This window comes from Paroedura picta, chromosome 4 (genome assembly GCF_049243985.1).
Source record: "Paroedura picta isolate Pp20150507F chromosome 4, Ppicta_v3.0, whole genome shotgun sequence".
Lineage (NCBI taxonomy): Eukaryota > Metazoa > Chordata > Lepidosauria > Squamata > Gekkonidae > Paroedura > Paroedura picta.
In genome coordinates this window covers 49335161-49407249 of record NC_135372.1, presented here as the reverse complement: position 1 = coordinate 49407249, position 72089 = coordinate 49335161, and the positions used below count along the sequence as shown (strand labels likewise).

General features: G+C 42.9%; 1 protein-coding gene across 1 annotated transcript; it reads left to right on the top strand.

Moving 5' to 3' along the window:
- The first annotated feature begins 32262 nt into the window (after window positions 1–32262).
- On the top strand, window positions 32263–54045 carry ATP6V1G3 (ATPase H+ transporting V1 subunit G3). The gene is made up of 3 exons (XM_077332761.1): window positions 32263–32477; window positions 48176–48276; window positions 53728–54045. The coding sequence occupies exons 1-3, from the start codon at window positions 32396–32398 to the stop codon at window positions 53899–53901; spliced, it is 357 nt and encodes a 118-aa protein (XP_077188876.1). The 5' UTR covers window positions 32263–32395; the 3' UTR covers window positions 53902–54045.
- The last annotated feature ends 18044 nt before the right edge of the window (window positions 54046–72089 follow it).

Below are 72089 nucleotides of genomic sequence, written 5' to 3'. Positions count from 1 at the left end.
TGCATTCATGTACTAGGTTGAACCACCATGAACCATTTCTAAGTTTGTGGAAAGTTTTTGTGAGTTGAACTTTCACAAACTTCAGTTTGCATAAAACAAATTGCCAAATTCATCATGAACTTTAGTTCGTGAACAAGTTCATGCCTATTCCTGTTCATGACCATAAATGTATTCACAATTTACACTTTGGCCACATCCTTGCCAGGCAGTTTCTCTGCACCAAATTTTGGGATTTTAGTGCATATTACTAGGATTTTATAAGGAATAGAAATTCCAGGTATTGAAGACATGAATACACCTCATGCTACGTCAGATCTTGCAGTTTTGAAGTTTGTAGTTTGGAAACTATGCCTGACATTTTCCCCAAAAGCACTTTCCTGGGGGTATCTCAAACCCTGAAAATTCAATCCTCATCAAACTTGTAAGGCAGATCGAGAAGTTCCCCGTTAACATGCCAAGAGGGTTCTACCAAGTCACAAACCTCATGAACTAAATAAGCTTGTTTAGTCCCTAAAAGTTTGTGATGGTTGGTGGTTCATGAACTAGGCATGCCATTCATTAAATCACATTTTTCCAGTTCATGCCCATCCCTAGTTATGGACAACGCCCCATGATGGCAGTGCTGAATGAAATGGAGAATGAAGTGACAGAATAGCAACACAGCCAGTCATTTTGCAGAGAGTTAAGCAAGAGTATATATCAGAAAAGCATACTTGGACCAAAAAGTGGTTTTAGAAGGCTTTATTTTTAAGGGGAGGAGTCTGTTCATTGTTCCTGCAGTGTCACGGGAGATGATTGGCAAAGTTGTCACAAAATGACAAGAACTCCCTCAAAACATCTGAGAAGTATTTTATTATCCAAGCAAATCTGTTAGATACTCAAGAAAATAATTTTTGGTAGAATCTTTTGGAGGTAAAGTCAGCATTTCCTGTGGCATGAGGACACTCTTGTACCACAGCAACCCAGCGGAAAGAGCTAAAAAAAAATTAAGCCTTGTAATATTGTAGGAGAGTCTTCTGAAAGAAAGCCCTGATACCCCCACAAGGACATAAGTAACCTTTTTTGACCTTAAATTACAAATCTATGCTGTTTAGAATACAAGCAAATTTTGTAAATTGCTTCTTTTATAAAGAAAGCTTTCCTGATTGTAAAACACAGCATTCATGCTATGGAAGTTACCATTGCCTCCAGTATATAGATGCTGATGGAGTGGCCAATAGCCAGGAAAATAAGAGTCTATTTTAAAAGACTTCTAAGAAGGACAGCAGACCAGAGTTCGGGAAATGAAACACTTGGGAGGAAAACATAGAGTGCTTCTTAAATGTCTCAATTTTATGCCTTGATTCTGTTTCTTGGTTTTCTGTCTCTCTTTCTGGCAGCTAGTGTTCTGGTAGCTAGTGCTGAAAGGGCTGTGGCATAAATTAGTCCATCTAATTTTCACTGCCTGAGATCCATTCACAGCTAGGTATGCTTGAACACCCACAAATTCAGCTCATGTCCTGTTTGCTAGTTACCATTTGGCAAGTTGTTTAGATGCTCCTGAAGGGATCTGGACAAGTCCATCTGCATGATTACTGTGCGACTAGAAGGCTTCTTACTGCGACTTGTCTGCTGCCACTCTCTCAAATTTTAAAAGGCAATTTCTGTATCCTTTTAAATATATATTTGAGTTTATTGAGTTGAGCCTTTGCAGTCACTTTTCAAATAAATGGTGCTGCCTGCACATTGATACAAAGCACAGCATGCATTCTCTCAATATACATCATGTAAAGCAGGGGTAGTCAACCTGTGGTCCTCCAGATGTCTGTGGACTACAATTACCATGAGCCCCTGCCAGCAAATGCTGGCAGGAGCTCATGGGAATTGTAGTCCGTGGACATGTGGAGGACCACAGGTTGACTACCCCTGATGTAAAGAATGTATCTTATCTTCCAGGTGCAAAGAATGAATAAACTAAATGTGATTCCATGCTTTATAAATATCACTCACTAGAATGACCATGGCCCTGGGGGGATACCGACACACATCAAGCTGTTTTATATTGAATCAGATCCTTGGTCCAACAAAGTCAGTATTGTTTACTCAGACTTAGCAGTGGCTCTCCATGGTCTCAGGCAGTGGTCTTTCACATTACCTACCACCTACTGTAGTTCACCAGGGATAGATCCTGGGACCTTCTAAATGCCAAGCAGATACTCCACCACTAAGCCACTGCCCCTCCCCAATGCTGACTCTTCTATAATAAATTACATGATTTTGTTTCCATACTGTGCAAAAGCTGATCAGAGGTGCTACACATGCATTCCACACATGCATTCAGCAGTCAAGCTTAGCAGGTTCAGAAGTGTTGATCAAATGGGAGTCAATCACCAAATCTATTTGCTTTGTGCTGAGGAGCTCCAAATGCCCACTAAATTGCTTTGCATAGGGTCATCGCAAAACTGCACATGTGCAAAGGCACTGCCGACTCAAACTGATTAGTGTCACTAATTGAAAAATCAGGTCCCTCTTCACAACTGACGAGCAGGATGTGAGCCAAATGAGAGGGCATTCAAGCCTTTTCAAAGCAGATGAAACAGGCAATGACCAGGCACCTACTGGGCAGGCACAAAGCTGCTCAACATGATACTGTGCTTGCAACAAACTTCCCTAGAAAATATCAAGGCAAACTGAACATTGGCTAACCTTGAGGGTAGATCAATGGGGTTCAAACAATATATGTTCACATGGTGAGCGTGTCTGCCACCAAGTTCTCAGCATGCCTAGTCACAAAATGCTGTCATATACTAATCACACACAGTTACAGATCTTCAGAAGGCAGCCCTTACAAAAATTACTGTCAAGAGCCAGTATGGTTTAATGCAGGGGTGTCCAAACTGTGGCCCTCCAGATGTCTATGGACTACAATTCCTTGAGGGTAGGGGCTCATGGGGACTGTAGCCCTTGGGCATCTGGAGAGCCACAGTTTGGCAGGTGCTTCTGGGAATTGTAGTCCATGGACATCTGGAAAGCCAGTTTGGTTAGTGTGTTGGTTCAGTGTGTTGGACTAGATGCAGCAGTTCTCAACCTTTTCTTTGCTGCGAACCCAACTTTGGCAGCGGCTGGAGCGTGCATGTGGATGCCGCATGCATGCGTTTGTGCATGCCCACAACAACTGAGGCGGAGTGGAGGCAGCCATTACCATGGCTCTACCGCCTCTACCCACCTCTGCTTGCTAAAAAATTGATTATTTGAAGAACAAGATCTATCACAAAGCTTTTAGCCCCCCACCCCCACCCCAATACAATACCGCTTTCAGGGCAAGGAGAAACTGTAGTTGGCAGGGGCTGCATAACAAGCAACAATAGTGTAGGAAACATGCATTTCCTGTATACCCCAAGCCAAATCCCCATGAACGTTGTGATAGTAAACTGTACCTTGCAGATTCCTTTTTGTGCAGTAGGAGCATTTCTTCTAATTTATTACAGTCAAAGATCAGCAAAGATCAGTAAGTAATACATAAAAAGAAATATATACATACAGTAAAATCATAATCTCATTATCAATTAGATCCCATGTTACATAGATATAATCAATAAAGGGATTTAATCAGGTGCTTCCTTATTAAACAAGCAGGAGCACAAAATCTGGCCAAAATCTGGCTTCCGTAGAGTGATCCAAAAGGAGACAGAGCATATAAAATGTATCAGATCTACCTGGAGAGAATTGGAGAGACATATAAGGAATGAAAGTACTCATTAAATGAACATAGAACAGCACACATTTAGCCGTTTCAACCACATTCGGTTGGCAAGGCCAAACACAATGAGAAATGTTTCTCAGATTTTGGGCTAAGATCTAGTGAGTGTTTCACAGTACATCTGGAAACTGGATATACACTTCTGCATGATATGTGAAATACACTGTTGATATCTGTGGTTAAGGTCAGCTTGTTTTTGACTACAAGAATGTATTTGTCTTTGGCATGGTACATGTTCTGTAGTGAAAGCCAATGGTATGCAACAACCTACTGACAACTATAACACTTTTCTGCTGACCTGGGTCCACTTTCCTATGCAAAAACCCATGAGACATTTTTACCCCAATATGTTCCAAGCATTGGGGTGAAGAAGAAAAAAAAAATACTTCAATGGTAAAATGAAATCTGTGGTTGTTTTATGACTCAATGGTGTGTTTACAGAAAGAAAAGTGTGAGTGGTAAATAACTGTAGTACTTTGGAAAGGTTCTTTACCAACATGCAGGTGGCAAAGTCCTAAAAGCAGGGGTAGTCAACCTGTGGTCCTCCAGATGTTCATGGACTACAATTCCCATGAGCCCCTGCCAGCAAACGCATGGACATCTGGAGGACCACAGGTTGACTACCCCTGCTAAAAGGACAAAGTTACAGAGCTACTTCTGTTTTTATTCTGCCCTCTCCCTCCCCCAAACTGAAGTAGGATTTTTTCTTGATGACCAGCAAAGGACCAAACCCAGGTCAAATAATCTGTCACCTCAAGCAAGGTGAAATTTTTCACTGGCCAGTTTATTCCAGATAGGGGTGTGCACTGGACAAATGATCATTTCAGTTCTATATACTAATTTAAGAGAGGGAAAGTGTATTGGGTTTAAGAATTCTCAGAAATATTGTACTGTGAAGACTCGTAAGGTTCAGTTTCCGTTTGCATTAAGAAAGGATCTCTATTGCTTTCCATAGAAGATTTTCCCAAGCACAGACATGCCTAAATTTTGGACTGTTTCTAAAGCCTTTTTTTTTTGTCAAGGCCTTCTTTAGCTATTTTTTTCATGACATCTTTTTGAATATAAAGAAGATTGCTATCTGTTAATTAAGGGACAGTTGCTCTGCTCTGGGATGTTAATTCTAAGAACCTGGAGCACACCTTTCCTGCTAACATTTTGACCATACCTTTAAACTTAACAATTTAAAGGTAAACAACCTTCAATCATATTGCTCAAAAATGTAATGTTGGTTTAACAGATAGCACAGAGAACTCTGAGGTGCATTATATTTCCTATCATGCACTCCACCCAGCAAGATGCAAATTAAGTTTCCTGCTTTTGGTAGTAACTGAAAAAAAATCTCTACAAAGTTAAGTCCCATTGTATCTGAGAAAGTGTGTCAGTGATTCATTTGAAAGGATGTACAGCATACATTTTTGCTTCTATTACTTGTGGGACATGAATAGGATCTGTACCTTCAGAAAACTGAATATCTCCTTGTGACAGGGGGAAAAAACAGAAAAGGTGTTGTTTTTGCCTTACAGGCACCATGACAGGATCACAGTAAATAGAATAACTGAACTTTCAATTTCATTTATAATTTGGTAATTCTCTTTCATGTTCATTGTTGACCTCTGTGAGGAAACTGTATCTTTTGGCTGTTTTAAAAGATGGCTTTTATTTTGTACTAATTTCTGACATTTTGATTACAGCCAATGGCTGAGACACATAAAAGTTAACTCATACAGTAGCGTATACACGGAGAGTCTGTGCCTCTTGATATAAAAGGGTTCAGTATTATTACAACCTGTGAGATACTGGATTCAATCACAAACAAGCCATTAAAAGTTGGTCAAAAGGAACCAGGAAACCCGTCTGTTGAGCCTTAACAGTGCATAGAACCAGAGCTGCATCTTAACCAATTTATTAGGCCTATGAACTACCTATTATTACTCCCTCCCCCAATTACAGAAACAAAAGATATATTGAAGCTACAGAATTGATTCCAAGTTCAGTTCCCAGACATCATGGAGCCAAAGTTTCAAGGATGTTGAGATGCTGATTTTTTTTTTTATTGTAATGGTAAAAGTGTTCTTCCTGGGACAAAGTGAGCTGTTCTTACCAAGGGTGAATGAGGGTGAGCTATGCTATTGCTAAGGAAGAATAAGAAGCTGAAAAAAGAACCATGGCTTCTTGACACTCCAAAAGACCACATATATTTATATATAATATAATTTATATATAATTTTATATTATTATTATATTATAAATTTATCTTATCATCACATACATAGCACATTTCATTCAAAATGCTTTACACAAATGGAATGGCATACCTAGCCTATTGGGTGCCTAGGAGGATATATTTTCAACATTACCCTCCAATTTTTCTTTTCAAATCACAGCTGACTTATGGTGATCTCATAGCATTTTCAAGGCAAGAGACATTTGGGGTTGTTTTGCCATTGCTTGCATCCACAACAGCTCTGCTTAGCTTCTGAGATCAGAATCAGGGCCCCTCCATAACACAACAAAAATATTTTCAGTACTAATCATGAAATCAAGTGAATAATAACAGTGGCCAGAAAATAGATTCTGGTGGGGAGCCATGTTGGATTTAGATAGGAGAACAAAGGCCCATTCCGCACAAGAATCAATGTGGCCAATTGTTTATAATAAGCAATTCCGGAATTTAAAATAGTGGAATTCGGCGTTATGCATACCTGCCTTCGTAGTTGAATTCAGTAGTATTACAATCAATTCCCAAAGGTTTCCGGTCTCGCCAAAAATCACCAGCCAGGAAGCGATTTTTCCAGTGCTTTGTCCCGCCCCTGGCTGTCACTCAAACGAACAGCCAATGGGCGGCCATTATCATGCTCCCGAAAAGCCCCTTTCCCTTTAAGGCAGGTTTTTAAAAAAAAACAACCACGTTGCAACGAATCTGCGTTGATTCATTGCAACGGAGAGACCCATCTAGCTGGCAGGTGGTGTATGAGCTGGCGATTCATTGTTGCCACTCTCCCCCCAGTGAAACGCCCCCCCGTGCACGGGCGTGATTTTCGGCCGAAAATAAAGGGAACTTGCAAACGGGGCTGTGTTGTGCATGGGTGGGGGGTAGGAAAAGTAATAAACAGGCAAAGTCACCTACACCTCAAACAGAATGATGTAGGTCTACATTTCCTCCTAGAAGCAGAAAATATCCACTCCTAGATATGCCAGCAAATAATTAGGGTGACTCCAGAGTCACACTACAGCTGTGCAGATGGGAAGAAAAACCCAACCAGGAGCAGAGTGGAAATTGGAGTCAGGTGCAGATGGCTTTTAATTAACAGAGACCAACCAGCTTTAAAAGCGCAGTGCATATAAGCCCCTGGATAGCCCTAGACAGTTTGAGCTCATCAGATCTCAGAACCTAAGCAGGGCCAACATGGAGGAAGGCAATGGCAAATCCCAAAGTAAAATCTGGAAGGCTTAGCAGAATGGGAGAGGTGAGGAAATTACATTCCATGAGCTTCCTTCTGCTAGCAGATGTTGGAAATATACAAGTCATTCAGTTCAATGAAACAATGTGTAGAAAACTGAGCTTGTGGGAAGAATGGGATAAAGAGCAGAGAGACTCACTGTGCTTTAATATTAACAAGTTTAAAATAGTTGCTGCAAGTAATGGAATACAGAATCTTTGTTTCCCCCTCTTTCTCCAAGGAACTCACAAGTTTCTTGTGGGATGCCTTAGTCTAAGACAGTGGTCCCCAACCTGCGGTCTGTGGCCCGGTGCGGGGCCGTGAAGGCCAGGGCGCCGGGCCGCAGTTCCCTCTCCCCGCCCCCCCCCCCGGCAGTAAGAAGCTTCCCCGGGCTGCAAGCTTGCGGCCCGGGAAGCTTCTTACTGCGGGAGGGGGGGAGAGGGAATCAGGGCCGCGCCGCACATCATGCATGTGTGGCCCGGCCGCACATGTGCGACGCACGGCCGAAATCGCGCATGCGCTGCACTTTTGCGCATGTGCGCAAGTGCCGCGCATGTGCGATTTCGGCCGCGCATCTCGCATGTGCGCATGCGTGGCATGGCTGCGCATGCGCGCTGCGCGGGCGGGGCAGTTGCCCCGCCGGTCCCCAGACGGAAAAAGGCTGGGGACCACTGGTCTAAGAGATAGGATAAGGTGACCAGATTGTCCCACTTTTGGAGGGACATCTGGGGGCACCTGGCAAATTGTACTTATGTTGAAATTAAAAAATATATATTACAATACTATTTTTGCGTTCTATGCATTCTATGAAAAATTTTGTTACTCCATATAGACCAAATTTTTAATCAAGAACCCCCCCCCCCCCCGGGTCAATGGTGTCCTGCTTTACCAATGTTGAAATCTGGTTACCTTAAGATAGGAACTTGCCCAAGGTCACTGGGCCAAATATTAACAGGGATTTGAACTTGGATTTCCCAGTTTTTCTTTGGGTAGAATAGTAGCCAGGAGAGAGAACTAGTGAATATTAAGGGCCATTCCATACATTTAAGAACACAGCATTAAGCCAGCACAATTGCTTAATGCTATTAAAAATCACTATTGAGAAGGCCAGATCCTGAAGATGAAACTCAAATACTTTGGCCACCTCATGAGAAGGAAGGACTCCCTGGAGAAGAGCTTAATTCTGGGAGCGATTGAGGGCAAAAGAAGAAGGGGACGACAGAGAATGAGGTGGCTGGATGGAGTCACTGAAGCAGTAGGTGCAAACTTAAATGGACTCCGGGGAATGGTAGAGGACAGGAAGGCCTGGAGGATCATTGTTCATAGGGTCGCGATGGGTCAAACATGACTTTGCAACTAACAACAATTAAAAATTGCACCCCACCCCGCCATTTCTTACCTCCTCGCACTCACACTTTCACTTTCTTCTTCTGCTTTCTCATACTTCCTGGCACTCTGCATGGCCGATTAAATTGGTGGAGGAGAGGGACTCACTATACCCGCAAGTCTCCCCCACCTGTCAATCATGGCAGCCAGCCAATCACCTTTCTCCCAGTTTTAAAGAGAAAGTGATGCAAGCAATCTCTTTTTTTTAAAGTCAAAATTCTCTTTTACTATGCTTAGCATTTAATCATAGATGCATAGTGCATAGTTTAATGCCACCTCACTTTGGAATTCCGTTTTGGAATTCTGAGACTTTAAGATTAACAAAAGTAATTATTTACCCGATTTTGGGAGTGGGGTGTTGAGAGGCATGCTTTGTGTGTCAACTGGTCTTGCAAGTCCCTCCACCCACCCCAAATAATCTTTCTTGGGGCTAGAAAGGGTGCAAAAACTGAGAGAAACTGCTTGCACAGGAAGCTGGACAAAAGCCATTGTGCTTACCTGTGTGGATCAGGTAGGATTAGTGCTTTAAAAATGTTTCTGTTTTCCCCACTAGGCCAAACAATCACATCAATTTTAGTGACCAGTCATAAAACAGAGTAAAAATTAGTGGCACAAAACACAAATGACAATGCATTATCATTTGAGTCCTTTTGTTATGTGCTACCATCAGAGTGCCCTGTTGATCAGGGGCAAACGTTTTTCACAGCCCTGGGCTTAGATTGCACATGCATCTTCATGGGATGTTCCCCTGGGGAAAGGTTTGAAGGCACAAGATGCTTTGCTGTTGCGGAAGCTAAACAGGTTTGACTCCATAAGCTACATGGATTGGGGATTGTTAGGAACCATAGTCAAGATGCTCATTGCTTAGTGTAACAAATGAAAGGCAGCCCAGCTGTCATCATAATTGAAAGGAAGGATTGGGAATGAGACAGACCTGTGCTAACTTGAGACAACTGTCAATATCCATTCGGCTCGTTGCCTGATAATCAAAGATGAAGATGTGGAGGAGGGGGGAGAGATTACAAGTCAGAGAATTCAGACAAATAACAGTATTTTGATATTAATCGTAGTCATACTATATCCTTTGGCATGATCATTAGATGTCGGCTATCTGCTTAGCTCTTTGTGTTTCCCATCCATGGCATGTTTTTGTCCTCTCCTTTTAAAGACATTTAAAACAGTACTTCAGGAGGAACGAAGCAAAAAAGATATAAAAGAAGCTGATGAAGAGTTAGTGCCGATTGGGCAATTGACAAAGATCTCGGTATGGATGAAATTCTGCTCCTGTTGAAATCAATGCTTGTCTGGTTTCAATGGGGCCATGATTTTGCTTAGTATCTCTTTTTTAAAGTTTGTTTTTATGCTAAAGCAACGGAACCTTTGTTTATCCCACAATACTTGTGGACTACTGTGTTCACTATTTTATGATTCTCATTTTATGTGGGAATAGCCCAAGGACATGTTAGAAAAAGAATTGGGGGGAGGCAGAGCAGACACTTTGAAGTTATTGTTCCAGCACACAGCAGGGAGCCTAGAATACTATCAGCAACCCCAACAGTCAGCAACATGTGCTTGCAAACTGACGGTATAATGTACAAATATGCTTTCTGCTGAGGCCTCTCCCCTGATGTGTAACTGCCACTAAGGAATGAATAAAGAACACTTCACTGAAAAAATACAAGTCAGAACAAATGCTTCCAAGTTTCATATAATAGCCATGGCTTCTGAAAATTTCCTCCAGCAAGCAGTTTGCAACTGCCAAAAATGTAATCGCACAATTTATTAGAAGCCAGCAGACAAAGAAAAAGCTGGTCAGTTCTGTATGTGGATTTAATTAACCCATTCCACTGCCACTTTGCGTTCACTGCTCCTTCACAATTGCCAAGTAAGGAGGATGCCACAATGATGCCAGAAGCAATGAAAGGCAGAATCTTCCCTTTGACAGCAGTCCTAATGATAAAATGCTTGCCAGGTCCCTCCTGGCAGCCAACAGTGGGGGGGGGGGAACTTACCTGGTGAAGGAGAAAGGCCCAGACTTCATCGCACACAAAGTAACATCATTACGTCAGAGATGTCCAGGAGATGTTGTGGTATTTGGGCAAAAACTCTTAGGTAAAACTGGCTTCTACCATAGAGTTTTTGCCCAAATACCAGAGCACTACCATGGACATCACCAGTGTGATGATGTCACTCCTTTGAGATGCTGGCAATGAAACTTAAGGACTTTCTCCAGATAAGTCACCCTCCTGCTATCCAGGTAATCAGCGGATAGGGAGAAGGGCCTAGCAGCAGGGTACTTCCACTTCCACCATGGGGTGTCTGGCAACCCTATCATAATAGAGGCTATCTCATAATGTAGTACCCCAACATGGTGGTACCCATGGGGGCCATGGCACTCACCAGTGGGCTTCCTGGTGCTCATTTCCTTCTTCCTTCAAGCAAATAGCCTGTCCTGACTATTCCATCTCACAGATCATCAGGAGATACTGCACAAATATCCAGGAAGTGATACCTTTATGTTTGCAGAGACAACTAGTGCAGAAAAAGTTGCTTTCATTATGAGAGGATACTTGATTGGCTTGCAGACTCTCCAAATGTTGCAGTTGGGCCAAGCATTGCATTGCAACCATTACATAGTAGCACTCACAGACTCAACATGATTGGGAGATCCCGAGGCCTACACAGCACCACTCTGCTGGGTATAAATTGGGTAACCAGCTCTCCTGGGATCACGTCACAATTAAAGCTCATTCGTCTACTTAGCTAACTCTCCATTTCAGCCTTCTCATTTACAAGCTGTGCATTAACTTTACCCGCTAAACTTCCTTTAGTGGAGGCTTAACTATGTATCTAATAAGGCAACTGCTATAGCACAACTAAGAATCCCTTACTTGCAACACAATTACTTTATTAGGATGAAACCATTGTCATTCTATGCCTGTAATTTAGCTTGTAATTAAGGCCTGTGTAGCATTTAACTTCTTACACAAGGGACTGACTCACATCTAGAAGGGATGTGACTCCAAAATTCTGATAAGGTGTCTCAATAGCAATAGAACAGAAGGCTATTTAACTCTGGGTGCCACCTAAAGGGGTGGATATGAGTCCTAAAAATTTCATGTGGACATCATCACAACGGGGGCCATATCTGCTGGCAGGGGCTCATGGGAATTGTAGAACATTGACATCTGGAGGGCCACAGGTTGCCCACCCCTGTGCCAAGTGGTTCTAGTAACCAGGTGACTATCGTTAGGACGATTTTGCGACAATAGTTCGCACCTACCAACATGAGGACACAAATCCTTCTGCTTTATCAAAACTGAAGTGACTGTACATTGCTGGACTTATGTGGTATAAAAAAGGCAACGGCTCTTAAAATATAATGCATTTTTACAATTACATTTATTGAAAAGTGGGTCTTTATACCATGCTGAATTTCTTGCTCTTCCCGTCCTGAAATCTTTTCATTCTCTCTCTTCTCCCTCTGTTTAATGAAATCTAATATGGTGATGCCCGGAGAGGCACTAGGCCTTAAGCATGCCAGAAGTTATCTCTTTTGACCTGGATTCCTACCTCTGAAAGCAGATTATTATGATTATTTTAGTGATGCCTGGAGCAGGATCAGAAGCATTTTCAATTTTATTGCCACGACTCAGAGCTGGTGTTGCAAATAAATTCCAGGACTAAGACTTTGTGGGGATCAAATAAAGTCCTAGAGGAGATCCAGCTAACATTCCAAATTTTAGTTCAGAAATTTAATTTTTGAAAAGTTCATAATTCTTAGTGTTTCCATCCCAGTTCATAAAAAATAGAGCTTAGCATTAATATACAATTCTTTGAAAGCATTTCATATGCATTATCTCAATGACTTAAGGACCCCTTCCTGCCCACCCACTCACAATCTGCCTAAGTTCATAAAATCAACATTTCTGTCAAATGACTGTCTAGCCTGTCTGAAAACTTCCAAAGAAGGAAAAACCACCAACTGCTGAGGAACAGGCTTCCTCGGGAGGTAGTGGGTTCTCCTCCTTTGGAAGTTCTTAAGCAGAGTCTAGATAGTCATCTGACAGAAATGCTGAATTTATGAACTTAGGCAGATTGTGAGTGGGTGGGCAGGAAGGGAAGTGCCAGTGTTTGTCTCTTGTGGCCCTTCCTTGTACATCCAAGGAATTGCTGATTGTCACTGTGGGATGGTAGATGAATTCCCTCCAGCCAAGCTGAATTCTGGAGATTTTTGGAGGGGGAGATCACTTAGGCATGAAACTGAGGTCACTGTGGGTAAGTTGTGAGTTTCTGCACTGTGCAGGGAGTTATACTAGATGATCCTAGATGTATCTTTCAACTCTATGATTTTGTGGTTCTATGATTCTATATTTCTTCTATATGAACCATTCAGGTAATCTCCGGAGACCCTGCTTCTGGTTTCCCCACCATCTGAGGTTTGATGGGTGAAGGCCAAGAAAGGACTGCTTACTGGTGGCATTTAGACTTGTTTATACTCACAATATTCATTTGGCAGATTCAGATGCAGTCTCTTGATAAGTAGTCCTGAGAAGAACTATTTGACTGGTTGTTTCCCTGTGTGTAGTGTAGCAGGAGATCCTACTGCCAGAAGTTCTAGTTGTTTAGTGTTATCCAAGGTGAGCTAGAATTGTACCCCAAAAAGAATTTTCAGAAAGAATTTAACTCCAGTTTTCAGATAGTCTCCTATCTTTAATGGAAAAAGAACATGAGCCTCCAATGTCTGCAACAAAGAGTATCATTGTTCTATAGTGCTTCGAGTGTTGGACTCAGGTTCAAATCTTCACACTACCATAAAAGTTGTTAGGTGAACTTGGACCACACTATCTCCACCTAATTATCATACTTACAAGGATAAAATGGGGAAGGGCTAGTGATGCATCCTGCCATGAACATCTTGGAGGATAAAAATACATTAGGCAGCATTCAAATCAATTTGACGTGGTCTAATGGAAATAACTATTTTGGAGAGAACTGTCCACTTTCCTATAAAATGGGAAAAGGTGAAATCGCCTGTTGAAAAAGGCTTCTGTTCTTAAAATATTCCGAGTTCTTCAAGGCAATTTTGTAATCACTTCAAGGCAGTTTTGTAATCACTTAGTATTAGGTACTGAGTGAGAAGAGGGAGGAATAATTTCATCAAAGTTCAGGAATAAGGTTCCCTTCAGGGCAAATACACATAATTGAAAGGTGTTCCATTTGAAGCTCTGCCAGGGCGAAGCGTCAATGGGCTTAATTTAATTTTGCAAAGATTTCAAATACTAGTATTGTACAGACTTTTATCCAGGATTACTTTGTCATAAGGCACAAAGCTTCCTTTAAATATAGATACAATCTTTTGAGCTTTTCAAAGCAACCCATTTCCCTTTGTGAGCCTTCCATTATCACCTGTCATGCCCTATGAGATAGGGTTTAATCTCCACAGTTGCTGCTATCTTTTCACTGCTAGGGAAGAGCAATACAAATGCTAATGATATTTCAAAATCACCCTGCAGTACACAGACAAAAGGGTTCTCGGTTGAAGGGTTACCCTTGGAAAAATATTACTGTATGGTATACTAGATCTTGGTCATATAGCATACTGATCTTCCATTCCTTTGACTCGTTTGAACGGTTATGTAAGAGAGAAGAATGTTTTTCTTATTGTTACTGTTGTTATTAGACATTTATATGCCAATTTTCTACCCAGATATGGCCCATAAAGTGGCAAACATCAGAACTGCAACATTAAAATATTTAAGACATTAAAACAGTGCTTAAAATCGGTATATCTAAATTGTTTAAACAATTTGACAAATGTTTAAGCCCACAACACACATAACACAACCAGAGAGGTGGGGCAATAACAATTGAGATATGCCAAACAAAATAAAAAAACTATCCGTTGGTGGAATACAAGAATAGAGGCAGAAGACGAACCTCCGTGGAAGGGATCCCTCCCCCAAAGTGTTGGTACCACATCCAAAAAAATCCTTTCATGGGTTGCCACTCACTCAGCCTCAGCTAGTAGCGGTACCTAAAACAGCATCTCTGAAGATGATCTGAGTGGACAGAAGGGTTTATACGGAAGAAGGTTATCCTTAAGGCAACCCATCCAGGGCCTCTTATCCTGCCTGTGAGCAACTGGTCATTACCTTTATTGACAGATGACAGAGCTGTGCATTATGTCTCTGTAGTATCCCAGTGCTAATGAGTAATGGGTGCTGAAAGTGGAAGTGTAACAGTATTAGTGTATTTATCTATCTATCTATCTATCTATCTATCTATCTATCTATCTATCTATCTATCTATCTATCTATCTATCTATCTATCTATCTATCTAAGATTTCTTACCCACTGCTCCCAGCAAACTGGCTTGTGGCGGATTACAAGGAATGCAACCCCACAGTAAAACAGTAAAACATCCCCCCCAGCTAAAGAATCTTATGTTCCCCCCCCCAAACAGCATCTACCTCATCCCACTCAATAGCCTCCCACCAGGCATCCCAGGGGGGTGTTGATAGGGGAACAGCCTGCTTTCCTGGCTAAGCTGAGGAGGGGGGCCTTGATCTTAACTGCCTTGGCCTCAACCAAATGCCTGGTGGAAGAGTCCCATCTTGTAGGCCCTGTGGAACTGTGAACGTTCTTTCAGTACCCCCAGCTCTTTTGGGAGCTCATTTCACCAGGTCGGGGCCAGGACCAAAGAGGCCCTGTCCTGGTCAAGGTCTGGCATGTTTCTTGTTGGCCAGGGACCACCAACAGATTTAATAGATTTAAACCCACAGAGTTTAAAGTGTTGTGAGGGGCATAAGGCAATGGGTGGTCTCACCACAGCACTGATAGAGCTGTTCTGGTGGAGCAGTAACATCAGGGCTCTCTCAGCCTCACCTACGTCACAGGGTATCTGTTGTGGGCAGGGAAAAGAGAAGGCAAATGTAAGCTGCTTTGAGATTTCTTCGGGTAGAGAAAAGCAGCATATAAGAGCCAACTTTTCTTCTTCTATATAGGAAGATTAAGATGCTATTGGTTAAGAGATTTCAACAGGATTTGTTTATTATTTCACATTCTCTCAGTGACTTCAGACACACAGAGAACCCTTTATATAAAACCATGTTAATTTTCATAATTATAATCTTTATATTTTATAGGCTTTTAGAATGTTCAAAGTATTTCACATACATTTCCTCAGTAAATTTCACATTACCTCTGTAATGTGGACTAACATTGCCAACAAGTAGGGACCAGCAGTCTTCACAAGGTGGGGAAAATCCCATTGCTTTTGCCTCCCCATCCCTTTCTAGGCTGTCCACTCACCAGCCAATCCACTTCCCACCCTACCCATCTTCTGAGCCACTACCAACATTTGCCTGGCTCAAGAATTGTAAGGGAGGCAGGAAGTAGCTTCAGGTCCATGTCCTCCTCACTCACCTGCCCACAGTGTCTACACCTCCATAGACAAGTTCCTCACTTCCAAATCAATAAAAGTGAACTGTGAATCAGCTGTTTTATTCAGCTGGGAATTTCGGCCTTCCTGAGTTTGTAAATGAAAAAAGGTAAGGACTGTGTCTTCAACCAGTAATTGCAGTTCCAATCACTGCAATATTCTGAGGGCAATCTTAAGCAGGTCTACTCAGAATCCTACACAGCTTTATACAATAGAACGCACTGCAAGAAAGCACTCCTAGGACTGTACTGCTGAGGACTTACTATTACAATGGATGAATTGGGCCAGAACTGGCCCTTATAGAAAATCTCAGATTCGGGGACAGGATGAAAACAAAAATATATATTTCAAAAAACAGTTATTACCCATGAATCACTAAAAAAGGGGGGAGGGGGGAGGAAATAGGCATACAAGAACACAAAGTGGGTTCTGTTTAAAACCACAGAAGGTTATTGAAGGCAGGCCTTTGAAAAACCCTGGTATATATAAGAACGTTTAACATCTAGTTGACATGCAGACCTTCAATGGAATATAGATGTTGGTTTACCACCATGGTAATTGAAAAATGTTTTACAAATGGTATTTTGGGCTGTATCAAATGGAGTATCATGCCCATATCATGGGAAATGATGGTACCGCTTTACTCTGCTCCGGTTCAGCCTCACTTGGAGTACTGTGTTTAGTTTTGGGCATCCCAGTTGGAGATGTAGACAAACTGGAGCGTGTCCAGAGGAAAGTAACAAAGATGGTGAGGGGTTTGGAGACCAAGACGTATGAGGAAAGGTTGACAGAGAGCTTGGTCTGTTTAGCCTGGAGAGGAAACGACTGAGAAGGGGATACGATAACCATCTTCGAGTATTTAAAATGGCGCCATATAGAGGAGCAGAGTTGTTCTCTCTTGCCCCAGAGGGATGGACCAGAACCAATGGGATGAATTTAATTCAAAAGAAATTCCATCTAAACATCTGGAAGAAGTTCCTAACAGTTAGAGAGGTTTCTCAGTGGAACAGGCTTCCTCGGGTGATGGCAGATTCTCCATCTTTGGAAAATTTTAAACAGAGGCTAGATAGCCATGTGACGAAGATTCAAGGGGGTGGCAGGTTACAGTGGATGAGTGATAGGGTTGTGAGTGTCCCGCATATTGCAGGGGGTTGGACTAGATGACCCGGGAGATCTCTTCCAACTCTATGATTCTATGATTCTATGAAAACTATGAAAACAAAACACAGGGGAAATGTGCATCTGAAAAACACAAAGCTCTCATTGCACATCCAGTGGCAGCCTTGAGGACATTGTATTGTGTAAACTGGCTCTGGAAATGTAAAATGCAGCAGACAGCACGAAGAACAAAACAGCATGGCTGGATTCAGATGTACAAATGTAATGGCCTTTGGCACTGGCAGTCTGCAACTGGATCTCTTGGTGTCTAATTTAGCTGCAAATTCCAGTCATGGAGAGAGGGGGCTGGGTACAGGCCATAGCACTGGCAACAGTGGCTTTCTGTGGTTGACAGTGGCCCACCTGGGCCATTAGTAACAGTGCAATCCTAAGCATGTTGGATGAAAGGGAGGGTAGGAAGGCATAAGCCAGTGCTCAGCTCTTGTAGCCCTTTCTTGCATGCCCAGGGTTACATCAAGTGCCGCCCTGGGGTTAGGAAGGAATTTTCCTCCTTCAGGCCACACTGACCTAGGAATCCTGGAGGGTTTCTGCCTTTCTATGAGCACAGAGCAGGGCAGTTGTGGAGAAGGCAGCTCTGAACTTTCTGCATTGTGTAGAGCAGCTTTCTCAACTTTTTTACTCTTGAGAAACTCCTGAAATGTTATTCAGGCTTCAAGAAACTCCAGAAGTGGTGCAATTGTACAGAATATGGTTGGGAAGAATAGCTGTGTACATACCCACTCAGGGCCCCTTGTTTTCTCACCCCCTCAAGGCTGGACCATCACTGGCCATTGGGGGGGGGGGAGGAAGAGAACAGGTTGACATGATCATATATGTTTGTATCACCTGACAAATGTTTACCAAATTTTAAAAATATATATAAATTAATGCTCACTCATTCAGGAAACCATACCGGGGCTACCAAGAAACTCTACAGTTTCATGAAATCCTAGTTGAGAAATCCTGGTGTAGAGGGTTGGCCTAGATGATCATTCAGATGCCTTCCAGGTCTATATTTCTACGTATACTCAGCAGTAAATTCCACTGAGTTCAACAGGACTAATTTCCTACTAAAAGTGTTGAGGAATGCAACCTTAAATACAGGGTGGTACAAGGAAAAGCATGAAATTAGTAGTGGCCAATCTTTCCAGGCTTCAACTACTGTGCTATAAGTAGTTAGATTACTGGGTTAGATCCTGTTCCCACTATGCCATAAAGCTCTTTAGGTGACTTCAGCCAGACCTATCTCATAAAGCTGCTGTATGGATTAAACTAGGAGGGAAGAACCATGTGTGCCACTAAAGGTTCTGGTAATTACCTTCAAGGCCATACACGGTCAGGGCCCAGTGTACCTGAGGGACTGCCTCCCTGCCTATGCTCCCAAAAGAGGTCTGCGCTCCACCGCTACCTACCGGCTAATGGTCCCTGTCCCTAAAGAAGTCCTCCTGGCCTCGATCAGGGCCAGAGCATTCTCTGTTCTGGCCCCCACCTAGTGGAATGAGCTCCCACAGGAGATCAGGGCCCTGACAGAGCTTAAACAGTTCTGCAGGGCCTGCAAAAAGGAGCTCTTCTACCAGGCATTTGGTTGAGACCAGGCATAACCAACAGCGACTGAAAAGCCCCTGCTCCCCCCCTCCCAGAACTCCACCAGAGCGCTCTGGACCTGTTTGTACTGTTGCACTGTTGCATTGTTTATACTATTATACTGTTATATTGCTATACTGTTACAGCCATTAGTTATTAATATTATTGTATGGTTATTCATAGGTTATAGATTGTTTAATGAATTGTTCATATGTTCTATGTAAACGACCCTGAGCCTCCGGGGAGGGTGGTATATAAATATAATAAATAAATAAAATAAATAAAGGTTCTTGCAAAAAGGTTGGGGAAAAATCATGCAAAGACTGATAGCTCTTCCCACAGTAGTTCACAGTGACTCTGCAGAAGGGGTTCTCATCAACTGTGGTGGTACCAGTTCTGTGGGAAAGCCATTCTTTCATTGGCAGTCTCAGCACTCCTAGTACCAAAGAAGACAATCTCCTGCCTTAACATGTGTGGGCAGAGTCTGAACATGCAGAGAGAGCAAAGCACCAGACTATTTAAAGAATAAAATAGTTTTAATTTAGAAAACAAACAACTATGTTCTGAAACAGGAGAGACCTAACTATCTAACACAGGGATTCCCAATGGGGTGTCTGTGGACTCCCAGGGGTCTGCAGGAGCTCTAGAGGGGGCCCACAGCCTTTCCCCTCCTGCCTTAAAGGACTAGGTCACAAGCTAGAGAATTGGCCACTTCCATCCCTTCCCAAGCATGAGTGAGTTCTCTCATGGTTTCTGTGCCTGGGAGGGGGTGGAGTATGCATACCTACTCCCACCTTAAACTGCCTCCTTCTTCTCCCCCCTCAGTTCTCCTTGAGCCTGCCTGTTAATGCGGGTGGTGATGCAACTTATGGTGACACATCACTTCTGGAAGCGCAGCAGGGAGGCATGGCCAGCTGACAAAACTTCTGGGGTTCCTCAAAGCCTACAAAATTATTTCAGGGGTTCCTCCATGGTTGAAAGGTTGAAAAACTATCCAACTGTTGTCTGCAGCCCTTCTTCTGTCCAACAACAGTTCTGGAGACAAGCAAGTGGAAGTATACTTAAAAAGCAGGAAGTCTCCTGTTAAGCCAATCAGGATACTGGAGGAGATAATTTGAAAATCATCAGGAAGTTCCTATCCTATCTTACTAAATATACATCTCCTCTAGTGACCCCTGCATGGCACACTTTATATTCTATTCAATTATGCACAATGCAGATCTTACATATTCCAACAATAAATCCTGGTTACCACCAATAGGATCTTACTGGCGGGTGTACTCGTTCTTTGCCCTTCGTCCTTGCAGCTCTTTCCTGTCCATGAGAACTCCTGCTCCTTCATGCCCGGCATGAAAGAACTGTGAAGGCCTCATCAGAGTTCAGTAACACGCTAAGAAATACAAAATACTTTTGTTCCAAGAATCAAACAGGATGTGGTAGGAGTTAAAGCAAGAGAAGTGGCCGGAATCTGTGGAGAAAAAGCACACAGTAGGAGCCCCACACTGCAGAAAAGCCGCGTTAGTAGAAATGAAACTTCAAGACTTTTAAGTTTCTGAGGTTGTTTTTCCACATGTCATAAAACACTCCATTTGAAGGAGTTCTGAAAGTTAAAACAACAGAATTGGCAAGCTTGGTTTTGATATTGCAAAAGAAACCCCCACCCCCACCCCCACCCACATACATACAGGTGATGGCACAATCTCTCTTAGTTTTGGTAACTTTCTCTGTAAACAGAAGGAAAGCACTCCAGGTGTGCTCTTTGGCATCCTACCGGCTACCCTTTCATCACGGCATCTAGTATGAAGCTTTACATTTGACCTCAGAACAAAGCCTGTGAGTCATAAACCATGGGCGGTTTCTGAAGCTAAAGCCATGCACCTACTTCAGGCTAGGGCTGCTGGTGCAGTCATTTAAAGGTAGTGTGCTGATATCTGTGCTAATTGAAAGCCATAGATCTGAAGGGGAAATCCTTATCTTCACAAGGTAATATTTTAGATGGAGGGCAAGATTTGTGGATCATTCAATAGGATTTGGGACATTTTATTTATGAGCTTTCCTTTTTCCAGGTATCTGGGACTCAAGGTGGGCAATTATAGTAAAACCAGTAGAAAGATGTAATTCCAAAAACAATAGAGCTAAACCAGCCAGCAGAAGAAAAATTTAAATAAAAGTTCACTGGAGATCACTGTCTTTCCAGAGATCTGCAGTGCAATCATTTTGGGGAGCCTGTATACCTGCAAGGGCTGGATAGGATAGGATAGGATAGGATACTGGCAATTAGTCATAGGCAAGAATCATTGACCAATATGTCTGGAACAGACATTAAACAAACTTGGCCTCTCCCAGTTAATACTTTGTGAATCGAAGTGTATGAAATCCATACATATGAAGCCATTAGTGTCAAATGATGCTGGCTGTATTAGAAAGCCAAACCACTTGTAAAGGGAACTATATGGTTTCACCACTGCCATATTAGTGTCTGGAACAGCTGTCAAGAGTAAAAAGTTGGCCATCTCAAATCTGGAGGAATTCAGTATGTGGATCTGGACCAGGGCACTTGTCTCTGATCCGGAGAGCCGGGTTTGATTCCTCACTCTTCCACATGCAACCAGCTGGGTGACCTTGGTCTAGTGACAGTCGTGTTGGAGCTGTTTAAACAGAGCAATTCTCTTTGAGCTTTCTCAGCCACACCTACCTCACAGGACGTCTATTGTGAGGAGAGTTAATTAGATTCCAGAATTCATTCACATGACCATAAAACACTTGATGCCTTACACAGGTCTGCAGCATCACAGATTCTCATCACAGATGGACAATTCACTTGTTACATTTTACACAAATTGCCTCTGGCTTCCCTATTCCACTTTTTCAGTGAAGAATGGCTGGCAGGTTCCCTTCACTGACTAGCAAAACAGGGCTGAATTCTGACCCCAGTGCACAGGAGCCTCAGTGCCCCATCTTCCCCCCAGTTGTTCTCCTAACTTGAAACAGCCCCAAGGGTGCACTGATGGGTTCTTGGGGGATTCCTGATGGAGCAAATATCCCCACAGCTGTCTCAGGTCAGGAAAATACGTTTGCAGGGTAGGCTAATGCCACTTCTTCCCATGTGCTGCTGGTTCCAGTCTGAATTAGGCACTGGGTGGCCCCTGACTGAAAAAGTGGGGATCCCTGACAAAATCCATGTAAAATATTATGTTTTAATTGCTCTGATTCAATGTCCTGAGAATATGATTGTGCCTCCTTATGGAATGCTACCTCTGGCTCTGTGTCTCCTCCAATGTTCTATCTTCAAGAACCACTTGCTAAGAAATAATTACACACTACTGTGTATTCTGCCCCTAGTTTTGTTGTAGCTTGGCTGACTGGAATAAAATGGAACAATCCATTTTCATTGCCAACTATACCCATAGCTGCAGAAGGAGGAGGAGGAGGAATTGATTTTTATATACCGTTTTTCTCTACCCAAATGAGTCTCAAAGTGGCTTACAATCACCTTCCCTTTCCTCTCCCCATAACAGACACCCTGTGAGGTAGGTGAGGCTGAGAGAGCCCTGATATTCCTGCTCGGTCAGAACAGTTTTCTCAGTGCCGTGACGAGCCCAAGGTCACCCAGCTTGCTGCATGTGGGGGAGTGCAAAATCAAACCTGGCTCAAAGCTGTCGCTCTTAACTACTACAACCAAGCTGGGTTGTTATGCTCAGAAATGTATCTACAACCAGCATGTAAACACCGACAATTCCTCAGGTCTAAACAGAAAAGTTGGAGGTCCCCTCCACCAAAAGCAAAGGAGAGGGGGGAAAGTCAATGTTTTTACATAATGATTACACAATTCAAAATTCACACTGTGCTTCTTTGTGGCACATTATAGTTCTGCAATACTTTATTACCATATTTGCAACTCACAGCTCCAGAGTTTTGCAATCTGTTTGCAAATAACTGACAAATCTGAAAGAGGAGGGGAAGAATCCATTACATTGTCTACTGGGGACTTTCCAAGCTCCACATTTCCCCCCAAACTGCAGCACTGGGTTTTGATATGACAATATTGTACGAAATCACACCTTCCAGCTTTTCCCTGGTTCTACTCAACAATTTTCCAAACCTGCTCTGGTATGACCCTTCCGCAAACATAAGACTCAAAGCACATTTGGGGAAAGTGGGGATGGGACAGTGAAACACCCCTCCCTGCAATCCTGGCTGATTTTGCACTTCAGCAGGGCTTGGTGATGTGCGGTGGGTGGCCCAAACCCAAGAGAAACACCTGTCTGTGCCCCGTGGCTGCCCCACCGTCCTGCTATCTTCCCCATGGGCATTGGTGGAGGGACCAGCCATCTTGAGCTGCAAGTCCCCCTGTCAATCTAGAGGGATGTTGGCCTGGACAGATATTGGGCATCATACTATCACGGGGGAGTGCCGAACCCTGCCTCGGGACAGGGTATCTACATGGCCTGCATCCAAAAGGTTAAGTATTGAGGGCATAGTTTGGGGGTGCCCAGGATCACCAGCGGACCTCCTGTGTACACATCAGGCCCCCTCAGAAGCAGGTAAGGCACCCTCATGTGCCTCCAGATCAAGAGATGCTCAGATTGTGAGCCCTGGCTGCCACCCCTGCAATACGCCTCTGAGTGCCATTGCCTCTCTGCCATTTCTTCCCTAATTTTCCTCATGCTCGCCATTCCCCTCCCCGATCACCAGCAGGATTTTTGTCTTTAAAGAAACACTAAAATGATTTTGCCTAATACTATTTGTATTTGCAGTGGCAATGAGAACAACCCAGGGAATCAGTTACCTCATGTAATGTCTCTGCCGGCTCAAGAAACAGCGTCCAGATTGTCTTGTTGAACACAGGTATGTTTATTTGTAAGATAGTTAAAAGAAAGCAGGAGTGGCAACACACAAGAGGTGAGAGGAGAGGAAGAACAACCCACCAGAAAACAAGGTTGCGTAAATGCATCACAGGTGTGTAAAGACAGGGATCTTTTTGAAGAAACATACATCACAACCAACATTTACTAGGGTGAAGCTTGAAGTACTGAAGGCATCTCTATGCATTTCTTCATGTGCAGATGCATGGACCTATAATACAGAGGAAGAAGTCCATTTTCCAAAGCAATGGGAATTAACGTTTTCTCCTTCCCCTCTTTACCTTGCTGTGTCCTGTTGTTTGAAGCATTTTTCTTACAGTCCGGCTCTGATACTGGAAGTGAGCTAGTTAGAACAAAACTAAGGTGCACAGCAAGGTAATATAACAGGTAGGACCTTGCAAAGGTTTGTGGGAGGCACCTCACATCTCCCTCCCCCTCCCCCTCTATATCCTCTTTCCCTTCCCTGAAAGCCCTGTAGTTTCTTCCCTTTTCTTGCTTCCTTCTCTTTTAGGGATGCTAACCTGGAGCTCCCTTGGGATTACAACAGACTTCTCAACTTCAAAGATTTGTTCTTCTTATGGTTCAATGTAAAACCAAAAAGTGAAACCAAAACCCAAACTAACCAGAAAAGTTAGGAACTCAAAGGTTGAGCTGCATAAATAATTTTTAAAATTTTCAAATATTAATTACATAAAATGCACTAGTTCAACACATTAAAAACATAGTCATCATAATTTTAAAACATCACATTTTTATTTACACATGGAATAGACCAACACAGAATGGACCAAACACATTTTGACCCCAAGGGGTCTTCCTCAGTGGTCAAATTATTGTGAGGAATACACTCATGTATAAAATCTTTGCTGGGTGGCAAAGAAAACTTTGTTAGGAGCTGCTCCAACTAGTCTTTCTGTTGTAAAGGTATCTGATTTGCAACCCACCCTCTAATATATGTACTTCCAGAGGCCACCACTCTCTGCTTTTGCCCAGTTACCAATCTCTGAGTCTCCAGTGCATTCCCACGTGGGTCAAAAAAAGCTTTGTCATCTTACAGTTGCCAGCTCTAAGTTGGGAAATTTCTGAAAATTTGGAGGTGGAGCCACAAAATCTCCAGGGATTTCCCAAGTTGAAGCTGGCAACCCTAGTCAGGTCTGGCCCTGATCAATCCTCCCTCAAAAGCCAAACTAGTGTGTAGTCTGCACGGGGCATTTTACCACTGCCAGCTCAAATAAATCCCTGCTGTGTACACTGAATTTGATTTCCACTTTGATTTTGGGCGCTTTAAATTTCCCCTCTGCAACAAGCATTATTAATCTGGAGTAACCCTACCTTTCCCCCGCGATATCCAGAAGTGGATATAACCCTCGATATTTCAACAATCGGCATCAGTAAATGTGCAGCTCTCTGCTTTTTGCGAATTAACTTGTTGCCTCATGCCTCCGACGCTGTAGCAAAGCAGTCTTCCCTTATTGGCCAGGGCATCCATTCAAAGACTTCTTGGTTCCCAGTTGCAAGCCTTCCCTTAAAGTGACTGTGCTCCAGAAGCCCTAACTTCTCTTAGCAGAGATTTGCCTCTTGGTTTTATTCCCCCTCCTTTGCTGTCTCCAATCCTCCCCCCTCCTCCATTCAAGAAAAGAGACTTCTGCTGCCCACTCTGAGCTTTCCCAATCCAGTGCAGAACACTTTCTGTTTCAATTGGGGGGGGGAGGGAATAGAGGAAGACCCAAGTCCAAATTGATCTGAATTCAGCAGGACCCACAATGAAAAAAACAAAGTAAGTGCAGAGTCAGCTCAGGTCTGGAAAGTTGCTACTACTAAGAGTGCCTTGCTCTGGGAATTGACAGGCCATACCTCTGTATAGGATGACACTCAAAGCTACTTTACAGTTGAGACAGAAAGCCACTGAGGTCCAGACTGAGTTTTTGGGCTGCAATTTTCTCATTCATTACATTTTTAACCCTCGTTTTTACCAGGAGCTCAGGGTGGGATACATTTTATCCTAACAACAATCCTGTGAGGTGGTTAGACTAAGGGAGAGCACGTGGCTGAAGGTCATCAGGGCAGTTTCATAGCTGGGTGGAGATCTGAACTCCGATCAGTCTATTCTTCATAGTTTAATAACTACACCAATTTTTACATTAACAGGTCACCAGAAAGGTTTTTACTTTCGTTTTCTGCTTTGCATCTGTGCCTCCCAAAGAGTGGCTTTGAGCTTTAATGGGAGGCAGTCTGAATCACACTGCACATACCAGTCTCTCCAGCTGATTTGCACTTCCCCTTTTTCTACTCTAAAATGCAGTGTGTGTTTTTTTTAAACCTGTGCCAGTAAATTCTCTAAAAATAGAGTCTTCCTGTCTATTATTTCACACATCTGTACATGTCATAAGATCTGGGCAGCTGAAAGAGGCATTGACCTCACTTTGCAGCTGTTCTTGACTTTATGACGGGAAAGCTTTGCTGTGGAGCTACTATGAATACTGGGAGACACAGGTAAGGATTGAGGTCTTTGCGGGATGACTTATTATACTTAAATCAAAATGACTTTTTATGGTAGAGCCAAAATTTCCCCTCCAGTGTAGTGCAATGGTTAGAACAGGCTTCCTCAACCAGGGTTTCATGAAGGCCCTGGAAGGATTTCCTGAATGGGTGGGAGTTAATTAATTTTTAATATTTTTACTGTGTTAAACATGTATTGGGTGATAGAACCATATGATTGTTTTATCCCACCCATTCCTCCCCAGTTGGCCAATGATGGGCCAATGGAGGGGGTGGGAAGTGGAGGGTCCCTGGGTGGGCGTGTGCACAGCTATGCTTCTCAACCATATTCTGCACAATCACACCACCAGTTTGCATGCAGAATGTATAAATAAGAGTAAGGATGTCAGTTCTCAGGTGGGACCTGGGGGATCCTTTGGTCTTATAGCTTATCTCTGCACTAGAGATCAGTTCTCCTGGAGAAAATGGCTGCTTTGGAGGGTGGAGTCTATAACATTATACTCCACAGAGGTCCCTCCCCAACCCAAATTCCACCTAATCCTGGCTCTATCCCCAAAGTCTCCAGGTATTTTCCAACCCAGAGCTGGCAACCCTATATAAGAGAACCAGTATGATGTAATGGTAAGAGCGTTTGACTAAGATTTAGGAAACAGAAGTAAACCTGTACTGGGAAAAAATGGTTCTGTGTTGATTAATAGACCACAGTAGATTAGTTCTAGTTCTGATTAGTAGACCACAGATACTTACATAGACCTTAGGGCAGCCTGGACTAGCAGATAGCTGACGTGTACATAGGCTTGTGTTAACTTGCATGTCTAGCAAAGGCTCGTGGCACATACTTTTGAAAGAGCCAGTATGATAATGTGAAGTGGTATTAAGCAGGACTGGGCTGGCTGAAAAGATAAGAAGCGTAGATTGATTGAGAAGTGCTGTAGCACTCTCTTAAGGGCAAAGCTTTGGATCCAGAAAGGGCCAAGGAGACGGATCTGAAATTGCTACCTGAGAGCAGTTGAACAATCCTTTCTAGGACTGTTTATGCACTGCAGGTTTCGTGCCAGGCTGCAGCCTGGAGTTTTAGTCGTGGCAGGTTGCCCCACCTCTTCCTGTACCCACACGGGAGAGAATTTGATCCAGTGCACCTCATCTGCCCCCGATTTGTGCTCCTGCACAGGAGTTGGGGCAGTGAAGTCCCAGTGCGTAAACAGTCCAGGAGAGCTGCAGTAGCTGGGATGAGCAGAAGAGCAGGAATTGCTGACAGCAGAACTCTTGACTGATAGTATTGAAATCAGCACCCGGGCCGTAGTATAGAGTTGCCCCACTTTGTTTTTCCAGGAAGAAAGGAGAACTGCTCCTAGGGCAACAAACAAGCTTGAAGAGTCATCCAGCATCTTCACAGGAAGAAACCCTGCTGTTACAAGAAGTCCTTCTTGACATCTGGAACTCCTCTCCAGGCTTAGCCTTAGGAAGAACACATAGGGCTGCCTGTGCCTTCTTTAAAGGGGATTGTGAGTAGGACTTTGCTCAGAGACAAGGAGTAGCAAAATAGTATTGATATCTTTGGGAATGTTTCTCACAGCCCCTTTCTGTTGTATTGAAATACACTGGATTTACATTTTAAGTTTATGAACATTATCCTAGACTTTGAACCTGGCTCTTGGAACTCAAGGAGTTACACAGGTTTGACTCTCCCCTCTATATCACAGGGCTGCAATGAGGATAAAATGGAAGAGGGGATGATGTTGCAAGACTCTTTGGGTCCCCCTTGGGAAGAAAAGTTTGATATAAATATGTAAACTAACTAATTAACTAAAGATATGAGGGCCTTGTATCAACTGGCCATATTGTAGAGCTGCAAACTCCATCTTGGTAAATCTCTAAACATTTGGGGGATGGTGCCTACAGAGAGCAAAATTAGGGAGGAGAAACTCAGTTGATCCAAAGCTGCCATTTTATCCAGTGTCCAAAGCTGCCATTTTATCCAGGGAAACCAATTTCTGTAGCTGGGAGATCAGTTATAATTCTGAGAAAGCACCTTCAGGTTGGTAACTCCAACAGAATATCTTACAGATCCAAAAGAAAGACGGCTAGAAGAAATTTGGATCCAAATCCTGAGTGGAGCTAATGACAGCATTCCTTCCCACACACCTTCCGGAGGAATCATGCATCTTGCCCATGTGTCTTCTTTACTGAGTGACTGGAGTAGACCACAGGAAAGAAACTTTTAAGCCACTGTTCTCTAGTACGAGATGAGAAATGCATATAAAATCTGGTGGTCACAGCAATGGCATAATGGAAGGAGCATACATGAATAATGAGTTCCATAGAATAAGATTCCGCATGAACTGGTGCTAATAGCCGTGTCCAAGAAGAAACGGTTTCAGAACTTCATTTAATCCATTGTTTAAACTTGGCCAAATAAAGAAAATGGACACTTCTTTCCCCTCCTTTCTCAACACCGGAAATAGATCAGAGGCAAAATGCAACGTATAGCCAAGATTGTTTAGAAACACAGTGGGGTCATTAGACTTTTGTTGGAATATGCAATATCTGCAGTGAGCATAATTGAGCACAAAGAGTGTCCTGCAGGGGGTATGGGAAGAGATGTATATTTAGCATAGATAAGATAGGAACTTCCAGATGATTTTCAAATCCTCTTGGGCTCAACAGAAGACATCCTGCCTTTTGAGTATACTTGTACTTGCTTCACAACAGCTAACTAGACAACAGCTAACTAGATAGTTAGATCTCCTCTCTCCTATTTCTGTGCGTAGTTGTTTCTCTTCTGAATAAAAAATACATACTTTATTCTTTAAGCAGTCTGGTGCTTTGCACTCTCTGCCTATTCAAACTCTGCCAACAGAGTTCTGAGCATTCAGGCTATAAAATAAAGTAGATACTGGATGATGTGCAAAGAGAGCCAGAAACAAATAATGGCAGTTTCCCACAACACTCGGCATAACTACCTACTGGACAGGCTCACAGAAGGCAACCTCCTGATTTGGAGAAAGAAAATGAAGAGCCACTTGATACTTGATAGAGATGGGACCGTGGCACACTGTGTGGTCATTAGAGCTTATTGGTGCCCTCAGGTTGGGTTGGAAATGCCCTGCAGAATGTGTGCTGATAGTGGAAAGAGACAATTATTATTAAATGTTTGAATTTGGTCTTCAAGGGCTATTGGTCCCTGACCTTAGTAATGTTGTCAAGAGGCCATTATGTGATGATTCACTATTCTCTCTTTTCAAGACTCTTGATTCTTAAAAACTACAGAATATTTGCTGCGCTCCTTTGTTTGCCATTGAGCAGGCAGAATACTTATAGATATGTGAGTCTCATCCTGTTGTTAATTAATATGTCTTCTCATTATTACAAGTTTTAAAATGAAGGTCATACACAAGGGTAGGCGTGAAGGTTGTAAGTTCATCAAGGTTTCAGAATATGGCTCATGCTTGCTCCCACATGTTTGCAACCTCTCACGTGAGGCTGACCTGTAAATGACTACAGGAGTAGGCCCCTCTCTACTTCGTTCACTTTGAGAAAGGGGTGGGTGAATCTCAAGAGTAGGATGTGCTTCCACAGGTTAGCATTTACATTGAATAGCATGCATATCAAAGGGGCAGGGTGTGTAAGCCTGTGACCCATTTACATGTTCCACCACACATATTTCCTTCATAATGGGATCACATGAGAAGCAGCCCACCAAATGAAGGGTATGAGTCAATTGATATGTTCCTGTCATAAAATACAGGGTAATGCTTCTAAATGCCAAAATAAGCCACACATTACATTGTCAAGCAATCAACATACTCAGGAAGCTGGACTACAAAACAGGAACAGTCAGAATTGTGGCAGGTTGCTAGCCTACCCCCTACATGCATTCAACATAACTTGTGACTGCGTCTACACAACATACTGAAATGTCTGCATGACATAGGGGATATGCCCAGTTGCCTGTATAAAGCCTAGCCTAAAGGTAAAGGTGTCCTCTGTGCAAGTACTGAGTCATTACCTTGGGGTTCCCTCTAGCGTTTTCACAGCAGACTCAATACGGGTTGGTTTGCCAGTGCCTTCCCAGGTCATTACCGTTTACCTCCCAGCAAGCTGCGTACTCATTTTACCGACCCCGGAAGGATGGAAGGCTGAGTCAAACTTGAGCCGGCTGCTGGGATTGAACTCTCAGCCTCATGTGCAGAGGTTCAGACAGCATGTCTGCTGCTTTACCACTCTGTGCCACAAGAGGCTCTAAAGCCTAGCCTATATGCATACAATTTTCAGAAATTATGTGGAACTCACATAGTTCCAATGGTCAATGTCCATGATTCTGCTTTCCCCTCTCTTCATACTAACCTAATTTATTCATTAAAATATTCATATCTCACCTTTCCCTTCTGCCAAGCCTTTGGTTGAGGCTGGGACAACAAAAGATCTAGCCCCTTCTCTGAAGTTTCCCCAATAACACAGACCGAGGGACTTGGCAGATTGGAGGAAGGATGGGGAGGGAGGCTGGGGTAGGGGGGAGTAGATTAAAGCAGTGGTCCCCAACCCCCGGTCCGTGGACCGGTCCTGGTCCGTGGATCAGTTGGTACCGGGCCGCAGCTCCTCCTTGTCCTCCTCCCCGGCTGCTGCCTTGGGGGCTTCTCTGCCACTCTGCTGCCGGCTCACCTTTGGTGTTCTTCAGCGGCTGCCGTAGTTGGGCTCCCCCATAGCATGGCACTGCACAGCTGCTGCTGGCAGTGCCCCCCAGAGGGCGGCAGGAAGTCAGGGGCACCGGTGGGAAAGCAAGTGGAGCAGGGGCTCAAATGGCGGTGACATCCCTCGGCAAAAGACTACACCCCTCCCCCCGGGCCTCAGTAAAATTGTCAAGCGTTGACCGGTCCCCGGTGATAAAAAGGTTGGGGACTGCTAGATTAAAGGATCTCTTTTATTGCTTTATTTTGTGTTTTTACAGATAGTAGTCGCCGTGAGATGGCAGGTTCAAGAGCAGCAGCATATAAAAGTAATAATAAATAAATAAATACCGGGAAGCCCAAATTGGCTTATAACTAGCACGAACCTAAAACAGCTAAAGCACAAAAAATCCATAAGATAAAGAATAAAATAACAACCCAAGAGCTAATGTTTCACAGCCCCCAACAGAACATTCAGCCGCATCTGTCTATTTTAAAAGCTCTCCTGAACAATAAACAGCAAATTGCAGTCTCAAAGCAGTCAAAGTGGGCCCCCTTATAGTTTTCGCCAGAGCCTATTCTACAGAGAGAGCAGCAACAATGTGAAAACCTGTGAATAAGCAGAAACCAATTGAGCCATTTTTGGATTGGGGAGACTGAAGTTGGTACAGATTTACACCAGGAAAGGGGAACATTAACATATAAGTGCCCCAGTTAATGAAGGGCCTGACAGGTAAGAATCTGCACCTTGCATTTTAAAACCAGCTGAGCTGTTTTAACATAGGTATGACAGGAGCCTACTGATGACCCATTGTATTCTGGTAATTAATGTTGTTTCAAGGTTGCCTTCAAGAGCAGCCCCATGTAAAGAAGACTGCAGTAGTTTAGCCCCTGATACTTGGATCATCTGAGTACAAGTGGGGAGTGCACCAAATGCAATCAGGGAAAAAGTACTCTTTCCTACCTTAATAAGACCCCTGCACTACTAGTACAGTCCAAAAATGTACTTAGGAATCGCTCAAAACATATGAACAGCAATAAAAATCACCACAGGATAGCATTATGGTTACACTCACACATAACAAGGGGCAGTATTATGGATCTCAGCCTGCTCCACAGTCAAGTATACCTGTACTGAAATGAGTATTCATTAGTTAGGTGGTGTGTTCAGCACATTATATCCTATCTGTGGCTTGGCACAAGTAAAGGAATGCAAAGCAAGCCAGAAACATGAAATGACACAGACACTTTTTCAAAAGATGTTATCATTTAAAATTATGCTGGTGCCTTGACTATTGCTGCAAAAGAATGAAGTTCACATTTGCTATGGACAAACAAGACACAACCATGTTTTCAAAACACTGGAGTCATCTTGTACGAACCCGCTGGAAGGAAAGCGTCCTTCAAACCAGTCTGTGCACCTTCCTTAAATTCATGTTTTGCTGGTCTCCCAGATCATGAATCCAGCTTCAACAGGACTGGAAGAAGCCGACTGGATTCCTTTAGTGTTGACACAATAAGCCACATAAGGAAGAACCTTGGAGGCCACAGCATAAAGCCTTCTCTCTCATTCCCAAGTTCCACAAAGGACACGCTGAAATCAAGGGGACAGGATGACTAGCCAGTCTCAGGGAATCCAGCAACTTTTGCAGGCAGAGAAACGTGCCAAGGACAAACTCGAAGAAGCCAAAAAGAGTAAGTCACAGGCTTAGATATACCCCCCCTACTTTTTCCCCCTGAATACTCATTATTCCAAGGAAACCCTGCACTGTTTCATCTCCATACAAGCTCTCATCTCCTGCTGCTGCATCTTTCTTCTTCTCTTTCTGCTTGCTGTCTTGGGACCTGCTTGCAGCTGTGCATTTACCCACAATCGATTATTAAATGTCTTGCTTAGGAAATTGTCTCCCAATTACATGAAACAAGGTAGCGTTCCTCTTCTTTTATGCATCATGTCACTTTTTATCTGGTACAGCATCATAGGCATGGGATTCAGGGGCATGGGAGTAAGAGAATGAACCTAATCCACAGCTGTAGGAGTCTGTGGCACATCTGGACAGGTGCAAAAAGTCCCACAGCCCTTGCTTTTGCATACATCCTATTGGGTAGGACAAAATATTGATAAAGTACAGCACCATAGACATTCCCATACTTTTTATGCACATAATTCCCCCCCCCATAGAATGTACAGGCGAACATTGAAAGGCAGTGGGGGGCACAGTGGCAGAAAAGATTATTTGAAGGCAGAAGATCCCAGGTACAATCCCTGACATCGCCAGTTTAAAAAATCTCAGACGGAAAGTTAATTAGGGAAGTATTGTAGAACTACTTCCAATCTGAGTAGACAATATTGATGTTGATGGACCAATAGTCTAGTTCTATTTAATTGGTTTTACCATTTTGTTTGTAGATATGAACTCAATCTAGGAATTAGTTGATTGGAACAAACAGGTTTTTTGTTGGAGATGTTTAGCCATTGTTATTTAATTCACAGCTAACGGGATTTTAAAAATGTGTCAGATGTACTATGACACCCCTGTCCACTTCTCTCCTTCAGAGGCAAGATTGCCTCCTCTTTCTTTCCCTTTTTTGACTGAGCTACTCTAGTTATCCGTTTTCTTCTTTCCTGAATAAATCTGGCTGTCCCATCTGGTCACAATATAATGTTTTGGCTGTTTGCTCAGCTCAAGAACCTAAGGGAAGGAATGGGAACTCCCTTTAACTTATACAACTTAAATGGCACGAGAATTTTTTATATTCCAAATTAACAAAATATTTTATTTATTATAGAGGAGAAAGTTCAGGTGAAATCAGGGGTTGAAATTTTCTGAGCTAACGCAATATAAATCAGACTTTAGTTCTTATTTTTCAGACTAATGAGAGTTTTTAAGCTTTTCACAGTGACTTAAATTTTTATGTTGAGAGTCTTTTATTCCAAACACTTCAGTATACTTTGTTTGAGTAATCTCTAATTCTTTTGGTTTCCAGAAGGCTGGTCTACTCTCTCCAGTACCCAAACCCCTTCTCTTAAAGCACCACTACTCATCTTGAGTTTTTAACTCATTCCTAAGGTCTCTAAAAGTGGTTTCTCACCGCATCAGACCAGAGATCTCTGCACTCTTCAGAGCTTACTTCCTGTTTACCTGCAGGATAATGATTTTTCTTCCTTCTCTAGATTTATCCCCTTTCCTTGGCCTGAATAGAATTCCCCACTCATCCTTGCCAGCTTTCCTCAGTTTTCCTTTCTGTGTTAAACAGTTCTTAGTCAGGGATCAATTCCAAGATTCTGAAATCAGACTGAATTCTCCTCCTCAGAAATCTTTCTATGTTCAGCTGTTACTAACCTATCAGGTTCCTTGGAGCAGCCTATAACACCAGGCTCCGTGAAGACTTAACCCTTCACAGTCCTTTATCTATTATACTGCACTGCTAAGGTTTTAAAAGTGCAATCCGTCACATGTACATCTTGGGAATAAGTCGTTTGCATTAACAGAGAAAGCTGCTTTGGGGAATAAAATTCAAATAATATCAGCAAATCCAAAGCATGTATAAAAATGCCTGTACATGGAAAGCTGAAATGCTTTTGATTACTGCAGTAAGACTGCTATATGTTCAAAAATGGGAAAGTTTAATAGTATCCATGACTGAAGAATGATTGATAAAATGGTTGAATTGGCTTAAATGCTCAATTTAGCTAGGCAAAAGACAATTATGATATTTGTAGCTATCTGGAAACATCTTATAGACCAGTGGTCCCCAAGCTTTCTATCACCGGGGACCAGTCAACACTTGACAATTTTACTGAGGCCCTGGGGGGGGTAGTCTTTTGCCAAGGGATGTCACCACCGCCTGAGCCCCTGCTCCACTTGCCTTCCCGCCAGCGCCCCTGACTTCCCACCACCCACTGGGGGGCGCTGCCAGCAGCAGCTGTACAGTGTCATGCCGAGGGGGTGCCCCAGAAATGGTGGCCGCTGGAGAGCACCAAAGGTGAGCCGGTGGCAGAGTGGCAGGGCAGCCCCTCAGGCAGCAACCGGGGAGGAGGACAAGGAGGAGCCGAGGCCTGGTACCGACTGATTCATGGACTGGTACCGGTCCCCGGACCAGGGGTTGGGGACAGCTGTTATAGACGTTCTGTGTGATAGAATAAAAATGAAAAGATGGTTTGTGGCTTAAGGAGACAACATATGAGTCTATAGAACAGAGTGTGGCTTTAATTTCTTTTGCCCTTTCATAGTGTAACAGATAAATAATTTGATTTATGTTCACCACAGATCAAATCAAAAGCCTCTTCTTTTTTCTCAAATATTATATGCTGTCTTGTTCTTTGCTTCTATAGTAAATTTTAAAATCTTAATTAAATAATAAGGCTTAATAAAAAACATGGGAAATTTTTCATCTACTTTAGTACCTCCTTTTTCTAATATCAAATATTTATTCCACCCTTCCTCATGATAGCCAGGATGGTATAGTGGTTGGCATGTTGCACTAAGACCTGGGAGAACCAGGGTCAAATCTTGGGTTTGTCATGAAAGCTCACTGGGTGCCTTTGGGCCAGTTATTCTCTCTCTCTGCCTCATCTACCTCTCAGAGCTTTGTTGTGAGGATGTGGCAGAGGAGAATGATATGTTAAGCCACTTTGGTTCCCCCTTAGGGAGGAAAGCAAAATTTAAAAGAAAATAGACATGTGTGCCATGGTCCCAGTCTAAATAGAGCCCACACAGTAATAAGAACTGTGAACAGGAGAGCCAGTTTGGTATAGTGGTTAGGAGTGCAGACTTCTAATCTGGCATGCCAGGTTCGATTCTGCACTCTCCCACATGCAGCCAGCTGGGTGACCTTGGGCTCGCCACAGCACTGATAAAACTGTTCTGACCGAGCAGTGATATCAGCGCTCTCTCAGCCTCACCCACCCCACAGTGTGTCTGTTGTGGGGAGAGGAATGGGAAGGCGACTGTAAGCCACTTTGAGCCTCCTTCGGGTAGGAAAAAGCGGCATATAAGAACCAACTCTTCTTCTTCTTCCTAAGAGAGTTTGGTTGGCCTAGGGTCAACTAATAAGTTACGTGAGCAATGAAGGATTTGAACCCAGATCTCCCTGCTGCTAATCTGATACTCAGACCACTACAGTGTGCCAGATCTCTTCACGTAGCCATGTAGTTTGCATAGCTCATTCCCACAGTGATATTTCTCTGCACCCTTTCTTAGCAAAGCTATGGTTGATTACCCATCTGTACCTTCATGACACAAACTTAAACCTATGTGAGAAAGGCAGTCTGTACCAGTCAGCAGCTGCTTGGTCTGCTCTGTGTTCAGCCATCAGCAGGATTCAGTTATAAAGTAAAACAATGAGCCAGACCTTTCCGTACCAAAGCAGTCCTTGCACGTCCTACTGAAAACAGGACCTGTGTTGTGGCCGAGGAAAGTTTGTTGTATAATGCCAACTCTCATCAGTGCGTTTGTGTGTGGGGTGGGGTGGGAGGTTGTTTCTTGCATGTTTCTCCAGTTGTTGCTCATTTGTTCCAAAGGTAAGAAGGAAACAGGATTTTCTCCAATAGGCTTCATCAACAATGAAGCCTTTTCAGCTTTTGGACTTGTCAATAAAGACTGCCATGAGTATGAATTGCTTAAAGCATTGGACTTCTAATGGCAAATTGGGCGGATGCACAAGTGGGAACAGGCATCCTGACTAGGGTTGCTATTTTTTCTACAGCTACTCAGTTTCTCAAGGGTGGGGGCTTGGGGGCAAAGGTGGGGGGTCAACCAACCACAGGTGGGCAAATGACAAGCCTAACCCTGTCCTAAGCAGAAGCATACCAGTGGCAGCACTTCCATTTTCGTTAGCAGGCTAGAATTTTAATCTTTTTAAGAGGTAGCAAGTAAGAAAGAGAAAAACAGAAAGATATGAGATAGCCAACAGCAACTGAACCTCTTCTGTGGACAGGGTCAACTACTGGGCCCTTTCTGCCTGGTCATTGCACAGCCAGAAAGAAAGCAATGACTGGCTAGGAAGGACCCAGAGAATCCCTGGCAGATAAAGAGGCCCTTGGACAGGGCCAATTGCATTAGAGCCCCACCTAATCAGCATCCTATCAGGAGAGAGGCCAATCACTAGGTTCCAGAAACATGTAATTAGTCCTACATAGGTGGATGCTGCATTTCCATATTCCCTAGTACAGGGGTCCCCAACCTTTTGGCACATGGGGGCTACATTAGCATGCATAGTGCCTAAAGAGGGCCACATCTTAAACCAAAATGTAACAAAATTATTAACCTACTTATTTAGATCAAAAGTAAACATTCAAAGGTAAATGAAGAAATGTTAACTTTAATGCAATCCATTTTGGAAAAAATATTTTAAAGTGGAATCCTAAGTGTGATTTTTGTGGCTATTTTCTGTTAACCGAGGCATTGATGTCCAAGTCAAGGTTTGTGACAGACACTCTTAAAATGTCATGTAAATGTTCATCTGTAAGCCTTGACTTATACTTCGATTTCACAGTTTTCATCTTGGAAAAGGTTTGTTTACAGATATATGTTGTGCTAAAGTCTGTGAACATTAAAAAAAATAGAGACTGTCAAATCCAGAGAAAATAGAAAAGATTGACATGTGGCCTCCAAAATGTGTTTTTATATATGTGTTAATATAATTATTATTATTATTATTATTATTTCGATTTATTTCCCGCCACTCCCAAATGGCTCGCGGCGGGTTACAATGTCTTAAAAAACCCATTAAAACTCCCATTAAAAGACTTTAAAATGTCACAACATGGCAGCACAATAATAAGATCCCCTTCCTACCCCCATTCCTAAAAAAGGGGAGGGTGGAGGAGAAGGAGGTCAACGATGTTCAAGAAGCCCGGGGGAGAGCAGTCGATGTACCCCGGCAGCCCCAGCCTCAACCATAGACCTGGCGGAAGAGCTCCGTCTTGCAGGCCCTGCGGAATGTTAAAGGGTCCAGCAGGGCCCGCAGCTCACCCGGGAGCTCATTCCACCAGGTGGGGGCCAGGACCGAAAAGGCCCTGGCCCTGGTCGAGGCTAGGCGTGCTTCCCTAGGGCCGGGAATAAAACAAAGATGATCCCAAAAATGCAACTTTTAAATCCTAATGTTGATGTGTCCAATAATTTTATTTTTCCAAACTCAAATTATACGTAAAACGGGGTCCGGATACTTATTGCCCATTTTCAAAATGGCTCTTTCATCAGTGACAATATACCTTCATTCAAAATAATCCCTTTCCATTCTACACTTGAGTTAAGTCTCATAAATTAGTGAAAACACTCATAATTATAGGAAGAGCCTTAGTATAACTCCTAGATACCGTATATATACATAGCTTCAACATGGTAATTCATGGAGAGGAGGAGTTAAAAAGCTGAGTAGTATGGGTGCCTGAGCTTTGCTGGCTAGCAGAGCACCTAGAATGGCCAAAATGCTTTTATGGAGAATATAAGAACAAGAGGGGGCTGACAGAAGGAACCATGGAGACCAAAACAATGTTGCTATTGTCTCTTTTGCAAGAAAGGGACAGGATGAACAGCAGTAGATGGTGCCTCTTGAGGCAGGAAGAACAGTATGAGTCTGAGGGAAAATGCCCTAAGGATGATAGCAACAGACAAGCAGGTTGGAGGGCCACACAGAAAGAGGTTGGAGGTCGCATGCAGCCCATGGGCCTCAGGTTGGAACCCCGGCCCTAGCAGGTAAAAAACCACATTACAGAAAAGCACTGGAAGGAGGATTTAACTTACCCCTGGCTGGCTCTAAATCATGATAATAATGGGTGAAAAAAGGAAGTAAGGGAAGAGGTTTCTGGGCTACTCACAAGAATTCCCCTTCCCTATAAGGAAAAACATTTCTTCTAGTGCATCTACAGGGAAAGAAACTGGAAGGAAACTTTGTGATTACTAAGTAGGTATTAATAAAGAACAAGTATCATCTGGTCTTTGGCCTACTCACCTTCCACTACTGCCAAATTCTGACTACAAGGCACTGAACCTAAATCCATCTCCCTGCCACCACCTCTGATATGATGAGATCCACACATCTGGCATGAATTAGGTTTTCTGTATCCCATACCTTAATATCAGCTGTGTCCTTGAATGACCAAACAACCAGCCCTTGTCTGTGCCGCCTAGTCCGTAAAGACAAGAGGTTAATGTTATCCAAGCCAATTCATTAATTTTGATTTGAATAAAACAGCAGGTTTCCATCTAGATTGTGTTGTGGGATGCAATCAGGTGGAACGTAGGTGAAGTCATATAGAGAGAGATATATTGACAGTGGCTGAATCCATCCACAGCACTGCAATACCGGTGCCAATTTAGTCACAGGGTTCAAATTCAATGAAATGAAAAACAGCAGATTCCTGGTGTGAGTAGTCCAGTGACACTGTGGGAAACAAGAGGCTGCCACATTGCAATGACATCCAGAACTTGGTAATGTGTATTGTGCATCAAGCACACCTCGCTTGATGCTGGTCGGCTGAAACGGAAGTAATTTCAAAAGACTGGGATGGCAGCGATTATGCATTGATTTAGTTGTTAAAATAAATAAAAAGCAGAATTTCTTATATATCAATATTTTGAGGCCCTAACTAATCAACAGAGGCTAAGACCTGAACTAGAAGCGATGCTACTACACACAAATCACTCTCCTCTGCAAATGTTCCAAACAGGCAAGCTGGGAGTTATAGATTGCTGGCATTCTAATCCTGCACAAATCAGAAGTGCCTCTTAAACATGATGACAGTTGGGTGGACCACCACGATAAGTAAGGGCTTTCCATGCACACTACATCTAAATAATCTCCCACCACCCAGAAAAAAAGGCCTAAGCAATGCTGTGCAAGCCTTCCCTCTAGGGATCACCAGCCATATCAAAACTGCTTTTGGTTTCCACTGAAATTCCTCAGAGATTTTGCTTCTGAAAGAATCTCTGACTTTGTTTTGAATTTTACTGTAAACCAAATCAGATAGTTTAGTAATCTGCCAACCTTCCTGGAGAATTTCTGCTAGCTTTTTAAAGTGTTCTTTTTAATTTCTTTTAAAACTGCTCTGATATTTTCCCTGAAAAGAGACCCTCAAATGTGCTCCACAGAATAAATTTCATTTAACCAAGTTGGTGTCAATATTAGGTCTAAATCAGGTTCTTAGCCTGACATGTGCTGAAGGCCTTGTTCTTGACTTGGACAGGTGAATAATAACACAGGTAATGCTTATACTGCAGTCATATGCAGACTGTTTAATTCCATTCCAGGGAGTAGACATTATTCAATGGTAGTATACCTGCCTGGCAGAGAGTTCCAAGTTCAATGTTTGGCATCTCCATTTAAAAGGATAAAGTGGTGGGTGACGTGAAAGACCTCTTCCTGAGACCCTGGAGAGCTGCTTTTTGCACAAGTAGACAATACGGACTTTGATGGACTAATGGTCTGCTTCAGTAGAAGACAAGATCATATGTTCCATGTGTGTCTCACTCACATACTGGCCTCATCTCCCTGTTGTCTGCACTGGACAGTGGTCGGCATGAATGTGATTACATCACTTCACTCTTTACAAAACCAACAAGTGAAGAAGAAACTTTGCCCCCCCCCACACACACACACACACACACTGGCTTGTCGTTAGCCTCCACTTTTGTTCTATTGATGACCCTTTATAATGTAGCCAGCTCCTAACATACATGCCTCAAAATGCTTCCTAATTTCTGGTGTCTCTCCCTCTTTCAGCTCTCCACCTACTACTCTACTCCTGCGTAATTCATGGCAAAGTTGAAAGGGATTATATTTCTCAAGCTATTTCCTATAGTCAAACTAAATATACCCACATTAAATCAGTTCCCTAATTTTAAGCCCACAGAATTTATGGCGTTCTGTGAAATCAGTTTTAAGCCCACAGAACCTGAGATGGATTGTCTATTCATCAGTGCACAAAACTGAAAAAGCCTGGCTAGCATTTTAGAAAAAATGGGGTAAATTCCATCTCAGAAGGACCACTTGAGAAATCTTGAGGGCAAAGAAAAAGTGTAAGAAAATTACCCCCCCCCCTTTGGGAGCATTAGGTGTATCCCCCCCCCCACAAAAAAAAATCAGCACCAGAAATTAGATTCCTTTTAGGAGTTTTAGTCATCTAGCCATCTCTTTTTGTCATATCAGTGCCTGAACTTAGACAAACATCTGAAAACTGGGCGCTATGTTGAGGTTTGATAGACAGCCTGAACCTGTATCTAAATCCTGAGGACCAACCTGAAGCCTTTTCAGTGATCAGCTGACTTTGAGGGTAGTGGCTGCTGGAAGCTTCAAAGCGGTCACCGGACTTCTTTCAGCTCAGTCATATTCAATAAACATTAACCCTAGTAAAACATGCACTTCAGGCTCTTTGCAGGGGGAAAAATGAGCCTCTAAAACAGTTTTTGCCCATCTGTACATAATCCGAGAGATCACCGCAACATATAGAGTCTGGCAAGTGCAATTAAGTAACATGGAGGGGAGAGGGACATACATCCCAGAAGATGAAATGATATTCAATAAACCCACATGGTTCCTCGCCAGATTGTTTCTTCTGTAGAGAGGCTTTGTATAATCACATTTGATCTCTCTTTGAATCCCACAATAAGCAAAGTCAGCAAGACAAGCAGCCCATAAATCGATGCAAGGCCTTAAAAGGTATTCACAGTGTATTTTGCTGTTCCTTAAATCTGCTCACAGAGAACGCAGGTAGTGACTGGGGACTGAACTACCCACTGAGCAGATAATTTGCTGCCAGATCAGTCAGTTCTATCCAGGGCTGTCTCGAGCTACAGATCCACCGAAAAGACTGGTTTTCCCAAGCTTCTAGTTCATTGCTATGCCATGCCCAGAGGAGTCACATGGCTGCATGTCACATCTAATACTGTTTTGCATGTGTGGGGCAACCACAGTCAATGCAATGTGGCACAACAAACGAGAGAGAAGTGAAAGGCGGAAAAGGGAGAAAGATTGCCTCAAGTCTGAAATAAAAGCATTCACAAAACGTGGCTCTGTTAGGGGTCCGGCTCTGATCTGTCGTACTTTGTCTCAATCCGCCGGAACTCAGCTAGCGACTCCTGAGTTACACCAGAAGAGCAGAAACAGAAATCAGGACCCATCAGATCTCGTGAGATACTTCTAAATGAGGAACAGCAACTGCACATTCTGTGCAAGACGATTTCGGCAAGATGAGCTCAGGAACATGAGTGCTGATTCCTCTGGGGGCATACAGGGTTTCTAGGAGCAGACATGGGATAATTTGTGTGTGGGTGGAGGGGGAATTATTCACATTAAGACTGCTTTGCTCTTTAGATGGCAAATGGATCAAGAATGCTTTGCACTCAAGCACAGGTAAACAAGATTTTAAATCAGCCAGAAATCTGAACAATTCAGCACATAAATTCATTTTCGAGGGACGGGAATGGAACTGCCTGACTTTACAGACATAGATTACAGACATAGTGGAATCTTGGTTTACCAAAATTTGGAACAATCCATTTTACCTAGAATGTGTTTGGGTGGTTATAGTTAAGCTGATGAAGAAAAGAGAGAGAGAACAAGACTGTTAGCTGCGAATTGAATCTTTTAGGATTGTGGGAGATCTTTGTATGGTGTGGCACTTAATACAATCTGTACTCACTCTGGAAGCTATGTTAGTGGAGACTCCAGAATATTCTGCTTATACAGCCAGTCAGGAGAAAGACAGTTTTTGGCATTAATTTAATAGGAATGATGGCACAAATCCTCTATCCAACTTCGTTATTTGGAACAACTCACAAAGTGGATATTAAGAAGGGTGCAATATGAACAGACGTAATTATAATTTCAAGGCTAGGATTTGGCAATCACTGAATGATTCTCAATTTTGTTTTAGTGTGAAGTGTGAAATCCATAGCAATGCTTATTGTAGGTGCTGTTTTAGTTCTTTGTTCACCAGAACAAAGTAATCTGTTATACATTGTATGTGTTATACATTGTATCTGTTATAACTGGATTCTCCCCATACAGAATTATAAGAACACTAGATTTAAAGCGGGAATGGTAGAGGACAGGAAGGCCTGGAGGATCATTGTCCATGGGGTCGCAATGGGTCGGACACGACTTCGCACCTAACAACAAAGATTTAAAGCCCATTGTATGGTAAAATACAATGGGCGCGAACAGGCCACAAATGATTCAACATTTGCAATATTACATTCAGTATCAGATTACTTGATTTCAATTCTGCCCATTGCTGCTGAGTACAAGTTAAGGTTTCAATATTTCAAGACCTCTCTGTCATAGAGATTGTGGTTAAGAGACTTTTAAGCTTGATTAGGTTGATTATTCATACATTAGTTTTTGCGAATTGTTTTATACTGCCTTCCATCCATATTTCAGACTGCTTCCCTTGCCTCACAGCAGACCCCTTTTGCTCCATTCCTGATCTTAGAACCCCACCACCACCACCCACCACTGATCTTCTCAAACCCCATCACCACCACCAAGAAATTATAGCAAGCTCAGAGGCTTCAGGCAGCGGAGGAAGTGGGAAAGTCACACTCTGTGAAGTCACCAGATGGTTGCAGAGTTGCCAGTGTTCTGTTCTCTGTGCACATCCTTACCAACCCCATAAAACTGAAAAGATTTGCATGTACAGGGTTGGGGAATTCCTACTCATATAGCAGTCCTCCAGTTTCACCCTCATGTTGCTTCTGGGGTTCCTGCATCACCCAGGATCAACTTTTGAGGGAGCACTTTGGGCTACTTGGGAAGGGTTGAGTGGGGAATATACATATTTGCCATTTCAAAAGTATCCATTGTTAGAGCTTCAGTGATAGCTCATGGTAAGAGCCTCTTGGTAAGAGGCTCTTGTGGCGCAGAGTGGTAAGGCAGCAGACATGCAGTTTGAAAGCTCTGCCCATGAGGCTGGGAGTTCAGTCCCAGCAGCCGGCTGAAGGTTGACTCAGCCTTCCATCTTTCCAAGGTTGGTAAAATGAGTACCCAGCTTGCTGGGGGGTAAACGGTAATAACTGGGGAAGGCACTGGCAAACCACCCTGTATTGAGTCTGCCATGAAAACGCTAGAGGTCGTCACCCCGAGGGTCAGACATGACTCGGTACTTGCACAGGGGATACCTTTACCTTTACCTTTTAATCACCAGTGTTCATATTTTGTGCATAACAAGTAAGTAGGAAAATACGGTTGTTGCTGCTGTTACATTTATAGTGATTTCCAGTATTATATACACATCACACAAGGAACCTATTAAATCTTAGGAAATGAGGAAAAGAATGATTGGAATACATTGCTAACTTTTAAAAACATTTCAACCCATAATTCTGTGATTAATCCCTTCCAGAAACTTTCCAATTTGGTGTTTCTTTGATCATATATTGACTTTTTCTTTCCCAGTTCCTATATCATTGATAATACCACATGTAGTAGGTACTATAGGAACACAAGTAGCATTTTCATTCTGAGTCAGAGTTTGGATTAGATCATCATCCAGTAGTTTTCAATTTCACGTTCTCATCTCCGCAGCTTCTATAATGATATTTGTTGCCTCTTTCTCCAGATTATATCCATGCTCTTAGGTAATTTTAGACTGGATTTAATAATCTGTAGATGGTACAGTATACTTCAAATGTAAAACTACAGCCTGTTTGGGGAGTCCCTTTGTACATACCACTGGTATAATAAAATGCTGTTCCCTACTCTGAAGACCTAACAATCTAAATTCTGACAGAGGGAAGGGGAAGGTGTGGATAACAAAGGGGGTAAATATGAGCAAGAGCATTTACTCATATGTAAATATAATTTTAGCTACACAAACTAACTGTCCTAATGAGACAGGAGGTCAAGGCTGAGAGAATATGGCTTTTCAAGGCTCTCTAGTGAGTGTGCAGCTAGGGGAATTTTAACTGAGGACTTATAGGTGTTCCATAGTCTACTTCTACATGAGCCAGCTGCAATGCAAGCATACATCTATCAGGATGACTTGTGAGGTCAGAACAGGGCCGTCCTCCCTGACAGCCAGCATGGTGTAGTGGTTAAGAGCAGCAGCTTCTAATCTGACAAGTAGGGTTTGATCCCCCACTCCTCCATGTGCAGCCAGCTGGGTGACCTTGGGCTTGTCACAGACTTGATAGTGTTGTTTTGACCAAGCAGTAATATCAGGGCTCTCTCAGCCTCATGTACCTCACATGGTGTCTGTTGTGGGGAGAAGAAAGAGAAGGGGATTGTAAGCCACTTGGAGACTCCTTCAGGCAGTGAAGAGCAGGGTATAAATCCAACTCTTCTTCTTCCCCACTTGCCCCTAAACGCAGTCCCACAATAGTTCCCCAGTTCCAAAAGGCTGCAATGACATCATGAATTGTGGATCCACATTCTTTTTAATGCTGAGAAGAATGCAGGTTATGAAGTATCAATTTATTCCAGTCTGTATTACGCGACACCATGTTAGAATACATTCAAGTTTTTCCTCCAGGTTGTTCTTTGCTGCCCTTTGTGTAGTCTGCATGGGTTTTTTTACCCACTCCCAGTTCGAATGAATCCCTGCAGTCTACACTGAATTCGATTTCCACTTTGATTTGGGTGCTTTAAATTTTCTCTCAGCAGCAAGCATGATTGATTTGTGGTGACCCCACGATATCCTGGAGTGGACATAAGCCTCGATATTTGAAAGACCGCCATTAGTAAATGGGTTTTGTGAACTGACATGCCTGAGAGCAAATGAGTCTTCCCTGATTGACCAGAGCATCAGTTCAAGGACTTCCTGGTTCCCAGTTGCAAGGCTTCCTGTAAAGTGACTGCACTCCAGAAGCCCTAACTTCTCTCAGCAAATATTTGACTATTGGATTTATTCCCCCTCCTGTGCTGCCTCCAATCTGCCCTCCCCCCTCCTTCAAGAAAAGAAAGAGCCTCCTGCTGCGCTTGCCTTCCCTCCCCATTCTGAGCTTCCCCAATCACATGCAGAACGCTTTCTGTTTCAATGGGGGGAGGGGGGAGGAAGACCCAAGTTCAAATCAATCTGAATTCAGCAGGATCCACACCAGAAAAAAATAATGTGCGGAATCAGCCCTTGCCACATGTCTTGCTTCATTGTTGTTTTTCTCCCCCAGCATATATTTATTAAAGGGACCTTATCTTTACAGTAAAATCAGAGTCCAGTAGCACCTTTAAGACCAACAAAGATTTATTCAAGGCGTGAGCTTTCAAGTGCATTTTATTGTGCTACTTCAAACCAACACGGCTACTTATCCTTACAGGGCTGCCATGCAAATAATAGGGCTGTTTATTATCTCCTCTGAACTCCAACGTACCACTGCAAAACGTACATGCTTTAGAATGACTTCCCCTTTCTGCACTGAAGCAGAGTGGTCACTGCGCCACTTGGAGAACCCTGCAGTGTAGAAGCATAAGTTTTAAAATTCCCTTATCTTTTAAAAAAGATTTCAGGCTCAGGTAGGATTACAATCCAGAAGTCTGATTCTGACACTCCAGCCACATGTAATGGGAACATGTGCTATGCACAGTCCTTTCAATACATGTGGTTGTCATTTGCATGAATGGAACAATGTGCATATTTTTCAAAGCACACACATCTCTGGTATATGTTAACATGTTCCCCCTAAAGATTGGGGCTCCTTTCACACTTAGTAAAGCTTTATGCAGATTGCCCCTTTTCATGCAAAATGGTGGTTGCATATATTGGGAGGATCGCACATGGTCCCATTGTTCACATTAGGCGTGCCAAAACTGAACAACTGAAAAGAACTACAGAATAATACACTTCATCCTGGAATGTTGGCACATCCAAGGGTTTTGCAGGATTTAGGGTGAAGGCTTCATGTTTATAGCTCCCAAAAGGGTCACTGAACAGAGTCATTTTCCTGTTGTTGTTTGTTGTTAATTTTTTAAAGACTTGACTTTACCTTCACTTTCATGTCTACAACATATTAATGCTGGAAATCTACTTTGATGTTCTTACCTACCTTTGCATTTAGCAAATGTTAGAGAAAGGAGGGGGGGGTTTCCAATAAAAAGTAAATGTTGCAACTCAGTTAGTGTCTGAGCTATATCTTTGTAGTGCCTTGGAAATATGCCAGTGTTAAATAGAATCCAGTTGGTGGGGACTGAAGGGTTCCTGGCAGCAAATGAATACAGCAAATCTTGCAGAATAATGTCTTTTCTCATCAGCGACAAGTAAAATCTGTTCTCTGGCTGTTGCCATTGCAAATGGGGGGAAATTATGTATTGGATGATTTAAAACCAAAAGCATGTTAGGGAATCATCCATGGTTGCACCAGAGAAGACCCTTTGACAACGCCTGGTTCTGTCCTGCAAATCTTTGCTTGCTGTTGAGAGCTAGTAAATATGACAGACCTGATCATGGAGCCAGCACGTAAGTGACACCTAGTAAAATCAGTAGGAGTTTCCTCACTGTAGCCAGCGCATGAAGGACAGAGGAAAAGAACAGACTGTGTGACAATGGGGGCAACTGTGCTTGTGTTCAGAAAAGGGGGGTATGCAGACACCTAACAAAAAGAAGTGTCTCTTTTTTTAGCCTTTCATTTGGTTTTATTTGGTTTTAATAAGAAATAAGATGTTCAAGTGTTAATATACCAAATGTTTAACTCTTCAGAAAATATGATTCACAAATTTGATCTAATTTAAAGGCTCAGGCACACAATGTACACACATGGTGATGTGGGCGAAAGAGTAAATGTCAGGCTAGCATGCTGCATATACAGATCATAATAGCTCACATGCATGTACCCTGCTGTGCAGACCATCTACCCCATTTGCACCTGAGGAATCAAGAGGACCGCCTGTGTACTGTACAGACACATGGGAAGTGGGTTGTATTAGGGTGACCTGGGTCGTACAGACCCTACTCTGAAACTCTTACCAGCTACACCACACTGGCTTTCATAGGATGGCTGCTGTTGATGAGTAACTAGCAATCTCGGTGAGTCACGCAAGTCAGGTAAACATCACATCTCCCAGTGACTGCTATCCAGCATTGTTCCAATGAATCTTCCCTCAAAACCCACAAAGGGCCTTAACCCATGACCCAAATTTTACTGAAAGAAATCAAGCCTAGGAATGCTGTGGTTGCCTAGCAATGGCTACTGAGGCAGATAATTTGTTAAAGCTACAGCATTCTAGTTATCATCTTGGAATTTTTTAAACACACATCTCCAATGTATTTTTTTAATTTCAGATTTTTCTGCAAACCTGGGACTTTGATCAGGTTTGTAAAAAAAAAATCCATCTTTCCTGTTCGCAGCTTCAAATTCTGGATTCAAGAAACCTCAGAGTTGGTTGACTTTGCTATCAGAATATGTGATTGTTGCATCATAATGCCCATGTCACTAAATTTGGATTTTCTTCTTATTTTTCAGGAAAGGGAAAGAGGCTAAAGCAAGCCAAAGAAGAAGCCATAGCAGAGATAGACCATTACAGATTACAGAGAGAGAAGAATTTCAGACAAAAGCAAACCAATGTAAGGAAGACTATCGCTAACTGGTTTATACACTTGCTTCATTGAGATTATCTTAGCTTGGTTCAGAAATGAGCAGGGAACAGCTGTTTGGCAGGGTCTAAATATCTCCCCAAAGACCATCCAAGGCTGCAGAAAGCAGACTCCATGCAGCCTTGCAGGGATCTGGTGGGGAGGCATTTAAAGATCCCACTCACATATAGAGCTGTTTTTCAATTAGTCAAATCTCAAATTAGCCAAGTCACTTCTCTGATCCAAAAGATTTAAACTGATGGGATGTTTGATTCAATTCGGATAAACCTAAAAAGCACTGATTTGAGTATGTTGGGGCTTATCCCAGCTGAATTGTTCATCCCTAGTGTAGACACATCTCCTCACCCTAATCCATGTAATAATGTAACCTGGGAGCTCTATTTGTGGACTTACAAATTTAATAAAGCAAATTAAACAGCCCTTTAATTTGTTTTATTAAAGTAGGCTTTAAATTGCTTGATGTTTTGCTACCTTAGTGCAGCCTTTCTCAACTTTTTGCCTTTGAGAAACCCTTGGAACATTCTTCAGGCTTTGAGAAACCCCAGAAGTGGTATGAGCATGCAGAATATGGTTGGGAAGCATAGCTGTGTAAATGCCCACCTGGGGCCCCTCCCCTTCCCACCCTCTCCAGGCCCATCATTGACCATGGGGGAGGGGGCAGGTTGACATGACCATGTATGGTCATATCACCCAATAAATCAGCCTTTCTCAACTTTTTTACTGTTGAGAACCCCCTGAAACATTCTTCAGGCCTCGAGAAACCCGAGGTGGCATGATCATGCTGAATAAGGTTCGGAAGCTTACCTGTGTACATGCCCACGCAGGGCCCCTTCACACCCCCTCCAGGCTCATCATTGGCCATTGGGGGGGGGACATGACCATATATGGTCACATTGCCAATATTTAAAAATATATAAAAATAATTAATTCCAACCCACTCAGGATACCCTTCCAGGGCCATCAAGAAATCCCAGGATTTCATGAAACCCTGGTTGAGAAAGCATGAAGTAAATCTTTAACATTTTAAAAATATATATACATATAAATAATTAACTGCTACCCATTCGGGAAACCTTTCCAGGGTCATCAAAAAAACCAAGGGTTTCATGAAATCCTGGTTGAGAAACCCGGCTTTAGTGAGTTGGTGCTATGGGATTATAATGACTTAAAATTAATATTCCTTCTGTTTTGAAACCTTATTGATCTGGTTTACCACATAAGATAAAATGAAATTAGTTACAAATAGCCCGAAAAGAAAGAGCCTCTTGTGGCACAGAGTGGTAAGGCAGCAGTCATGCAGTCTGAAAGCTCTGCCCATGAGGCTGGGAGTTCAATCCCAGCAGCCGGCTCAAGGTTGACTCAGCCTTCCATCCTTCCGAGGTCGGTAAAATGAGTACCCAGCTTGCTGGGGGGTAAACGGTAATGACTGGGGAAGGTACTGGCAAACCACCCCTTATTGAGTCTGCCATGAAAACGCTGGAGGGCGTCACCCCAAGGGTCAGACATGACTCGGTGCTTGCACAGGGGATTACCTTTACCTTTTTAGCCCGAAAAGCAAATACATTTGGTGACCTAGAAGCCCAATAATGTTATGTTGCAAGAACAACATACAATCACCATGAAAGCAGGCTTGAATAAACATAAGACAAGGAAGAATTCAAGAAATAAAATAACACAAGACAGTAAACTAGCTAACTAAATGATAGGCTAAAAGTCAAGGCTGGGAAAAGAAGATTATTCTGACCTGGTATCTATTGTTAGCAAATTAGGCATCTGGGGAACATTTAGGGGGAGTGGCATTCCTAAGACAGTCCTCTGGGCATGCCTACATCACCTCTGAGGCACAGAGGTCAGGACTTGAGGTTAAGATTTTAACTAGAAATTCATGCTGAAAGTACAAATCCATTTCCTTGCAAAAGATCAGGGATACCACTAGGATTGCCAATTTCAGGTTGGGAAACATCTGGAGATTTAGGAGTGGAACCTTTGGACAGCAGGGCATGGGGAAAGGGAACTTGGCAGAGTCCTTCCTCCAAACCAGTCATTTTCTCCAGGGAAACTGACATCCATAGTGTGGTGATCCATTGTAATTAAAGGAGAACTCCAGACCTCAGCTGGAGATTGGCAACCCTAGATGCTACATACATCTCAATGAATCCATTAGACAAAAAACATGTCTATTTAACAGCAGACTCTGAACCAATCAATTATATGTACCGACAGTACTAGGCAACTTGAACAGCTGTCAAACACATTTGCAGCTGCCTGTTGGTCAGAAGCTGACTCACAGCTGATTGTTGAAGTCACTAGAAGTTGGGTTCTAATTTACTACACCCCTTCAGAAATACAGCAACACAGTGAAATTGGAGAAGGGAGAAGGGAAAAAAATCGCTCCAAGCTGGAAGTGGACATAAGCAATGCTTTTAATCTCTCCACTGCAAAAGAGAGAGATGGTTTCTCTTTCCCCACTTCCAAGTTGGGTAAGGGAAAAGAAGCAATGTTTTGATCTCCCAATTGTAAAAGGATAAAATAGAGATCAATTGTGTTCTCTGCAATCTAAGCTTGGGATGGGGAACAGGGAAGGGAAACCAGCTGAGCTTCTGATTCACCCTCTCCTGCTTTTTTTTTCTGGAAGGCAGGAAAGTTTCTAGGATATGAGATAAGAAGAACCTGATCTCCAGCTGACCTGGAGTTAGCATCTGTTATCTCCCCATACACACACACATACAAAGTTGCATGGTACAGAGCAAAATTTCCCCAGTAGGAATTCAGGTCTGCTGCAGGTAGTGTGTTCCTTTACAAACAAACAGAAACAGGCTGCACAGTGGAGCAGACCTCCAGGCAGGTGTTCAAGTATCCCTACAAAAGGACAATGGGGTTAATAACATTTCCATAATTCATACGAAATATCTTATAAAAGAATATAATTACAAGTGGTCCTGGTCTAGTCCTAGTTGCAGATACTCAGTACTCTAACAAATCTTCCCTCTAAGTGGGACTGAATATTTGTATGATCTATTCTACTAGTTCAATGGATCCTGAAGTCAGATTTGTGATGCAGATTACCCAAACTGAGTTGCAGTAGTTTGTGTTGTTGTTTGTGATAAGGTTGTTTGTGATAAGGTAAAGAGATGACTGGGGAAGGCACTGGCAAACCACCCCATATTGAGTCTGCCATGAAAACGCTAGAGGGCATCACCCCAAGGGTGACATGACTCGGTGCTTGCGCAGGGGATACCTTTACCTTTACTTTAAAGAGATGAAATACACAGTTCTTCTATTTGGTACGTTTTAGAAACATTAATTTTATTATTTATTTATTTAGATTTATATACCGCCCTCCCCGAAGGCTCAGGGAGGGTGGTATATAAACATGTAAGCACTATAAGAACATTGTTTTTTAGAAGTCTTTTGCAAAAGGTGAACATAAATAATGGTTACCTTACTTCAGGGACCCACAAATTTCAACAAGGCTTATCTGCCTATTTTTGGTCATTTTCAGCTCGCTTACCCTGTAAGTATTCTGACATGAAGGCAGACCCTGGTATCAAATCTCCAGGCCCATCAGGGAGAAACAGGCAAATAGCCAGAACATTTCTGCAAGGAGTATGCAAACCATGGGTGAGGAAGCCGAGGTCAATACCTAGAAAACAAACACTCAGGAGCCAGGTCCAGGGCAAGAAGAAGGTCTGTAGTCAAGAGTGTCAAGTCGAAAGTCAGTTAGGGAAACAGGATCCACAAAGTTCAAGAACAGGGTCTGAGAGTGCAAGTCCAAGAAGAAAGATGCTGCCAGCACCGTAGGCTTTTGCCTCTCACCTCTCTTAAACTTCATGCACAGCTAATCATGCAAAGCTACCTCAGCCTTCAGACTGGACTCTGCAAAGAATCTCAGAGACCAGTTCTGCCTTGTGCAGCCAGCCTTGCACTCCTGCATCTTTCCTGTAAGGCAAAGCACTGCTTCCTACACCATTGCTCTTTGGGCTTAGGAGAGAAGGGTGGGAACCAGCTGCTGCTGGGGCTTCTGCCACAAGGTAGATGTCTAGAGGCTGGAGGTGCTGTGCCTGGTTGTGGCTCAGGTTCAGAGCTGGGTTCCCTAGGCATTTTTGGTGCATCCTGAGGCTGAATCTGTTGGCAATGGGTAAAGCTCAGGGGCTGATCCTGGCAAGACTCTCGTCTCTGCTGCTTCCTCAGGGTCAGAGAGGGCTGTAGCTGGCTGGGGCCTGACACTTGGCAGGAGAGGGGTCAGCCTTTCCCTTCAGGTCATACCTCCAGGCTTCTTCCCCCAGAACTGACAGAAGGGAGGGGGATCCTTCAGTCAGGCAGCCTATGCCAACTCTACTGCCATTGCAGGAAGGGCTTCGACATGGATTCTTAAGGCTTTGGCATTGAAGGGAACAAGACTGTCAATCCCAATCACCTCCAAGCTTCTTCCTTTGGGACCAGGAGAAGGGAGGGGGAGGGAATTTTCTTTAAATGTAGTTTCTTCTTTACCAAAATGAGTTTAGACGACAAAAAGGGAGATTTTTGAGAGAAAGACATTTTCTTAGCCTCAAGAATGAAGTATGGGGAAAAAACAGAGAACAGCAGTGGAGATCCTCTCTCTGTGGCAGCAAAAAGAAAACTGAGGGAGTTTCACCTCTCCTTCTGGTCATGTGTTCATGTTGGCAGGAAAGCGCCAAAAGGAGGAGGGGCACTTCTAGTCTATTAGTAGTCTCTGAGTCTCCCAGCTTTGAAAATCTTTCCTTCATCAGGTCTGCAAATGCAGTCCCATGTGTGCCTGCAAAGAAGGCACAAAGATTAATTACTCTTCCTTCCCCTGAGAACTCTCTGTATGCATGGATCTCTGGGGAAAGGTTTGTTTCATTTTGTACCAAGCAGAAGTGGCACTAGTCCAAAGCCAGCATGAAATTAGATGATAAACTGCCTCTCTCCCCCCCCCCCCACACACACACACTCAATTCTACTGCTTGTGAGAGAACTCAGAGGAAGACAGTAGGCATGTCTACCAACAAAAAAACCCTTCCCTGTGTCCAAGTCATCTGCAATTTGTGGACAATTCAGAGGAAGGGAGGGGATGTTTATGCTTGGGTGTCCACAGTGGGATCAAGGGTGGTATGGGTACAACAGATTATATGTAACCAGATTCTTGCTGGAAGATCTCACAGAGATGCTCTGAGAGCAAGGGAAAGAGGTCAGATTAACATACTCTGTTTTTTTCAGAAGCACCTTTATACTTCTCATCCTACACAATGAATATTATTGTTGTAGATGATTACATGGGAACATGTGTCAGGCGTACATTCATTTGTTTGCAAAAATGAAGGCAGCTGGTATCTATGCAAAACATTGTTGTAGTATATTAGGAAACATTAAGATTTCACATTTCTGTTTCACTCACAAGATGTTTTGTTTGACTTGTAGATAATGGGCTCTCAGGGTAACCTATCAACAAAAATAGATGAAGAAACTGCAACAAAGATCCAGGATCTCACTAGTAACTATCGTAAGAACATGGAAAGCATGATAAGACATCTTTTGGACAAGGTGTATGACATCGATCCAGGACTCCACCCAAATTATGCATATACTATTTAAACTGTTTTGTGAAAATGTTTCAGAAAGTGCACTAATGGCTTTACCATTAGACAGGGTGATGTGGTTTACCTCGACTGGCAGATTATAAAGTACCATTAAAGGGCAGAATAAAGGCAGTCGCTATATTTTTACCTTTTACCACCAGCAAGACTTGGGTAGCCATTTGGATATTCCGAATCTAGGATCAAAATTGTCTTGTGTTCTTTTTGAGCAGAAGGTATCATTTTCCTGATATTTGTCATTTTCTACATTTCTACTTGGGTATGTTAGAAACTGCAAGCCAAAAAAGCACGTAGATGTTTGTAAGATTTGTGATGTGACTAGTTCTTCTCAGGTTTCACACAAGCATTTGGTGGAATGGAATTCATCCTCTTCCCCACCTGCACCCCTCTTTTCTAATAGCAAGAATTTGCAATGCTATCCTGAGCAGAGTTATACCATTTTAGGGACACTGAAATTAATGAGTTTAGAATGGTGTAATTCTCCTCAGGATTGCATTATTTGTCACTTAAATATGGGCAATGATAGAATAAGGAATTGTTTGACACCAGCAGCTTTTCAGTGGGTGTCTTTTTCTTCTTTACTTATGTTCTCTACTACTTAAAAAAATGTTCTGTATGACTTGGCCTGTCACAGGAAATCTGTTTGTTGCAATATGTGGAGTGTTTAAAATAACAAAATATTTTTAAAAAATACATATACAGATAGAGAGTTAAAATTATCACACTTGTCTAACATCTAGAGATGCAGCTATTATACATAGTATGTAGCTTTACACATTAGGCATAATTTATGGAGAAAGGATTCCTGTTTGGGGCCCTAACTGCTGATGAACTGTCACTGAAATCAATATCAATATCAATCTACATATGAAAAGAATTATTCTCAAGAAAAAGAAACAAATACAATTTACTTTTACTTAGACTATATGTCACCGCAGACATCATCTTAGAAGAGGCATTCCCCCCCCCTTTTCTCTGGCCTAGGAGGGAATTCCTCTTTGTAGATGGCAGTTGCCACCTGCAGATTCAAAAGATTTGGATTTAAAATAATTTTAAACACAGAAACTAGGTCAAGTCCACTAGGGGCACCTAAATGGATATGAGAACGAATGTGTGAAATTCAGTGCAATGGCAATCAATTCCCTACCCACCACTCCAAGACAGATATTCATTTGTTGATTAGCAAGGCCTTATTGAAGCTTGCATGCCCTAATTTCCTCAGTGTAAACACTTGGTATTAATTACCTATGGTATTAAGTGAGCAGAAGTGTTGCACGACAACAGTAGGTTAAGTTGTTTTGCAACATATCAAGATATGAATCATAATGGGTGACTGGATGACTACTTGAAGGAGGGTGGATAACCCGAGTCATATCACACGACCTGAAAGGGGTCTGCTGGCCAATCCCATCTTCATAATCATTTACCCTTAAACTACATATTTATGCCCTCTTGTTTCTGGGGACTCGATGGCTTTCAGAAGGATAGATTTAGATCTGAGTCTGCCAGATGTACTTCTATTTTATGTGACTCCTCTTGCAAAAAGGTAACTAATCTCTCAATTTTGACAAATGGGTTTGGATTAGGGTCCTGAGTTGCTGCACTTGATATGTGATTTTGTGCTCCTGAACTAGGGTCTGTTTGGCTTTCATGTTGGATCCCCCAAGCCACTTGTATCTCTGTAGAATGAAAATCTTTTTTAAAGAAAGCCAGTCTTTTTAATTGTTCAGAACAGCCGATATAGGCTGGAGATTTTTGTATCTTAGTGCTTCCATGTCCCATGCATGCATACAGCTAGACTACTCTCTGCTTTTGCTCAGGGCATAATAAATAAGATGGAGGAAGACCTATCATCTGATCCCACACAGTTTTTATTTTTTTACAAAAACAGAGTAGCAGTTGTAGTATTAAAGGTTTAACACCCCTAACCACCCACCCACCCCATGCTGTTTATCCAGTCCCCTGAGCTGGCCTTCATGGAGAAAAACATAAAGAAACCCTATAATTTAATACATCTGCATGTAACACATAACTATGTGAAAAGCAAATGTATCGTAATCATCTAAGGGTGTGACCTGGGAAGTCTCTCATTCTAACCTCTCTTCATTCATGCCTTTATGAAGCTGCTTTCTCTCATAGTCTTCTCTGTGATATAGTGGTAACAACACTGGCCTATTGTGTGTTGGACTGGATACAAATGATAAGATTGTCTCCACAGGTGCCTTTCAGTCCATGCTTTGCATCCGTCTCAAGACTACTGAAAGAATGGGTCACCATTAGCTATAAAAACAAACCATATATTGTAATTTTCCAAAATCAAAATGGGATAAGTCTCTGGGTTCAAATCACTATTAAAAGGGGGGAGAAGATCCTGTAACCGTTCTGGATAAGATTTCAGACTATACGGAGCCAGTTCTGGATGGATCCTGAAGCCATTTGAGTGGCTGTGAAACAAGAGCTAGGGGTGAGTATAGTTCTCTCCAGCAGTAGTTCAAGACCCAAAGAAGCTGGATGAAGAGATCAACCGGCTAGGAAGTCTAGTTCAGGAGCCAGGAAGAAATGGGACCTGACATGAAAAGGAATGGTATATTGTTTGGGGTACAAAAGAAGACAGAGAAAATAGCTAAAAAACTCAATGCCAAAAATGTTAAAGAGTAATCACTGTAGAGGCACATGCATAGGTATGCTTAATACCCTGGAGTGTTGGGCTGGGCTGGGTTGCTATAGCAACCCAAAATGCTACCCCACGTTATATGTTTATGTTTACTTCATTTATAATCTCCTTTCCTCTCTGGGGTTTAAGATAGAGTACAACATATAAAAAACTTATTTTAAAAACCCAGCAGAGACCTCCAATAGCACTGCAGTAGGCATAGGATTATAGAATTAGAAAAAAATGTTTTTTTAAACCTATCTGATCAATATATCATAATGCAGAAAGTAGGTTACAAAAAGATAATATGACACTGCAGTAGAAGATAAACAATACATACAATAAGCATTGCAATAGACCACAAATGCATGTAGTAGCTTCAAATACTTAGAAGGAGAAGGAGCAGGAGGAGAAAAGCCAATAAATCTGGAATGTGGAGCCAAAATAAGATGGGATGAGAGGGATGGAAGTCAATGGGGGAAAGGGATTCTCCTCCAAGGGAGTTCTCACAGGTTCTCTCTTACCATAGCTAGTTGCCATTGATAGACTTAACCCGCATAACTTAGTTGAACCTTTGTTTAAAACCATCTGAGCCACTGGATAGAACCAGATCATGAAGCAATGAATGCCATGGGGACTTTTCATTCAGAAAACAATTATAAACTTTACTTATATTTAGGAGGTGGAGGTAGGCGTGGTAGGTGCTGGCAGGGTACTCTGAAAAAAGCCAGAACAAGGATTCATGCGAAGCAAGAACAGTAAGCCCAGGGTATATCTTCAGATGCAGATAAATTGTCTTCCAGGTACAAAGACATAGGATTGCAGCAATCAGTAGAAAATTATTAACCACTCAAACTGGTTTCTATGCAGTGAAACAATCTGGAAGATCAAGAGAACTGTAAACATGCGTAGGCTCTATAAATCACTGAGAGCAATGTGTACTTGCACTCATTAGACAGCAAAGAGGCACGCATGCTCTGTTTTGTATACACACAGCCAAACAAACCCATATAGATTTATGGCACATTAGCAGGCTCAATACACTCACATTTCATTACCATGTGAATACTGTGCCTGTGTAGATAATGATTACTTTGTGTTTCCTAAGTGCTGTGCTATTTTCCAGACTTTATCATGATGGCCTGCCATTATTTACAGCCCATTCTTCTGGTTCCAGAAAGTGAACACTTTGAACTACTGGAACATTATCATCTGCCCCACTTAATATTTCTGGTAAGGACGAGGAGGAGGAGCTGATCTCATGGCTTAAGTGAATCCCAGTGGTTAACACCCACTAAAGGCGGCTGTCCGCCCCTCAGTGCCTCCTCCTCCAACCTGCTTGCCTGTCTGTCCAGCAGCCAGCCAATCATCCGCCACCCCTGACCATCCCCTCCTCCTTTCACTTCCCTTAGAGGCTGCATGAGAGCTGCCCCTGCCGGTGAGTTCCCTTCCCGGGGGCTTCCAGCCTGCAGCCTTTCCAGGTCCTGGGGGGAGGGAGAGGCCATCCACAGAGTTCTTCCGCCCCCCTCCCCCATCAAGCACTTGTATTCCTGAATGCAACGGTCTTGGCCCCTAACTTTGTTATAGTTATGTGGCTATTACCGCAAAATGCTCAAGGTATACCACTTGAGAGCTTTATGAAAAGCACACATGGGGCACTGGCCACACATGGAGATCTGTGCAATGTTGCAAGCTGCTGTAATACTTTTCACATTCGGTTCTTTGTTTTCCTGACCAATCTTCATGCAGGTATTGTCATTTAATAGCCATCCTGATTCTGTGGCTCCACCCTGTCAAATCTTGGGTGACAAGAATAAACCAATGATATTTGCTACTATTAAAATACATCATCCCACATGAGGCCGGATCACACACAGTTGTGGTTAAAAGCATTAACGTGTTTAGTTAAAAACACTTTGCCCTCAAATCAGAACAATATAACCTGGCTCAGTCCTATGGACTTAGCTTTTAACTGCAATTGCAGCTTTTCACAACATAGTATTATTACCTGCTAAAGCCTTTAGATCATGCTATGGCTAAAGGCACAGGAGCAAAGACAGCAAAAATGTTGGCACACTGTCCTGTAGACAAGTGGTCCCCAACCTTTTTATCACCGGGGATCGGTCAACGCCTGTCAATTTTACTGAGGCCCGGGAGGGTAGTCTTTTGCCGAGGGATGCTGCTGCCTGAGCCCCTGCTCCACTTGCTTTCCCACCGGCACCCCTGACTTTCGGCTGCCCACTGGGGGGCGTTGCCTGCAGCAACTGTGCAGTGCCCCGCCAAGGGGGAGCCCCAGCCATTGCGGCCGCTGGAGAGCACCAAAGGTGAGCCAGCGGCAGAGTGGCAGGGCAGCCTCCGAGGCAACAGCCAGGGAGGAGGACAAGGAGGAGCTGCAGCCCGGTACCATCTGATCTACAGACCGGGACCAGTCCCTGGACCGGGGGTTGGGGACAGCTGCTGTAGAGAATATTTGCTGTGGATGTAATAATGTATCACAATTGCCAGGCAATTGACAAAACTTACTAAATAATCCTCTTCCTTTTAACTGATTAAATGTAAATAAATATACATATTACAGTGATCTCAATATAAGTTCCTCTTAGAGATGGAGAGAAATTTGCAGCTTAATAACCAAAGCAACCATTCATCTTCAGCATTTCTTCCCATTTTATTCCTGATTTCAGCAGCAGTAAAAAAATTTAAAATACCCTCTAAAAACTATAATTCTTCTTTCCATTGTGGTCATGATCCAAGGCCTTTTGAAGAATAGAGAGATAGCCCATTACTGCTATTTAGACATGTCTCAGTGAACTGATTTGGATTGGAATTTCATGCAATTACATTTCATCCAGTTCTTGCTGTATGCCCTTGCCCCTGTGCCTCATGAATTTTTCATTCTCATCTTTAGTAACAACACACTACGTTGCATTTGGAAAAGTAGTTTCTGCTCCACAAAGGCCAATGCTGGACATCTCTGAGGTGCCACAGGGCTTCTTGTTCTCTATCCATCAGAACACTTTATCATAACATTCTCCCATCACTGAGCTTCTGGTTGCAAAGCCATACAATGGCAAGGCCCCAGACATCCTTAGATTTCATGAAATTTCTTCAACATGTGTCCTCAGAGCATGAAGGAATATAAAAATGAATGTTTAACATTGCCCAGCTCGTAATCCAAAGGATTCCTCCTACGTCTATAAAGATTTCACAAGGAAGTGGGTGGCTTTTCCCATTGCTGTGCTGCACTGCGATTTCCTTCTCTGTCAACATATTTTCCTGCCACACAAACGAAGAAGACTATGTGCTGCTTAATGAGATGGTTACATCACTTTGGAGGAGTTATGTTCACCCTATTTCTCTAACAGTGAGATGTTCCAGGGAATAGCACTTACCTGGTTGGCTTCCCTTGGAGGGAAGAGAATTGGAGATATATAGAGATTGTGAAGGATTTCCCTTACTTAAAAATATGCAAGCAGGACACAAATGGAAGCATAGATATCCTCTAAAGCAGGCTTTCTCATCCAGAGTTTCTGGAGGGGGGGTTACCAGCCCTGGAAGGGTTTCCCTATGAATGAGTGGGAGTAAATTAATAATTTTATATATTTTAAAAATATATTAAGCATTTATCAGATGATATCACTATATATGGTCATGTAGACCTACTCACCCTTCCCAAAATGGCCAACGATGGGCTTGGAGAGGGTGGGAAGGGGAGGGGCCCTGAGTGGGCATGTACACAGCTATACTTCCCAACCACATTCTGCAGGATCACACCACTTCCAGAGTTTCTCTGAGCCTGAAATATGTTTCTGGGATTTCTCAATGGTTATAAAGTTGAGAAATGTTGCCCTAAAGGGTCACAGATCTGCTATCCCACAGTAGATCCTCAGAGAAAGAGAGCCCCAGGAGCTTCTGTTTCTCCAGCAAAGGTTGTCATCTTCTCTCTACATGTCCCTCCTTTTCCAGTCTTACCCATGTGCCTTCATCACACACAGATACCCATCCTACCCTTAGGTAGGAAGCTCAGCTTCTCCAAACTTGATAGGCACTTGGTCATCAGAGTGTCATGGCCTACTGAAGGGGCTTGACCAAAGCCATAAAGGGGCATTAATATTCTGTATGTCACTATACTTATTACAGAAGTTCCATTATCATAATTCTTTCTGACAGGGGTTTTGGCATTCCTAGGAGACCCTCCATACATGCCAACAAATCTTGGCACATTTTCAAAGGGGAGGGGATGCAAAAACAGCATCAGATGAGCAATGAGAGAAATTGACTTCCTCAAGCTCCTTTCAGTGTAAGAGTGGAACATAAGACAGGTATCTCCAAGCTCTACAAAAAGAGGTCTAGGGAAATTAACATTTATTCTGATCCTTATTAGTCATTATTTCTCGGGCTTCTTTAGGATGTGATAGGGATAAAGTCTCTATATGACACTTTAAAGTATCCTGGAATTAGATCTTAAACTAGACCCCTAAAAATGCACTGGAAGCATGTACTGCAACTTGTTCCTCAAACTCCCTTGGGCCATGACACGGTATTCAGGTTAGACAAAGCTTGTTTTCCAGATTACATGAACAGGAAGCTTCCTGCCTGCCCCAAAGTTTAGCAGATTTGAGTGTCTCAGTCTGTCACATGATATTATAGCTACTGGGGCATATGCCTGTCCCTGGGTCACACCTCATGAAATGGCACGCACAAGGATCCTCTCCCCTCATATACAGCATCCCAGATATTTTGTATCCCCTTGAATGGAACAGTTCTCAATAGCAGCATATTTAGGAGTGCATGACTGTAATCTATGGGAACCAAATATCCACTCTGCCATGGAAGCTCACTTAGTGATGGTGGGCCAGCCACTATCTTTCATCTTAACCTACATCACAGCAGTATTGTGAGGACAGAATGGAGAATGGGAGAATGTTCTATACTGCTTTGGCTCCTCATTTGGGAAGAAAAGTTGGGTATAAATAAACCAGCAGACTATCATTAAAATGAATTACTGGCTGATAAGAAACCAAGCAAAAAGTGATAAAAGGTTTTTCAGCAAATATAATTCTGCAAATACAAACAGAGTGCATTCAGAGGCCAATGTTATTGCAAGATTTCGCAGTTATCTTATGGTAGTATGTTTGAGTGGTACTTTCAAAGCTTTCCAAAAAAGGTGATAATTTCAGTTTTAGGTGACTGCCGGCAGAATACTCCTACTTGGTATTTGCTGTGGGAGTATTTTTGATCATTTGCAGTGCCAGGTCTGTATGCATCTTCCAGTCCCATTTTAGACCATTGTGAGGCAGATCCAGGGAGTGAAATCCGGGTCAAGGGTTCTTTTCTGACAAACTGCACATTACATAGTAACATGTGAAGCATAAGTTAGATACTTTCTTGTAAAACGGTCAGTCAACTAGGGACAAACCAGAAGTAAGACTAATTACTACTCCCCCCCCATCCTGTGGATTTTCCTCCTACATGGTTCGCAGAAACATGCTTGCAAGTAGTTCCTTCTGGAGAAAATAAAAGAAAGACTTAAAAGGTACATTCACCAATGAAAGGCTAAATTCTTTGGTTCCAGTATTGTTCTTCATAAAACTGTTCCTGGAACTCACTGAATCACTCCCTTTGCCTTTGGATATGAGCAACGTCATCCTCTTCACTGTAACGAGGGTAAGAATCAAATCCCTGAAACAGCACAGTGATTTTTAAAGGCATCATTTTATGCATCAATATTTCTCTTTTTTTTCTTCACATCTTTGAAATAGCATCTATGAAATATTATATTTTGAGCCTATAGAATAGGTTGGGGAATAAATTAAGGAAAGTAAGTCTGGCCTTTCCTAGAGGCTACAGTTTGAAAGAGGTGGGAGGGAGGGAGGTAAGCAGAACAAGGCTCTGTTACAAAATACTGTAGTAGCTGGAAAGCCGCACATCTGGAGAGCAGTGAGGCAGCTCCTGGCTGGCTGACCTTACCTAGCCTGAACAGCTGAAAGGGAAGACTGTGTTTCAGCAAAGAGGGAGATGGGAGCCAAATGAGATGCTGAACCAAGAAGAAGATAAACCAATGACATTTATGGCTTTGGCCAATATGCTTTAATTTTGATATCCCCTTTCAAATCAACATCTAAGAATCTAAATTGAACTGACGTCAGTGTAAGTCTGTTTAGGATTCCTATACAAATTATTGGGGGAGGGGGTCAATATGGGTTTGTTGGCTGGGTTTGCTGTTTTATAGCACCCATTATTTTTCTAGTTGTGCTGTCCTCACTATTCATGTTTCCATTATCAGAACCACATATCTTCATACCTAGTACTTCTGTACACAGAAACTAGTGAGCAGGTGGCAATTACCACAATTAGAAAGAGGGTGTGCCAGCATCTCAAACAGTAATCCCTGTTCTCTCTCTAAGCCTCATCTCAGTCTTCTTGCTGCTGCTACTACTACTACACAAACATACTGTACTGCTACTTTTAGACACAATTTAGAATTTACGGTAAACCTCCCCCCCCCCCTTGGACAAGGCACAAGGACAGCTAAGCTCTACTACTCAACATTAGATGGCGCTGTGGGTTCAGCAAAACCCATGAAAACCTTCTCAGTGGCATCAGTCTAACCACCAAAGGAGGAAACAAGATTTTTTGATTGTACACTTATTCGACATATTTTGACATGTATCAATTAGAACATGAATCTATACAATGTTAGCTTCCTTTGGCTCCAAAACTAGGTGACTGCATCACTTCTGCTGCCCTCCTTTATGTTGCATGTTCACAATGGTCCATTTACAAAGAATAACTGAGCTGTGGAAGCACAGAGAACACTCATGAACACAGGATGCTGCTTTATATGGAGTCAAACCACTGGTCTGCCAAGGTGAGTGTTCTGTGTTCAGTTTTGGACACCCCAGTTGAAGAGGAATGTAGACAAACTGGAGCGTGTCCAGAGGAGGGCAACAAAATGGTGAGGGGTTTGGAGACCAAGATGTATGAAGAAAGGTTGGGGGAGCTTGGTCTGTTTAGCCTCCAGAGGAGACGACTGAGAAGGGAACTGATAACCATCTTCAAGTATTTAAAAGGCTGCCATGTAGAAGATGGAGCAGAGTTGTTCTCTCTTACCCTGGAGAGAACCAATGGGATGAAATTAATTCAAAAGAAATTCCGTCTAAACATCTGGAAGAAGTTCCTGACAAAGCGGTTTCTCAGTGGAACAGGCTTCCTTGGGAGGTGGTGAGTTCTCCATCTTTGTAAAGTTTTAAACAGAGGCTGGATAGCCATCTAACAGAGAGGCTGATTATGTGAAGGCTTAAAGGGGTGGCAGGTTAAAGTGGATGAGCGATAGGGTTGTGAGTGTCCTGCATAATGCAGGGGTTGGACTAGATGACCCATGAGGTCCCTTCCAACTCTATTATTCTATGATTCTACTCCAGGCTTTCTTAACCAGGGTTTCGTGAAACCCTGGGGTTTCTTGAAAGTCCTGGAAGGATTTTGTGAATGGGTGGGAGTTAATTAATTTGTTTTTATATTTTTTAAATGTGTTGAACATTTGTCAGGGGTTGACCTATTCCCCTGTCCCAAAATCGCCAGTGATGGGCCTGGAGGGGGTGGGAAGGGGAGGGGCCCCAGGTGGATATGTATACAACTATGCTTCCCAACTGTATTCTGCATGATCATGACACTTCTGGCGTTTCTCGAACCTGAAGAATGTTTCAAGGGGTTCTCAATGGTAAAAAAAAGTTGAGAAAGGCTGGTCTTCTCTGACTGGCAACAGCCGACAGAGGTCTTTCATATCATTCAGTACCAGATTCTTTTAACTGGAGGCACCAGGGAAGCTTCTGTGTGTAAAGCTTCTGTGTGTAAAGCTGCATCCCCTGATATAGTTAAAATCTCTGCTCAGGAGAATGATAAAGGAAGAGGCAGCCTGGGAAGGAAAGCATGGGTCTTCAATGGCAGGAACTAGTAAACTTTGCCCTCACCCCCAGAATCGAGCCTACACACACACCCTCCCACACTAACCCGTAATATGGAGTTAAGAATATCACCTTACCTCACATGACATTTGTAAAGATTATCTGAGATGGCATCAGTGAAATGCTTTCAGCAATTTGGAAGAGCCCCATTAAAATATTATGATGTCAAAATATGCTATAAAACAGGGCAGTGTGACCAGTGCAGTCATGAACATCGGTAGCTAGTGCTAGTTCATGAATGCTTGAAATGAGAGAACTTGGGGGGACAGTAAAATTAAACTTCCATGTTTCTCATTCACATGCCATCCTGATTGACCCATGCAGGAAAATAAGTTGGTACATGAGGCAGTACAAAGAAGTTCACCAATGCAGAGACTATAAGCAGTGGGCTTCAAACTGGAATGTTACTTCTTTTTTAAAGTTCCATGCAAAGAGAAAAGTAGCACAGCAGAAGAAAACTTCTGCCTCCTGTTTTTGCTTCCTGTGCTGGATTTCTCTTTGTGATCTGGGTGTGGAATATTCCACAATAGGATCCTTCATAATCATTCACCAATAGCCTGGCATGACATTCTCCGTTATACCGCCTCAACATTCTGCTACCTCTGCCAGGTGTGCGTGAACACTTCCAAGTCGGTCGTACTCTGACAGCAAGATTCCTCCCCAACTTTCAGTTCACCCCAGTTTTCGAACCACCAAAAGATAACCTATCTGCATAATGTTCAGCTTGGGCCTGATATCAAGATAGATTGTAGTTGTTGTTGTTAGGTGCAAAGTTGGGTCCGACCCATAGCGACCCCATGGACAATGAGCCTCCAGGCCTTCCTGTCCTCTACCATTCCCCGGAGTCCATTTAAGTTTGCACCAACTGCTTCAGTGACTCCATCCAGCCACCTCATTTTCTGTTGTCTCCTTCTTCTTTTGCCCTCAATCGCTCCCAGCATTAGGCTCTTCTCCAGGGAGTCCTTCCTTCTCATGAGGTGGCCACAGCATTTGAGTTTTAGATTGTAGTAACAAAGCCCCATTCTTCTCTTACTTTGCAACTCAGTGTTTGGAAGCATAAAAATGCACTACTCAAGGTGCAGTGGATCCAATTAGCAAAGGAGGACTTGAAAAAGGTGGCCTCCCCAGATCAGAGTATTCTCTTCAAGGGACTTGTTCTGTGGCAGTAAAAAGAGTTTCTGAACTAGTGGCTGAATGTTGCCAACATTCTGTCTTGCCAAAGGACCCATCCAGTTCAGTGGACTGCTCACTCGGACATGGTCATGAAGGGGTCAGGCTGCATGAGGCTGTTCATCCTTTCCCCTTCACCAGCCTCCAGAAAACACATCACCCATCAATGCCAAGTGCAAAGCAAAGGCACTGGTTTGTGTGTGTGTGTGTGTGTGTTTATTTGGCATGCATGCCAAACAATATGCAAGATGTGCTCGCCCACTATCAGACTGTGCTGTCTTCAAAGATGTAATCTTCGCACTTTTCCACATGCGCTGTAGGTGTGCGACTCCTTCCTGTCCATCTGTTACTTCAAGGCTTTGTGCCCCTCTTTCTGTGTGTCTGGAAATATTCCTCAAGTCTTCATCAGCTTCGGGTCTCACAACACTGACATTTATAGGTTAACTGTATCCCTTTGCATCCCAGCATTTTTGTGACATCACATAATTGTAATAACTAGCGCTGTTACGTTACATCATTAAAGCTATAACCCTGTAGACATTTACATTGCTTAATTTCTTATTATTATGTTTATGTTTTTTTTAAATATCAGTTGAAATTCATACAATATGAAAAGTGCTAATTTCTTCCAACTGTATCAGAGGCTTCTTTGGAATTTTCAGTCATTACCTCAAAGAAACACCCTGATTATAAATTTGATATCTATGATGGCTACAGACAGGAACGTAATGAGGGAAAGTGACACAGTGAGTAAACACAATCTCCTCAGAAATTTTCTTGTGAAGGGTTGCCCCCTCTCTAATGGGTCCATGGTTACAATGATTGTTTTACCTAACTCTCCTTTCCAGTGAAATAATATTAAAGGGCAGTGTGACAGACTATTTGTTACAAAGAAGGCATGCTACAGAATGCCTAGCTGAGCAGAGGCCCGAAGATTCTTCCAAGGAACTGTGGCAGAAGGATGAGACGATAACTCCAGAAGTGACACAAAATTGTTTTCAGCAACCAATAGGTTCAAAGGACCCAATGACTAGATTCTGCAAATTCCTTATCCAGTTTTCCCCATGTCTGGGAAATAGCTACTGAAAACAATTGGATATTATCAAAAATAAGATAAGATGTTTGGAATTCTTCCTATGGCATCTCTCCACAAATGTCCAGAAAAGAGCTAATACAATACCCCATATACCCAGGGTTTTATTCTTGGGTTTTGTGATATTACCCGCCACAAGCCATAGGTATAAGGGATACAGGCGAAAGACCTAGTGTGGCCTTTGATGACTGGCAAGTACATCTGGGTCCCAAAATTCAAGCTGTTCTCCCTTCAGGAAGGTTTCCCTCTCCTGTCTCAAGACTTATGTTTTGCCATAATCAACCATGAGGTCACCTACTTTCACATCAATGTACACCTGAATTGCACATGATGTTAATTATGAGAAATCTGTGCTCAATCTCCATCTATATACACTCCACCACTGACCTTACAACACTCACCAATGAATGGGCTACTAATATTGTCTCCCTGGTAAGCAGGTTGTGATGTAAAAAGTTCTAAGTATGTACAAAAATTTACCTGGAGCAGTTCTAAGATGCACATGGACTTGTTGGAGTTCTGGGCTATTAATCATGACCTTACTTCTTTTACAAACTTGCTTCAAGGATAGTGAGTTCTCCTGTCCACAGATGTACTACTGCAGACTACTATAAGATAAAACAAGGGGCACAGAGCCCTGGAGGCAATCCCACAAAAACCTGTCTCTGGGTGATACACCATGACATTCGTGTCTCTACCATTCACATAGTGGGGGGACATGATATGCTCATAGACACCTTGAGCAAGGATAACAGTCACACCACGAGTGGCCAATAACAAACTACTATCTAATGTTCATCTTTTATGTAAGGGTACCCCTTGCATAGATTTTTTTATGTTACAAAAAGCAACACGGAATGAACCTGATACTATTCCAGGATACTGATTTAGAATCCATTGAGGGTGTTTTCCACTTTTTGATGGATTGGATGGACTTTCTAGGACTTCTAGGTAAGGTATTTGCAGAATTCCAAACAGGCAGAGCACACAACATACTCATAGGTGCCTAGTGGTTCTTGAAGGCATGACCCTTTCACTGGAGAGAAAGGCAACAGGCTGTTTCATTGCCACCACCATTTCCCAGAGGTCAAATAATTCCACCTCATGGTTTGGCTGATACTCCCCACCAGGGACTGATGGATAGGGTCTTAGAAAGGTTGCTGGTAGACAGCAAACCTTCTCCTAGCCTAAACAGGAACATTTCAAGACTTAGTCTGCAAAGCAATAGCTGTAATTTCTGACATCCAGAAAAATGTGTCCTTTAACATTGAAGGACATAGGTTTAATCAACTGTCTGTTGAGATGCATTTGACTGCTATTTTTGCTCAATATATGCATGCTGGGGTTTTCTTTGTGTTTGCTTCCAAGGAAGCCAAGGAAATTATGACAGGGTTAATTAAATTATACCCTCCTGTTATAAAACTGATTCCTCAGTGGCATTTGTTCTTGCTTCTGTCAATGTTGACCCATAAACTATTTGAACCATAGGAGTTTTTCCAGTCTATTCTTTCTTTCATACAAGGCTTCCTTTTTAATGGCCATTACTTCATCCTGGAGGGTGGGGGAACTTGCTGTCACCCTCTTTCTCTGCAATTTATTCATTACAAGAAATCTGTGCTCAGTTATCTAGTTCTATGCATTTATCCTTTCTAGCAGCCCATGGGTCGCAAAGAGGCTGAGAACATAGGTATGGCCAATAGGCTTCCCAGACGGAAGTCATAGCCATGAAGGAAGATGGACCAACACAGCATCCATAGAGAGAGGATTTGTGGCATTTGATGGTTTGTGGTGAAGAGGCCTACGTAAACCAGCAGCTGTAGAGATAGTCATGGAATTTTTTATTCTAGTGACTATGCCAAGTGCCTCCTTGTCAATTTGCACTTAGTTGCGCTCAGCAGAAAACAATGTCTGATAGCAGAATGACAACAGAGCCTCTCACCCATCCAGTAGGCAGTGACTCAGGATGGCACCAATTCCATGTTGGGAGGTGTTGCAGGCAAGATTGATGGGCTGTCTCATCAAAGTGCACCAACACACTGTCTGAGGTGATGAGACACTTGACAACCTCAAATGCCAACTATTGCTCTGGGCCCCAGAACCAGGGTGTTTTCTTGTCAAGGAGCCGATGCAGAGGCTCTGTAATGGTGGCCTTGTTGAGTAGAAACAAGTGATAGATGTTCAAAAGGCTTGCATACCATGCTGGGACATTGGTGGTGGTGCATTCTGGTGCATTCTGGATAGCTGTCTGCTTGGTCGGGTGGACTCCAGCATCATCAATGCAGAACCTGAGGAATTCCACCAAGGGTTTGCCAAGATGACATTTTCCCGCTTGACTTGGAGGCCTGCTGAGTTGAAACGGTGCAAGGCAGAGTGGGAAAAATACATCAATACATGGTCAGCCATCTTTAGGGCAGAACTCCCAGCCATTAAAACATCATCAAAATAAGGGATCACCCCTGGAACCCCTTTGAGGAGATCTTTCATAAGATTTTGAAAGATCCCCAGTGCAACACTTGCACTGAACTGAAGGTGCTTGACCCTGAAGCACCCAATGGGTGGCAAATCATTGCGGCTTTGGTGGAGGCATCATCCACTGGCAGTTGCTGGTATGCTTGGACAAGGTTAAGTTTGGCGAAGACCCTGCCCCATCAGAGATGCTGAAAGGTGGCTAATAACAGGAACTGTGTATGAGTGCTATTGTAAGACCTTAAGTATACTGGTGGGAGCCTCCTTATAAAGCTGCACATGTGCCTGATCAGTGGTGTCTTCCTGGCTGAGGAGACGGCTACTGCACATGACAAAGTGTCTGAGGGGGACTCCAATATAGGTTGACCCCCGAAGGCTTCTCCTTGGCTTCACCTTCCTGGGGACCGGCAAGCCTAATGGGGAGGGGGAGCTTGACAGGTGTGTTGCTCGGACCCCATGGGCAGGCCTGCTAAGTAAAATAAACATGCATCTGTGCGCCCTTTGTGCATCAGTATTGTCCCCACCCCTACCTCACAAAGCAATTTAAAGCATCACTAGACAGAAACACGTGATTCAGAATTTAATACTGCAAGATATTCAACAGGTTTAACTAAGTGATTTTTATCTTCTGGCCTATACCTGTGATCACATAATCCCAGCCCCAATTATAACATGGCATAACTGCTACTACTCCTCAGGCTCTGTAGCTCTGAAAAGTATACAGCATAAGTGACGGAAACAGATTAACCACATGTGGTGCAATCCACCTCCCACTGAAGTCTGTCACAAAGCTCCCACACATTATACAGTCAATCAGAATTGTACCCAAGCAAGGGATAATCAATTGAAAGCACAGCAGCCTCTGATTACTACCTCAGCTGGTGCCATACAAAAACTACAATACCAGAATATACTACCATGGAGAGGTGATAATGGCAAGCAGCAACAACAATTATTTTACTTACTTTATTTATACTTGTGTCATTGATTATTGATGTATTTTCCCCACTCTGCTTGTTTTCACAATTGTGTTCTGTTTTTTTGCTGTTATATTTATAATGCATGCATGCAAGTTAAGGAAATATTGTGTTATTTCTTAATTAGTATAAGCCAGTGTGGATACAGAGATGGACTGCAAGATCAGCATTCAATTGACTGTTCAGTCTTTATAAAATCTGAAGCCTTCTACCCTGCTTCATTGTTGCCCCTTCTTCTTTTCCCCTCTTAAAATGCCTTATGTATGAAACTGCTAAGCTTCATCATGCCAACCAAGATTTCAGCTAGCATTGTTTTTGAAATTGCATTATTTGCCCTTGCAGACACATCACTTTTCCATTTGGGTTTTTTAAATCACCCAAACTTTTCTTTCGTTTTGGAAATTTTATGCAAACCTGAGGATTGACCTTTAGATACCCAAAATAATGTTTTGATTCACATTTTGAGGCTAGGTTCAGAATTAGTGACATGATATGTGTTAAGTATACCGGAACAATGCATTACATCTTAAGACAAGCACTCTAGAGACAGATAGCCAAGAATCAGTAAAATGACAACAAATATATTGACCATTTCCACAAGAGGAATCTGCCCCTCAACAGACTTTGAATGTTGGTGGCTTTTAGAGCCACATGATGTCGAGGCTGTCCAGTAGCTAGGTTGAGTTTTGGGCATTTTTAAGGGGAATCGCCAAAATTGGATTTAAAACCCTAAATCACGCATTCCATCGGTGAGCTACCAGTGTCAACCAGAGGCAAGCCCATATGGAGGGGGAAAGGTGTGATAGTTTCTGAAGCATTTACCCACACCCACACCCACCCTCTCCTCTCCATTTCCTGCTCCAAGTTCTTTTTTTATGGCACAGTCCATGTTGTAGCATGACTGCAAACCTACATTGTCAAAGGTAAAATAAAATCATATTTAAAGTGTCCACGGTCCATTTAGGATCAGGCAGGCTTTTCTGTTTTCTGGAGGTGGGGAATTAGCTGGGAAACAGGAGGGGGGTGATCGGGCAGCCTTCTCCCAGTCATACAGGGGTATCAGCACTTTGTATTTAAGCCTACCATTAACACAAAATGTCTTTTTGGGCTCAAGGGACTATGTCCAGCCTTCTCAAACCTTGGGCAGGAAGAAACAGCCCTATTTCTGTTTTCTGGAGGTGGGAAATGAGCTAGGAAAGAGGAGGGGATGGGTGATTGGACAGCCTTCTCCTGGTCATACAGAGATCTGAACACTATTTTTAAGTCAACCATTAACACAAAATGTCTTTTTGGGCTCAAGGGACCAAGTCCAGCATCTCAGAAATCCACCCAGGCAGAAATAAAATACAAAAGAACACGAATCCCAAAGTGGGGGGTGCTGTATTGTTCTGCTGTTTCACTATAGCAGCAGTGTTGATTTTTATTAAAAAATGCATGTGTCTTGTAGCATTACTGCATAGCAACGTGGAAGTACCTTTTTTAAAAAAAATAATAATTTCGGGCTCGGTGGGGGGAGAAAGTTTCAGCCCACAAGAGAACTGCTGAACTGTGATTGGTGGCTTGCTGTGATTGACAAGCCAAGGAACAGAGGGAGAAGATTGTTTTGCTTTCCCTTGCAGTCTCGTCAGAAGGCTAAAAGCTGTGAAGGGGCAGAGGGAAAAACGCAGGAGGGGTCTCCCCATGAGGAGGGCTGCAAATGTGTGATTGACCATCCTGCGTTTGCAAGCAGGAAGCCACTCGGGTTTTACCCCTCTGTGCGGAATTCCCTATCAGGAAGATCAGTCAGAAAACAAGAGAGTGAATGCTTAGACAGTACATAGTGAACACATTCTAGTGAAACACATTGATTGCAAGCCGCACTTC

Coding starts and splice junctions, on each gene's coding strand:
- ATP6V1G3 (XM_077332761.1), top strand. CDS start 32,396: ATGACTAGCCAGTCTCAGGGAATCCAGCAACTTTTGCAGGCAGAGAAA. Junction 32,478..48,175: donor ACTCGAAGAAGCCAAAAAGA/GTAAGTCACAGG, acceptor CTTATTTTTCAG/GAAAGGGAAAGAGGCTAAAG. Junction 48,277..53,727: donor TCAGACAAAAGCAAACCAAT/GTAAGGAAGACT, acceptor TTTGACTTGTAG/ATAATGGGCTCTCAGGGTAA.